At 44.4% G+C, this 72,089-nt stretch overlaps 3 protein-coding genes across 6 annotated transcripts; 2 read left to right on the top strand and 1 right to left on the bottom strand.

Annotated features, from left to right (window-relative positions):
• Positions 1–14,656: 14,656 nt before the first annotated feature.
• On the top strand, positions 14,657–17,694 carry LOC143004670 (5-hydroxytryptamine receptor 4; the record flags this gene model as incomplete). The annotated part of the gene is given in 2 exon segments (XM_076155765.1): positions 14,657–15,458; positions 17,423–17,694. Coding segments are annotated over 2 exon segments (1,074 nt in total), but the record flags the coding sequence as incomplete, so codon positions are not given.
• A 5,485-nt stretch (positions 17,695–23,179) lies between these two features.
• cyb5b (cytochrome b5 type B) lies at positions 23,180–27,070 on the bottom strand. The gene is made up of 5 exons (XM_076156044.1): positions 26,639–27,070; positions 25,615–25,743; positions 25,481–25,507; positions 25,336–25,370; positions 23,180–25,235 (listed from the first exon to the last, which is right to left on the bottom strand). Exons 1-5 carry the CDS (start codon positions 26,819–26,821, stop codon positions 25,145–25,147), a joined length of 465 nt encoding a protein of 154 aa, XP_076012159.1. The 5' UTR covers positions 26,822–27,070; the 3' UTR covers positions 23,180–25,144.
• Positions 27,071–29,582: 2,512 nt separating this feature from the next.
• dhx38 (DEAH (Asp-Glu-Ala-His) box polypeptide 38) lies at positions 29,583–44,300 on the top strand. 4 transcript variants are annotated; one of them, XM_076155699.1, is made up of 27 exons: positions 29,583–29,647; positions 30,545–30,873; positions 31,368–31,558; positions 31,734–31,895; positions 32,587–32,749; positions 32,869–32,987; positions 33,076–33,152; positions 33,258–33,413; positions 33,609–33,770; positions 34,039–34,146; positions 34,255–34,376; positions 34,498–34,635; positions 35,178–35,364; positions 35,817–36,002; positions 36,093–36,233; positions 36,487–36,597; positions 36,825–36,941; positions 37,059–37,166; positions 37,566–37,678; positions 38,504–38,712; positions 38,915–39,069; positions 39,468–39,623; positions 39,982–40,116; positions 40,493–40,618; positions 40,700–40,795; positions 41,030–41,151; positions 42,753–44,300. In XM_076155699.1, exons 2-27 carry the CDS (start codon positions 30,548–30,550, stop codon positions 42,832–42,834), a joined length of 3,768 nt encoding a protein of 1,255 aa, XP_076011814.1. In that variant the 5' UTR covers positions 29,583–29,647; positions 30,545–30,547; the 3' UTR covers positions 42,835–44,300. The 4 variants fall into 4 exon arrangements, with proteins under 4 accessions (XP_076011814.1, XP_076011815.1, XP_076011816.1 ...); XM_076155700.1 differs by having other exon boundaries at positions 29,589–29,643; XM_076155701.1 differs by having other exon boundaries at positions 29,594–29,836; positions 31,371–31,558.
• The last annotated feature ends 27,789 nt before the right edge of the window (positions 44,301–72,089 follow it).

Genomic DNA, 72,089 nt, shown 5'->3' with positions numbered 1-72,089 from the left:
AATGTGCTTGGTCGTCTTGTGTCTTCAGTCCCTGCTTTATAGATCGGATGTCTGCTCCTATTGATGGACACTGATGTCTCTCAATCTGCAGCGGCGGCAGAGATCCCTGGTCTTCATCTCATTAAGTTCAGAGATAAGGAAGACGTTTATCAGCTCATCAGCTCACTCAATCATCATAATGGATCATGACCCTCTAATGTCTGCTTATGGTCCATTATGTTGACCATTCAATGAGGAACTGCCGGTGAAAGCTTACTGACTTCCTTCAGATTGTTTTTTAATAAGTGTCTGGTATTTGACGATCATCTCCTCAGCCGTGTATTTTTCATTGAAGACAGCATCTGATGACATAACAATCAAGCATAGAGAAGAAAAGAAAAGAATGGTTATAAGTAATATGTAGTCTGACACATCAAGAGGGAAGAAGAAGAAGACAACAAAATAAGAGAGAAGCCATTGCCAGTACTGGTGACATCACCGTGACCCTGCTAGTTTAGTTGACATCATTACCGTAAGTTTGCTCAATGACGATCATCTATAGATCCTGTTTCACTTTGTCAGGTGCCTGTGTGGATGTTGTGGCTCTGAGAGACACAAAATCAAAGACAGGTGATATTTTAGTCAGACACAAATTGCTTTAGGAGGGAATAAGAGTCAAATTGAAACCTATCCTATTGTCAGCTCATTTTTAACAAAGGAAGACAATTGTGAGTTTGTACACCATTACAAGCTAAATGAGGTAAAGAAGCAACATTTTCTTGGCAATCAAGCAATCTATTGATCTGGTTGTGTATTTTACGCCTGCTCCTGGTGGGTACAACAAAGCTGGGATCAATGCCATTGATTGTCCACAGGTCCAGTGTGTGGGGAAGATCAGATGTGGTACAAGCTCAATATGTCCCTGTCCTGTCCATCACTGATATCACCGCTGCACAGGCCCTTAGACAGATGACGCGTCCCTTTGAGTGGACAGACAGCAGTGAAGGTGTAAAGCCACAGATACACTGCACTGTGCAAACAGGAAGTATCACACAGCTATATTCATCTAGATTACTCAGAGTTTGTCTATATGACTTTTGCCATTTCATTAAGTCAGAGATTCTGTTTGTTCTTGTTCATGAAAAACTGAAGACATTCTCAACACATCAGGTTCATTCAGTCAGCGTTTCAGTTAAGCTGCATATTCTGTATATTCTCATATAAATGTAAATGATGTGGATATAATATTACAAGCACCTCTTAATATAACACACAGTCATTATGCTGTTCACAATGCAGGGATAAGCAGCGGTGAACCTTAAAGTTTGTATATTTAATGCCTGGTGGTGCAGCAAAAAGAGAGAACCTGAATAATTCAAATACATTTTAAAGCTTACTTGTTTTTATTATTATTATTTTAGACAATATAAATCAATCTCCAAGCTACTTGTGTTTGGTTAATTAATTATTCAATCCTGCCCAAATTGTGTTTTATTTTTATTTTTGAGAATGGACAATATCAAACATTTACATAGAGGGATCAGCTTTAGCAAATGAAACATATTCATTCTCATCTCACAGTCCGGAGCTTTATGTTTCACGTGACACACCTTTCAGCCTCCGTGTGTCATGCGTCTGTGCTTTGCTTAGCAGGAGGTGCAGAGTGCTGACGTCAAACAAACACCATCCTACATCATCAAGAACAAACTTCTACTAAAGTACTAATGTAACATTTCAATCATAAGCACAGACTCTACTGCTCACATTTCAACATGCAATCAATCATCACAATAAGAAGAATAACAGGGCCGTATGTCTGAAATGCATCAACCAGGATCCCTCTGTGTAGTCCAACTCTTTTTAGTTTAAGATACAGTATATCAAATATTAAACCATGTTTTGAAAGGCTGCATCATTCTGCAAATGAAAATCTTTATCTGAAATGATTTTATCCAAAGTTATTTCACACATTTGGTATCTAGAAACTTTAGGGTATCATAAACAATTAATTGATTAAATCTGGTTTTGTGTGCATTATAAAGTGGATTTGTATCGGTGTGTGGCCATTGGCAGTTTTTACACCGTTCAATGTGTGTGTGTATGTGTGTGTGTGTGTGTGTGTATAAACTGTATATACAGCATATGAGGATTGTTTTTAACATGACATAATTCCCCAATATTTTTTTTATTTGCCCTGCTTCACTTCCCAGAACACTGTATTGCTCCCTGGCAGGTAGATTAGATTTAGTTTATATTAAACTTCACTGTTATTGTGCAGAGTACAAGCACAGAGCCGATGAAATGAAGGTGGAACATATTCTGAATCAAAGGTCTGTTGCTATGATAGTCTGTGGAAAATGAGCAGCAGGAATGTTCATGAAGTCGTGAAACCCCAATCTGTCATTACAGCCACGTTCAGGCCGGCATTGGCTGCATCTGAACATGGATCACAGGTTACAGTCTGCAAGCATAAATCACACATTATGAATAAAGAACCTTCATCTTCTCTTCTTCTGGCTATGCAGGACGGAGTGTTATTTTTTTCACTAAATATAATTATTTTTTCATTTACTTTCTGACAGTGAAGCGGTCGAGCTGAGGAGTCATCACTGCAGCAGCCAGCTGGGATGAAGCCGACCATCCGGTCAGAAAGATCACCAGCACAAACCTGCTGAGAATAAGGAAACTTGCACAGCCAACCCAAGTACTGAGGAGGACAGTACAGTCAAACCACCTAGGAAATGAGACGGGGAGAGGTTTTTGCTCTGAAAAGATGATTCATAATAGTCACAAAAAAGTGCACAAAAAGTACACAATTAGACATGACATGGTACAAATCACAATACAAGATTAAAGGAATATCAATCAAGATGTATGCAACAATCTACACTAACGATTTACACTAACTCAGGAATCCTGTGCCGACTCTGCTCCTTTCTATCCTCTGTGTGGTTTGATTCCTCCTGCCAATGCCCTTGACCAAGGCACTTGGCAGTCGTCCCGGATTGTGCTCGCCTGTGGCCGCCTGCTCCTCTTCATAGTTAGGACGGGTTAAATGTAGAGAAGTATTTCTTTCGAAAGGTCATGAAAGCTTTCTCTTTCTAAAGTGCCTGAGGGTCGGCCAGGCAGACAGCCAGTCAGACCATCAGACTGATATGAGTCCAGAGTTCATATCGCTGTTTGGGTTTTGTTTTTCCGTCAGCTCACTTGTTGGGTCAGAGCTGAGGGTCAAGGATAGAGACAGATTTTGTGTGAAATCAACTTTGCCATTAAGAACACCTTCTAAAACAAAAACAAAAACTAACCCTATATCCAAGCTATAAATCCTGTAAAAGGTTTGTTTACCTCAGTAATGTGTGAGGCATTGTGTAACTCTCCATGGTCAGAGTAATTAAAGACTGGACCTTTGCAACGGCAGAAGGTGAGGGACAATAAAATCTAATTCAAGCTGTTTATCGATCATGTTGCTTCTTGGCCTTCCTTCATTCTCTTATTCTGGTCAAAGCTTTGTGTTAAAAGGCAGCCTGGTGTGTGCTGAAAAATCCATCCCTCAAGTTCTTTGACAATATTCCCTCTGGCATAAACAGACCTCCACCTACGTCTTGCTTGATATTGATATGCCTGACATTTTAGAATGCTTCTGACTTTAACCCCACCACAGATTTGTTATGAAAGTATTTGGTCAGCCAAGTTCCCCTGTGCTCTCCTCAAAATACATTCATACACATGACTTTTCCATGTTGCGACAGGTTTAGGAGGCTAGTACTTCTACTGCTTTATCAGCTTTATCAGTAATGTTCACATTTAAATGAATACATTATTACAGGCACATGAATTTGATCATTTTAAATGTACAGTATGTAACAAATAAACCAAACAGAAGAATAGTTTGTCTGAAGGTCTAAAAATAACGCAGCACAAATTACACAAGAGGTTACAATAAATGTTTCAATTAGTTGTGGTGGTTTTGGGGAAAATAGAGTGGTAGATTGAAAGACATCAGAATTTGACAAGCTGCACCATTTGGCTGCCTGTGCATGAAATATGGAAATGTAGGCAGCACAACATTCAGGAGAGTCCATATCTGTGTGTCATGGGACGAGACTGCTATGCCGGCAAGAAAGAAAGAAAGAAAGAAAGAAAAGAAAGAAAAACTGCCAGAAAGAGAAATGCTGTCATTAATCTGTGTGTGTATGTGTGTGTGTGTGTGCGCGTGCGTGCGTGCGTGCGTGCGTGCGTGCGTGCGTGCGTGCGTGCGTGCGTGCGTGCGTGCGTGCGTGTGTCTACGATGTTTCTCTATCAACACAGCAGATATATTTCATTGTGTCAGATTGAATGAGTTGTGTGATGAAGAGCAGCTTCAAACAGCTTCATCTCTCTCATTCATGTCTCCTCATTCACTCTGACATGAAATCATTATTTTCTTCATTCTGTTTTCATCATTTCACTCAAGATTAATATGAGGGTTTATATCATAATGTCGTCTCTTTGCAAAAATCTGATCAGATTATGCTGCATGAATGGACCTTAACATTTATCATCAATCAATGCTTTATGATGAGCCTGTATGAGCATAAATGCATGTGGAGATTGCATTTAATGTATTGTTATATAAGAATGTGCAGTGATTATGTACTCCTGCCTATGATTATGGCTCAGAAGTACAGTAGTGCAGCACCCAGCACCCCTAGCACCCCTCAAACTTTGACCTCTGCTCAAAATGCTGCCTTCTTATGAATCCCCTTCTCCCGTGTTGCTGTCAGGAACCTGGAATATGAGGGGAAAGCAATTCACTGTAAATGCTTCAAATTTTCATATCAGGTTCTCATAGATTTGCCTTGAGATATTCATTTGGCCTTGTGATGTTTTCTCCTGAGCTCATGTTAAGCTGATACTTTTACAAATACACGTGCGAGATATACTGAACACACACCAACCACATTACACTCTCACTCTGAATCTTTCATAATGAGGGTCTGAGGGAAAACGTCTCTTGTGGTCACACACAGAAAATTGCAGACAAACGAAGAGACATTGGAGGGTCATGAATGTAATTTTCTTCTCTCTGGAGGCTTCTGGGCTTTCATTTTCATGAGTGTACTTAAGTGACTGTAGATCCACTTCAAAGCTGATGTTGATTCCAAACAGAGCAAAGCAGTAGTTGATTAGAAATGATTCGATGGCGCATGCAATGATTGACTGATTCAGGCTGAGGATTGGAGCTCAGAGCTATAAATCCTGCTGCTCTTATTAACACTCTTATCCTGTATGCATGTAGGCTGTTATCAATAACTGTATTAGCTTAGTTGCACCCACACACACTGCTGTAAATCTAACTAAACAGTGGTGAGCAAATAGAGATCAAGCTCATAAATAAAGCATTCCAAACCAAAGCAGCGCTGATTAATGGTCTCATTAACAAACAGCCTATGTGAGACTTGATGTCTTAATGAGGTCTCCCTGTCAGATTATATGGGCTGTTACACTGCTACGAGGAGCAAATAGCAGGAGCGTTGCCTCAATATGTAACTCTAATCCTCACAATCATTCAGCATGACTTGATCCCCGCGCTGTCAAAAGTGAATAAGGGTGTTTGTTCTATGTTTGAAGGTTCTCAGTCTCAGAGGCATGAAGGACAAATCAATCCTGTCTTCAGTCAGCATGTAAAAGTGCCTTGAGATAACCTTTGTTGTGATTTGGTGTGATATAAATACCGACAGAATCGCCTGCCAATCATTCCAGTATTAAGCCGTACATTAGTTTCACATCTTTCCTGCATTGTTACCTTAATTGCAACCAAACCACTGTTACTGGTTGGATCAACAACATCCTGGACTGATCTCCTCCACTCCAGCCTCATCCTGGTCTGGTTTGTCTTCACCACACTTGGGGCTGGCTCTCTTGCCTCATACATCATGTGCATCATGTGCATCATGTGCATCATGTGTATGCCATACAGCGACTCAGACATATCTGTAGAGGGTCCTGCCCTGAATAACAGCCGGAGGATTTATTGAGCAACCTGCTGAATTCATTGCCACTACATGAAATCACGAGGGAGCTCATCCAGGGGCAGAGTCTATTCTATGAAAGATGATGCTGTATGGTCCTCTACCACGTGTCTCAGCCATCTTTGACAGAAACGGTATATTTGATAATAGATTTGCTGGATTTTCTCACGACAAAGTAGTATTGCCACTAAATTGCAACATTTGATTAATGTGTTGAATCAGAAATGTTTTGATTTCTCATCATTCATGCTGAACATTTGCAGGACTGTTCACATGTTTAGGGTAACAAGCTGGAGTGAAAGCCTGCATCTCTTTTATTTTACATTTCATATGCATCATTTTCCAGTGCATGAATAAAATGTGCACATTTGCAACAGAGCGGGAACCTCAGGCACTTGGTGCTTAATGTATGAGCTCCTGGTTTTGGTCGAACACAGTCTTGCATGTTCTGATTTGGTTCATTCACCAGGATTCTTCTGCACTGTTAGTCTGCACTGTTGTTTATACTGCTGTATATGCATTCCTGCCTGGATAACCACTATGGATAAATATGACCTCAGGGTAGAATGTTGTAAATGTACAGAATGTTAGACAAGAGACAATTCATCAAAAATGTATCAGCAACAGCTCAGTGCAGTGGAGCTGTGCAGAGTCAAAACACTGCAGATAGTCAAGTGAAAACACATAAAAGCCTCTCCCTGTGTGAATATTTGGATTCATTATTAAAAAACAAATCCTTCTGTGAGTTTCCTATTAAATCTAACAGAATGTAAACAAACTCCAGAGATTGTTGGATGCAACGCTAGTTTGTGATGAAGTAGTGAAGTTGACAAAGAATGATTTGTAGTATAAGACTTATATTAGGAGGCAACTAAAGAAGTAATACAGAATAAAAACAGATTCATTTATGCACCCTCACACTTAATAACAAGACAGTGTGTTCTCTCAAAAACATCCTGTACTGTGTTTTTGTGCAACCTGAAAGTATGAATGTGGAGAGAGGCAACTTTGCTAAGAACATTCATCAGAGGTCTTTACAACCAAGGACACACAACAGACCCGGTGTTTGTGTAAACTGGCTTGACAAAATTGTGACCTCGCAAACAGCCTGGCTGCTATTCAACACACTTTGTTACCAGCGGCTTTCTTAATGTTTCTGCAAAAACCAGAACCAGATGGGACGACCACAGTATCAGATGTGTATCCTTATTAAAATTACACCATTATGCCAGATTTCTGTTGATTAATTTCCACTTCTATCACATCATAGCAGGCCTGCAGCATGACCAAGGCTCATTGATGTCCTCAGACGCTGCGTTGTGCTACTGCATAAAAAAGCACCACCACAAAGTAACAGCATGTCACTGTGTGGAACGTGGCTCCAGGCAGCTCTCCATTTGATCTAATGGTTAATTTTCCAAAATTTCCTTCCACCTTCCAGGAACAGGTCAGCAGGGGAGTCTTGGCTCACTCTTCACAGGGGAGGGGCTCCATGCTCTCAGCTTTGTTTTCACGCTGAGCTTTGTCATAGACCCTGGTTGAAAAATGTTTGATCATAAGATCAAATGCTTGATTAACACTGAACTCAGCTCAAACCACAGAAATTCAACTTTTTGAATTAGAAATCTATAAATTGCAGGTTGGATTTCCTGGTGGGATTTATATGATCAATGTTTTTTTCTATCTCCCTTTTGATGCTGTGGAACAAAATGAACACAATATTAGAAGATTTAGGCAGGAGTACATGTGCGAGTGATAAAGACCAGAACTCTGAAAGTTAAACAACAACCTACAGTCTGAAAAACTTTATTAGATGAGTCAGCGACTAACAAGTGCAATAATACAAAGGGATATAGAAACATTCTATCGTTATTCTATGGACTCGATTGTCAGTGACACAATGTGCCAGACCTTCACTATATACACATCTCCCCCGCACACTATAGGGCAGGAAATGGTATCGATCAGGGCCTTGCTAGTGGAAACGGTAAACAAGCCTCATATGAAGATGAAATCCTGTGGGATTCCTGTATAAGCAACTGTTCCTGCTTAGATCAACAGCAAGAACAGGAGCTGTGCTGTAAGGGGGAGGAGAAGGAGGCTAGGGAGAGAGATGATGTGTGCTCTCCAGGAGTGCAGCACTCTATCGCTCAACCATGACTGTTAGTTGGACGTCTGATAGAAATAAAAGCGGATAGTAAATTTTCTGGAGCTCAAAAAAGCTCTTTGAATTCTCTGAATGTGCCCTGATTGGCTGTGAGGAGTCAGCAGGCGACTGTTTCCACTGCCATAATCCTTCATGCCAGCAACAAATGAACACAGCAAGACTCTGGACATGAAACATCACACTGCATTGAATGGAGCAGTTATCCAGCAGACAGACTCGTATATTACAGCCTCTAAACACAACCTGATGTTATCTAATAAGACATCCATTTTTATGTGCTATCAAAACTGTAGTGACACGACCATTATTACAGTACGTCCTGACAACGACAATCAGGTAATAAAGCAAATAAGATTTCTTCTCTTTCTAGCCATTTATCACAGCCAGGAGTCAAATTATGGCTTTTCTGTTCCCGTAAATGTATTTTATTTTCTCCAACACGGTTTCATCCATGGCAGCTACAATCTGATTTTATGGCTGCGTAAAGAGATGAAGTGATCCTGGCTATAAGCAGACAGGTTTAATAGTTGCTCGTTATTAGGTTTGACAGCGTTCACGATGCTGTCATTGAGGCCCAGGACACATTCACTCAGGCTGCTTTTGATCTTTTCACATGGTGGTGAAAACATTGGATAAATTATTCTGTACCTGCCATTTCATCACACCGCCTGTGAGGATGTGCCTGTGAACTGCTGCAAATGCACAATCAGACATCAACTATATACTGTGTGTGACAATGTATGTGTGTGTGTGTGTGTGTGTTGCCTTATAAGCAAGCATTTTAATGTAAAAATGCACACAAGTACACAAACCTGTGTGTATGTGATCGCTTTCAAAGGGAAACATATAATAGAATGGAAAAACAAGAACTAAACAACACACATCTCCTGCACTGGAGCAGCACCCTGGTTTTGCTGGCTTCCAGAGAACATCTTCAAAGCTTAGTAAATCAGTTGTGGCAGCAGCATCTTAAGGCTTCTTCCTTTATATTTATCTCATGTAGCTCAGTATCGATATCACAACAGCCCAGATGTCCATGTCCGAGGCGTCCACCTCCACAGGGGTCTGACAGAGTGAGGATGGGTGCTGAGGTGAAGCTCTCCCTCAAACTCCAGAAAGCCTGATCAGCCCAGGGAGACCACTGAAACTTGAGGGAATTTAGGACATGTACAGTTTCAACTTTTTGGGAATTGTGGTTTTGTGCAGTAAGCAGATGCACAGGATGCTGTATGTGTGTTGAATGACAGAATGAGCTCAGTATATCCATATGCAGGAGTGCAGGCGCCATTGTGCTTGGTGCCAAGTGACAGAATGAGCTCAGTCCACATTATGCAGGAGTTCATGCACAAGTAACAGAGACAGACCTCTACAGGTTCAGCAATCAGCTGGAGAGGGAATCAGATGCTTTAAGGACATATGGATGTTTGTTGATCAAATGGATATGAAAATGTGAAACGGTGATAGAATACACTGTGCTGTTTAATTCAGAGATACTAGAAATCCATCTTTCATGACATCTCCCCCTCACTCTATAAGGCATTAAAAGGAAATCGACCAGGGCACCGCAAATGTTAGTGGAAATGCTAAACAAACGTCAAAGGAAAATGAAATCCTCCATGATGGCAGACTCTCCACTCCACTTTACAATGTGGGCAACACCTTCACTCTCAATGTGGTCGACAAAGAGGTGATCTGTACAATTTGCCAAAGGCCATATTGGGTTCTGACAGGAATCCATACATGGAATTCTCTGAGGAAAATATCATGTCAAGCTTTGAGCCCAAACAATTACTTCACGGTCGGTCCTGACTGGTGTGGGAGGAGCTGTGGAGGCAGGTGGACCATAGGAGGAGAGAATAGAACATCCATCAACTTCTCTCTCCTCCCACTCCACTCTCAGACAGACTGCAGCTTTGAGCCGGGGGCCGGTGGAGCCCAGGGCCCAGCACACACTCCAGGGCTGAGGGAGTGCTGCCTCTTCTCAACATGGATGTGTGGAAAATCACATCGCCAGTGACAGAAAGTGAGAAGACCACTCCAAAAATACAGTCAGACATATTTTCCAACTCTGAACAGAATCAATTATTGATCATTGGGGCAACAATAGCTGATGTCAGTCAGTCCTGGTGTTGCAAAGTTGGACTTGGCTATTTGCTACAAACGCTGATTTCAGTTGTGTTTATGATTATTTAATCATTTGCAGAAATGGTAGCAGGCGGCACACATAAGCAGCACAAATGTTTATATTTTGCATGCACACACACACACTCTTCTAACTACTTTTTAGAGAAGTTGGAATAGAGGCTCCAGAGAAATGGTTGCAGAGCCGATGAGAGATGAAGAATAACCTCAGATCGTATTGCAACCTTAGAATGATGTGGAATCTGGTTTTACAGGTTTTACAGGTCATCTCACAGGGGACAAGCCGGTGCCAAAACACTTTCTAAATCAAAATAAATTGCTGTGCTGCTGACCAAGGTTCTGAGTAGCTGAACGCCCACAAGCCAAAATCTAAAAGTCTAATTCATGGATGCTGCACTGCAAACTCTGAAAATGTTGTTCTGCAGATTTAAAAGTGGCGATTACACTCACAGTAAGAGTGTATTATTAAAGTTCACGGTGCATCGTATTACATGTCTACAGGAAATGTCCAATTCACCTGACCTGCATGTGTTTGGGCTGTGAAGGACACTGGGGTGAGGAGACTGGCGTGAGGACACCCGTGGACATGAGGGACACATGTGAACCGCACTGAACGCTCCAGGCAGGTGTGAATGTGAGAGTGAATTATTTTTCCTGTAAGCACTGTGATAAACGGTCCAGGGTCTGTCACGTCTCTCACCCTGTCAAGCAGGCATAACCTCACACCGGAGAAGGGGCACAGGGAATCTTCTTTCCACCCACCCTTGAATAATGCAGCATGAGCATGAGGGCACTTTCAGATTTGTTGAACTATTGCTCGATCTTCTCTAGGCTTAGAAATGTCTGAGGACGGGATTGACAAAATCAAAAGAGGGAAAACGCAGGATAACGAAATAGCATGGAACACAAACAGTGTTTATGTTCTGCAGAAGCTGAATTTGATTTGATGGCGAAGGAAGGAGACACACTTGACACGCTGATGTGAAGCAGATATGCTGCCTTCACACTCACACTGAGCTCATCCAACAACTAACCAACAACATGCGCATCTGAATAAACACAAGCTCGATAGGATTGACCACAATTTCTGCTGATTGGCTTGCAATGGATAGCCAAAGCCTCTCATGCTGTTCTCTGTTTCATCTGTGCATGCCATGTTTTGCAAGCAGGAGCTTAATAGTGTAACGACTGAGTGGTTTAACGTGTCAATAAAGCAGGCAGGCAAACACAGACACACACAAACACAGGCGTGCTTCTCTGTGATTACACTGTATGAGCTCTCAAACTCTGTGACTCTGCAATGGTAAAAACATGTAGCAAGAGTAGTTTGTGTTTGTGTTTGTGTTTGTCCTCTCTCCTTTCTGCTCAGGTTCATTTGATGGGTTAAAGGTTCGGCAAGAAACGGTAGGAATGCCCGAAGGAGGATGAAACAGCGGCATTTCTACCTTTTCTATTCTAAGCAATGTAAAATTCAGCAGCCTTGAGAACAATAAAGGAACTTTCTGTATTTCCACTCTACCCTGCAAATAGACACAAGTAAAGATTTTAGCTTCAACTTTAATGGCCTGGAGGTTCCTGTGGTTATTAGGACCAAAAGGAAAAGATAATATCAATTATTAAAAGCATGTGAAGATTCTACAGTGAGGTGCTCTGCTGAAATAATAATGTAATGATATGATATCATTTGTATCTATATTTATTCTGTTTATTGTAATTAATGGCTATAGCAGCAATACCGCTTTCTGTCTCCATTAAGGTCCTGGAGTCCACAGGAAGGAAACATTGGTGTGTGTGTGTGTGTACAAAGAGGAAACATCTTAGAGACACTTTAACAACTTCCAATACGCCAGGTTGTTTTGGTCTCTGGCAGAAGAGGCTGTTATTTTAACAAAGGGTCTGAAGCATGTCAACTTCTCACAGAATCTCATCAAACCTCCCCACTGTGCCAAACATCACACATCACCTCTGACTGCTAGATACAGATAGCAGTGCTGCCCACACACACACACACACACACACACACACGCAGATTAAATCAATGGCCACCTTCCTCCACATCCGGTTGTAGGTGGTCACTGGAGGAGCCCACTCCCACTCAAACCGTATTCAATAGCATGACGTACAGATTTTCCCTCTATCTATCTCATACATGTTCACATGGGATTCACACATGCACCTTTAGACAAGCGGTACATACGTGTTCACACCTACACATGTAGAGCCAACATAGAAACACAAATACACCTCTGCATACAACACCTCATGGTTCCAGCCATGCAAAATACCAAACTGGAGGAAATGAGACATTTACCTCTGGCCAAAGGCTAAACAGGCTGAAGCAGGTTAAACAGCATTCCCTCATGATGATTCATTTCATTTATTCAGCTGCTATGACCTGATTTTGCGCTGTGCTTGTGCTAATGGTTGGTCCTCAACACTGGCCCTGGATGAGGTATTAATGCGCTCGCTTATCCAAATATTTCATGATGTTTCCTCAGCTTTGGGGATATTTCACAATATTCAGAATCCTAACTGGCTGTGCTTTGTCACCGTTGCGAGATAAGTGGATAAGTGGAAAATTGTGCCAAAGTATCGGCTGAGGTAATACATAATAGGCAATAAATACGACAAAATCGGCAATAAATACGACAATATACAGGGAGATTCATAAAGCACAGCTCCAGATTGAATGTATCTTTATGGGAAAGAAGTGTTTTGAAATCTGGGTGATGTTTTAAAATGAATTTGGCTCTGTGTTACTGGAGAAATCTGTTACCTGAGCCCACTCTGTTGATTATTCAATTTATGAAATTAATAGTTTCAAAATTAAATGACTCACAGTGAGCATGAGACACTTTTTCACCTCATGCTCATATTTATGCCACAAACTGCACAATCCTATTAATTCCATCCATTTATGCATACTCATATTTTCGTGCCATCAGCGTGTTAATCGGATTCATCACAACGCTGCAGACTGGATTCTTTGGGCGTGCCTCATAAAGTATTAGTGCATATTTACTTCCAGGCCTGAGGTGGAGTGTTGGATTCTCTCTTATCCACTTAAAACCAGGCAGAACCCAGTCAGGCACATGGAATGAGCTGAGCAGCATTAAGGTGGGAGGGAGATATTAACCCAGGAAGTGGAACAAGTCCATCCCCTCCTCCTCCTCCGCCTGTGCTACACACCACCACCAGACACGTCCTCTCATTAGATCGCTGAGACACACATATATCAAACCCAGAGAGCTGTCAGATCTTCTCTGGGGGATCCGGCAGTGGGAGCAGAACAGAAACATGTTGTGTCCCGGGGCCATATTCCATATACACTGCTCAGTATATTTACATCCTGTGTGTGTGTGTGTGTGTGTGTGTGTGTGTGAAGCACCTTAAAGAGCAGTTGATCTGCTGTTAAAACATTAATATAGAATCCATTAGGAGATTTAGCAGACTTATGGCTGAATGGAGATCAAGGAGGTTCCACATTAAAAACATATTCTTTCTCTTTTCGTGCCGTGTTCATTTACATAAAATTAAATTTTCTTATAACTTGAAAACTTCTTTAAAAAGTTTCTTCTTTCTCATTAGTGGGCGACATTAAGATGTGTGAGATTGTGTGGCGGTGTGCAGGTGCTGGCTGAAAATCGTCCTCTCTGTGATGCAGGGAAGCAGGTGACGGAGCCAGGGAAGGATCTGTGTGTAAGTGCTGCTTTAATGGACCCACTGTCACAGGGAAGACTTCCTCTCACACAGATGGCTGCAGCTGAGTGTGGAAGGTGGGCAGCAATCTCTCCTGCCCTCTGATTTGCCCTGGTGTCACCGAGTGTTTGGCTGGAGGGCAGCCGCTGGTCAACACTACACACACGAAAACACAGCTCATGGCAGGAACAGGAGGAGGAGGTGATGTTTCATGTTGGCTCGCTCCGATTTGATCGACTTGTTCTTATAAGCAATGGAGTGCGGCTCAGCTTTATTCCTCTCCTGCCTGAGTCTGCAGTACTTCTGCACCGAACCTGGCCTTATATACTAAGTCAATCTATACAAAAGTTGGAAGTACTACAACTTCAATACAACATAAAGAATAACTTAAAACTTTAAATAGCTATTTTCTACTCCCATAGACACACAAAGACTACAGCCTGTGGTAAAACATCACTTTTTATTGTTGCATCACTGCAGGAACATGTGATACTTCTGCCAGTTCTCAAACATACACACATCTGAGCTCTGGTGTCACTGTTTAGATTGAAGCTCTCCAGGTAAACAGGAGATCAGCTCATCTACTCAGCCTGGCCCTGTCTGTCTCCACCCCTCACTGATTGCCACAGGTGAGCCTTGATTGCTTGGTTGATTCCTCCTCTTCCTCTTCGAGTCATGGTGAAGGAACATGGACTCCAACGTGTCCCATGCGGACGCGCAGAGGCTGCTGGAGCTGTCGCACCGGCACATCAAGGTGAGCGTCATCATCGTCCTGGGCGTGATGATCACCTTGGGGAACATCGCGGTGCTCCTGGTCATCACTTCCTCCGTGGCCGGCTGGTCTAGAAACTCCCGGTACTTCCTCCTCTCGCTCACCGCCGCGGACTCTGCGTTCGGCCTGCTGGTGATGCCCCTGAACCTGTGGGTGAGCCTGGTGAAGGACTACAGCGACGGGCCGGATGCTCTCTGTCACGCCGTGGCCTTCTGCAACGCCACCGTGTACTCCATCTGCATGTACACGCTGGCCACCATCAGCCTGGAGCGGTACATCGCGGTGTTCTACCCGCTCAAGTACTCCACGCTGATGACGAGGAAGAGGACGCTGCTCCTCATCGGCCTGTCCTGGTGCGTCCCCCCGTTTCTGCTGCTGCCGGTCTCGGTCCCGGGCGGCGTCATCCAGGTGCATTTCTCTACCGCCTCCCTGGTCTGTAACCCGTCCTACTCCACCAACGTGGGATACTCCCTCAGCCTGACCGGCTTCATCTTCTTCCCCTGCTCGGTCATCATGACTTTTGCAAATCTGAGGCTGTGGTGCGCCGCCAAGAGACAGAGCGTCAAACTGCGCCAGTATGATCTTGCGCGGCGCCGCAGGCGCAACATCGCGTCCTGGGTGCTGGTGCCTGTGATGACCTCATACTACACCTGCTGGACCCCCTGCATGGCGGCCATGGTCTACAACGGTGAGCTGGGGGCTGGGGCTCACCTGGGCACCAATTGATTGCACCAATTGATTGCAATTATGTGATAATATCTATTGCAAAGTTTCAAAATTAACCGATACAAACTATGACCCACAGTAAATGAAGCTTATATCTTTCCAGTAGAAACTCTCCTTATATGGGCACAGGCAAATATCAAATATGGTGTTGACAGGTCACATATCAAGTGTTCAAGGGAAACACACCTCCCATATGGTTTGGAACTAAATATATAGCATCAATATCTCATAAATGTACCAGGTCAATAAATAACTTGATATTAAATCCACTGCTTGGTGTTAAAGTCCAAAGAAAAGGTAAGAGTTTAGATGGGATTTAAAACACATGATGTAAGGAGCAGACCTAATATATTTTCCAATTTTAGGAGCAGCAAAGGCAGTGCCACCTTTTAGCTCTGAGGCACAGGCAGAACCTTCAGATGGCTCTAGAAACATAAAGGGAGCAGAGCAGGGTCGATTTATATGCGATGTTCGGCCATTCAGTGTTTCAGAAGCAAACAAATCAACTGTAAACACGTACAAGCGGCGCAATGTGATTCGGTCACAATTTGGATCAGTTTTGCTTAGGGTCTCGAATTCAGTGGACACAATTGTCAACTGGCTCAGTCTGTTCTGCTCCATAAAGGACCTCAGTTTACACCCAGGCTTATTTGGGAAAGGAGGCTCTGGTGACTGGTAAAGTGGGAAATAGCCGGAGTGCTATGTCAACATTTGGAAAGATCAACTGCAATTTTCCTCTCAGTATGAGTTGCCCCTGGGTGTTTTCTTTGTCATGAATAAATTCCTTGAATTGGTCAATTTCATTCGCTAAGTTCCCCTCCAAAAGATTCCAATTTCTTTTGAAGATTTGTCGCTGATTTGCGCAGATCATGTGAAGAGATGGAGGGAAGATTGTTCAAGACTCCAGATATGTGCTGAGTTGCTGTACCCAGTTGGTCCATACCCGTTCAAACACTTTCTCCTCCGTTGGGTCTGAGTCATAGGAATCTGTGTTAATACAGGAAGCTACAGTGGACAATTGAATCTATGTTGAAGTGTTCTGATGCCATTTACTTACCACATCCATAGGCCTTTAAATGGACCCTTTGGATCCATGTTTCTGTTTCTTCCACGGTGTTTACATAGGTGTGTGTGTGTGAGAACATTCTCTCAGGTTAGTAATTCAAAGACAATTTCAGGATAATATGTCGTAGGAAAACACTTTCTCAGGCAGTGGTGAACATTTTTGCATCCAACTAAACATTTAATTTCATGTAGAGGAATGCAAGCTTTTCCATGGATGTTGTTCCATGATCCATTAGGGTCCATTCAAAGGCCTTTGGACCTAAAGGGTATCTACAGAATTCTACAACAATGGATTTTGTACAAGAAATGTTTTGTGATGCTGTTGAGTTGGATGGATGTGTTTCTGTCTTGTTCCTGCATCAGTACTGATGGTGCAGAATCAGAACGATAACATCTCAATATGTCACTGTGTTGATACAGCTATTGTTGGAAAATGTCAGTATAATGGGTGTTTTGCACATTCCTGTGAATGGGACGTCGGCTCCTTGCCATAAAATAAGGATTCACTGAATAAGAAACGGCTTTATTTTGAGCATTTCTTGCTGTTTGGCTTCCTGCTGATACATACTAGGTAGATAGAGCAACTGTGAAAGATAGGAAAGCCAGATTTTTCACATTGTCTGTTGATTAGTAACTTTTTGATATCGTATAACCTTGATTGGGGGGTTTCCATTTTGTCAAGTAAACAAGGTTCTTCGTAGTTCAGACTCCAGGTTATCAACGCCTTTTGTAGGTTTCTCAGTCATAAAAACTCATAGTTAGGCTGGATAACTGATTTTCTTCTTGTTGTTGTGTTAAGTATGTTGTGGTGTTGATTTATCCCAAGGTTCCTGCTCAGTCTCTATGTTCTCTCACCCTCAGCCATCTCAGGATACGCTGTGCCAGAGTGGATTGAATTTGCTGTTGTATGGCTGCCAACCTGCAACGGCTTCCTCAACTGTATCTTCTACTTCTGGACAAACCGCAGCTTCCGTAGGAAATTCCACCTGGTGATGCAGAGGCTCTTTGGTTCCTTTTGGTGCTGCGCCAGTCCACAGACGCAGTTTGCATCGGCAATGATGAATGACAACTACAGTGTCCATGAGCGTTCTTCCAGTGTGTCCTCCACCTGCACGCTGTTGACATTGTCTTAGGGTCTCTGTATTCTGTTGCGGGCTTGATGCTGGATTGCTCAGCTCAGGCCACAGGTCAGGCAGTGTATCCATGGATCAGCACCAAGGGCCCGGAACAGAAGAGCTACTGCATGCATGTGCTCATAGTGAGACATCCACACTGTTGTCAGGCCAACATGCTGTATATTTGATTTAACCTCTGTACAGTCTACATCATCATCATTAAGTTATTTAGAATTTTGAATGTTTTCTTTTTATTTTTTATCCCATTTTCAGTCATGACAACAGTGTTCGGTTGAGTAGAACACAAATACAGCTAACTTTGGATTGCTTTGTTTTACCTATTCAGTGTAATCAGGACTCAATGCACTGACAGAGAAAGACTCTTTAACCACATTTTAGTTATTTTACGTTTGGAACCACCTGATTATCAAGCAATATGAAGCAAAAATACATAGTATCATTTTGCACACGGGTATAAAATCATTATTTTATATTCATATTTAGATTTGTTGCTTGGGTCAACACATTCCTCTTTAAACCTTTGATATTAGCCAATTAATTCATCACAGGAAACTGGTATTCAGATGTTACTGTTCGAGCACTTTGAAAGATCGAGGCCGTCTACTCCTTCTATTGAAATGGTTGGGAAGACCTTAGCATCTAACAGCTGGGTGAAGTTAACCTTTAAGTCACAGCATTTCAGTGTATGCGAGGAGGAAAGTAATTAAGCAGCTACATTGTAGAAAGGTCACTACATTTGTGCCTGGAAGAGATAAGTCGGGTAAAATCTGCTTGTTTGTTTTGAGATATTAAGCCTATAATCTACCTCCCAGTATCTCCGGGCTTTAATTCAGCACTGCTGCTGTTAATGTCTGTACAGATTTTACTGCCAAGGCAATGGTTTGCTTCTTTTAATTAAGTTCATAGCTAGTTAATGTCTTTACAGTGGAACATTTATCAGAAAGCCAATGTTCAAAATAAGCAGTTTTATTCCACTTATTTTATCCCTGTGGTTGCTGTTTGGTTGCACCATCATTCATGTTTTGGTCCTGACAGACGACGGCACGAGGAAATGTCTTCTCACTAAATTAAGAGACTTGTAAATTACTTGTACATAAACTTTATTCTGTTTGTAAAAAAATCCTAATGATATATATAAAGATTTAATGTTACTTTTGATGTGTTAATTATAAATGTATGAAATAAAGCATTTTGCCTTTGATATATTTCTTCATTTCCCCATTATTTACATACACACCAAACAAGAACGTACCCATTGACCACAGAGCTGTATGTGTAACCCCTGCATATAGAATACACACACACACACAACTGGGGATAAGTGTATGTTGATAAAGTTTAGTAGAGTATAATCAGCATTTTAGTGTGCATGTAGACATTCGCACTGTGTGAGTTAAGCGATTATTTTGTATTCTGTTTGCGTTCTGCACACAATAATCCAGAAGAGGAAACTGTCCTCTCTTCTTTGGGGAAGCTGAGCAGCTCACAGTAACACTCAGTATGAACAGCAGCGTATCTGACTCTTATACAGGTGTTCAGTGCTCTGACAGTGTTACTGCGTTAGCTGCTCTGTCAGTCAGGCAGAAAGTACAGGGTGTTTGACTCCCAGGGATTTTAGAGAACAAAAGAACAATACTACCTTTCGGATTTACTAATGTACATATACATAAATGTGAGCATGAGATGGTCCTGCTATCAGATTAGTTGAACATCAATTAGAAAAATGAAGAGCTTCATAATGTATCCAGACACTGAGATGTTAAGGTGTAACACAACTGCTTAGTTTCTCCTGGTTTGTATGTGATTTGCATGTTTTCATCGAAAGCATCTAATTATGATAAGCATTTAGAATTGGATTATGTAGGTTACTAACTGAAGAGGCTGCTTTTGCATATTGCAGGGGTGAAAATGATTCATTGTGTCCCGACAGAATCAGGATGATTTATACTGGATAAGGACAACAAATTGTGATGTATAGGTGGTTTAACAAACTCTTTGTTAAACTCTACTCAAGTATGCATAAGTGGCTGTACAGCTGCATAAAATGTGTAAAGACTTCAAGTAAAAATGAATGTGGGCGATGAACTGTTTAGACTGAGAATTCAACAATGCCAATTTCCTCAGGCAGAAGTTTATTCCACAACAGCATTTTAAAATCAGAATATGTTATTGATTTGACTCGCTTTGGTCTGACACTGATATACTGAGGAGATTTTATTAATATGTCAATCAGCATGATGTGATTGAATGACGGGGTCCAAATTGAGAAGCTCGACAGGAAAGGAAATTGCTTGTTTCAGTGTGAGACTCTGATTGATGAATGAAACATTTACTGCTGGAATGAAAACACCTGAATTGTATTACTTTCACCTATTTAATTTGATAAATATACCCAAAGATATATAATATTCCAGTCCAGATTGCTCCGTTGTTTGCAGGTCACAAGGTACATTTAAAGTCAAGTCACAAGTCAGTACTTACAAGTTCAAGTCAATACACAAATTTGAATTATTCATATATTCAGCCAGCAGATCTTTCACAAAATTGAATTAAGATCTTTATCACTAAATTAGGAGAGGTACCTAAGTTCAGAGACTCAGATCCAAGTGAAGTGGCAAATCATCTGTATCAAAATGGAGTTCCGAGGCTTTTGGATGATGTCAAGTCTTGATTCAGCACATTTGTGACTCAGGCTCTCGTGTGACTCGATTCTTCGGCACTGAGTCAAGGTGACCTTTTCGAACCAAGTCAAACCACTCTGAGAGATCGTTTATGCCTGGAGCATCCTTAAGTGTTTTTCCAGACGGTTGAGATTTTGGTTGAGCCTGTCTCCCAGGACGCTGGAGTGTTGTGCATTAGCAGCCACAGCTCTCCTTGAGGATGACTGCTGGTAGAACTGACAGATGATGCAGTCATGGAGAATGATGTCTTTATATACACCCACGGAAACGATATGTGGGACGCGCGCTCACAACCGCATGGAGGAAGAATAGCAATTGGTTCAGTTCCTCCTTGAGCCAAAGACGAGGCCCAACAGTCTTTGAGCTCACATAACGTGTCATACAATATTTACTTTGCCCGACTGTAACCTAGGAGGAGGGATGGGATGGGTGATACTACCAGACTTGAATTAAACACCAATACAAGTATTTCATCTAACAAAATTACAATACTGATAGTGATAACTCATTAATTATTCTTTCTTCTATAAGAATTAAGTGATGAGAGTGAATATTTCATATTTGGTATGGATTCACACATCCCAACTAAGACACATTAGTGTTTAAATGTAAAAGTGGATCCTGACCCTACACAGGAGAAATGCTCATGATGGATGGATGGATGGATGTTAAAGTAAACAACTATGAACCAAAACACATCATAACCACATTGCTGCAGGTCTTTCATCCGTCCGTACCGTCTTTTTTCACCGTGTGCCTCAGTGTTGTAGCCTTTGTTTCCTGCTGTGCCGTACACATAATAAATAAGATAAACAACCGTTAATTATGTGCTGAATTTATTAGAGTGGGTGTGTAAATCAGATTAGTCATGTAAATATATGTCACAGTGTTCCTCTCAGTGGCAAAATGAAGCCGACACACTAATATCTGCTTGAGCTTGCAGTGCCACCGTGTGTTCACAGGGATAATGACTTCTGCCTTTGTGCTGCTAAATGGAACAAATTGGTGACATGATGAAATGATGCATTTAGAGTCATGGCAGGATTTGGAGAATCTGTGAGGTCCTTCTGTTGCAATGGTTGCACCATGTTGATACGTTTCTGTTTTGGGGCCCACCAACGTTTTACAGTCCTCCTCTCTCTATCGTCTCTCTCTCTCTCTTTAAACCCAACCGGTTACGGCACCTTGAGCCCCATTCGGCCTGAGGTTTCTTACTGATAAAGGGGAGTTTTACCTTGCCACTGTTGCCAAGTGCTTGCTCATGGGGGAATGTTGGGTTTCTTTAAATGCTCTGTATGTAAACGATGGAAATGCATCAAAGGTTGTGCCTGGTGGGGGTTTGTGCGTTTGAACAGTTATGTAACTGCACTTACCAAATCTTAATGTGTCCCATCTGATTAAACAGGATGAATCAAGGGGTGTTGATTTGTGCTTTGCTCTCCGCTGTGAGGGCTCTTGTGGAGGCTGCTGATAGGAACGCTCTAATTCCAATCAGTGCTACCTGCTCCTCTCCACAGGACAGCAGCTGGAGGCAGAGAGCACACACAGGACTGGAGTGTTAGTCACCGAGTGCTGCTACTGCACTGTGGAATGGTTACCTAAGAAAACTAATCAGGTTAAGTGTGTTAGCACAGAATCAGCTGAACAAAGTTTCATCACACACACGGGTGTGGATTAAAATCACATGACTTAGACTTAACTTAGACCCAAGTCACACATTTGCTGACCTGAGACTTGATTTGGTGATTTTGTGTGTGTGTGTGTGTGTGTGTGTGTGTGTGTGTGTGTGTATGTGTGTGTCCAAAAATTCCTGATCAGATTGGCTTGAATATTTTCAATAGAAGGTAAATGTCTGTCATACAAAATGATGGACTGTGATTAAAGACATCTTTATGGGTCCTTCTGTATTAATTGATTATTATGTCAGAGATCAATCCACCCACCACACTGAAAACATTCAATTGTTGAATTGTCAAACTAGCCAACTAGTCCAAATAACACAGGGTTTCACAGAAAAACAGTCCTGGTTAAAGGTCTGGGTCCTTGAGTGGTCGGGTCATTGCCAAAGAGTCAAAGGTAGTGAGAGATAACAGAGATAACACGCCACACATGTGGTCATCTGGGGACTAAATCAATCCAGTCGGACAGGGAGTGGAGGAATTCTGTCACCTGACCTCTGTGTGGACCTTGAAGAGGACATGCAAAACCATAAACCCAGAAAGAAGTGTTACACTCTGGTGCCACGTGATGCTGAACATAAATGATCCAGAATGTCTCTGAGTAGATTTCATTCATTCAATGGATGAATGAATAGTTTTTAACTGGACATATTCATTCCCTTTCAGTGTCACAGTGGTCAGGCTGTGATCATTAGACAGGCTAGTCACGCCCCCTGGTGGACAAATGCTTCTTCAGAAAGGCTTCTTTTGTTTTTTTTACACAGATAATGGACTTAAATGGTCACAATTCCTCAATGAAACTTATAAAATCTGTTCCAGTTTGAGAACCGCTGCTATTTTACCCAAATACATTGAAGTTAACCTTTTTTAACTGAAAGATGTATTTGGTGCTGATTGCTTACATAAAAAATGATTGAGGACATTTTGATTGTTTGCCATGTGAGTAAACACAACCAAGAACAGTCAATCTTGTAAACATGTCCTTTCCAAAGGTGAAATAACAGTAAAATAAAGGTTCAAATATCAGAATTGAGCTCTTCTTGATATTAAATCTACTTCACATCTGCCTCGTGAATCAAGCAAGGCACTTCCACTGTACTGAAAGACAAGTCAGACCACCACTCACTATGGAAAAGCTTCATTTTATTGAAAGAGAGCTTTAATGAGAGGAAATCATAGATGAAATGGCATTCACCAAAACCAATGTATAGTTTTTTGTACTAGCATGGAAACATAGCAGCATGTTAAGCTCAGAAATCTTAACTCTTAAACCTGACGACTCTGGGAGTGCAGGGTTCATGTTTACCTTGATTAAAGAGTAAAGTGGCATTCAGATGATTACAGGCTGTAGTTGGAACAATGCAAATTAGAAACAAAATGATGACACACTTCTCTCAACGTCCTTTTAGCAACACTATGAAACAACCTAAACACACACACACGAGAGGAGCTGCAGGTCATTCAGATCAAACAGAACATGTATTTGTGGTTCTAGTGCCAACACACACACACACACACACACACACACACACACACACACACACACACACACACACACACACACACACACACACACACACACACACACACACACACACACACACACACACACACACACACACACACACACACACACACACACACACACACACACACACACACACACACACACACACACACACACACACGTCAGTATGAGATCAGAACAATAGCATCACTTAAATATGGTTAATTCAGATTATATAAATGTATATTGATCTAATCACCACATACTTTAAACCTATACACAAACTTCCCATAACGTAAGTAGAAGAGTTAGAACACACATTATAATTCACTATTAATCTCCAAAGGAATGGACACAAACATGGAACAGTGCCTTAACAACAGGATTCTGGCAGATAAGAGATCAGTGAGGACTGAACAGTGGAACATGATTTGGGTTAAAGGAGCAGAGATGCATCAGAAGTTGACATCCAGTAGCTGAATCTGTAATATCACATTCCTATATCTCCTTCAAATCACTACAATCACACAGGCAGAACTCTTGATTACTGTCTGTAGAGCATTGAAGGCAAAAATGTGAATAAGAGAATTATATATGTGGAAGGAATTGATGTGATTCTGCTTGATTGTGTTCCTCTCTGGATGTCCGTGTGCTGCATTATGAGGTGAGGCTGCTTATCGTCTTTAACATGCATGTAAATGTAATCTGAATGTCTCTGTGATCATTTGTGACACCGAGGAATAAAAACTTTCTCAGAGGGTGAATCGGCAATAAAAACAATTGCATCCGAATGCTTAAGTTAAAGACACATAACAACAACAAGCATAATGTCAAAATACAAGAAACTGAAGGCAGATTTCATAAAAAGTATTTGCTGAGGCCTGTAGAGTACAGAAGAGGAGAGGCGACATGCTCTGTTAATAACAATAAGGCACGGCTGACTTATTAATGCGAGGGAACGAAGTAAATAAGCTGTGGCCGCCGCTCAGCCCGATGCTGGGAATGAGATAATTACCTCATGGCCACAACATGATTATCTTCCTGTAATGAGAAGGAAGGAGATCTTCAGGATGTCACGGACATTAATGAAGCTATTCTGATGTCTTTCTTAACCTGGAATGACATTCACATATACAGATATAATAGTCATTAATACGGTGGCTGTGACTCCACATCCAAAGACTCCGGAGTGTGCGGAGCCTCAGGAGTCACAGATTATGAACCACACCGCATTAAACTCCACATCAGCGCTGGCTTGTTGCGTGCTTGTATCAGAGCTTCGTTAACAGACAGGAGGGCGAGGTGCAGCCAGGCTCCTGTTTCTGGCTCCGCCCACCCTGCATTTATTTATCTTGTTCCCACTGCATAATGAGTCGTGGCGGTGTGTCTTTTGTATGAACATGGCACATGGCCTCTCCTGTTCTGTGCGAGCGTGAGAAGGGCAGAGGACCTTCATCAAACTGCTCCCCTCCCTTCTTTGTTGATGCAGACACTCCTTGATGGCGTGCATTCGGTGTGAGGTTTTGGTCAAACAAGGCCTCCAGATGAGACAAACGAGATGAAGGTAAGAACGCCGGCACTCAGGAGGACTTGTGCTCCAACATACAATAGCGATAAATGACAGCGGCGACGCCTGCAGCGACGGCGGGAATCAACCACATGGTCCAACATCTGCAGGGAGAAAAGTCAACATCACGTTATAGGCAAAGGTCATTTCAAGGGACCGTAAGTATCAAGTTATGAAAAAGACATGTGGACCAGCATCACTGACCTCGACTCTCCTGAAGTTGTGGTGCCGTGATCATCCTGTAAGAAGAAAGACAAAGACCATAGATCAGCTGTAAGCATCATAGTGAGTGAGAAAGGGAGACACACAATCTGAATAAATGATGACCAGACAATGGAACTCATCTCACCTTTGGTTTCTCTTTTTTTCTGTCATCCTACAATGAAATCATCAAATGAGCGTTAACATTGTGATGTTTGGGTCAGCGTGTCATAAACACAACAGGAAGACAACAGGGAAACATGAAGAAATGTCCTATCTTACCATGCGAAGCTCCCCGAGGTAAAACTGCTCCAGCATCTCTCTGGCATCAGTGGAGTGACCCACATCCTCAAAGCTCTCTGTGGCGTCGGAACCAGCCTGCTCCAACAGAACCTCCTCACCTCCCGGATGCTGGAATCACAAGATGGAATACCAAAGGGTTTACATTTACATCTTTAGTTCCCAACTCCGGGAACGTGGTGTCAACATTTTTATAATGACACATACTTTTACAATTGATCAGAGTGTCACCAGCTTGTGAGTAGAGGATCAATAAGAGCTGATGGCTCCATCAAGAATAGGTTGGTTATACTTTATTGAGCCTTGTATTGCAGTGCCTGGGGACTAACTCCAGTTCTATAAAAAAACTAGTGCCTTGCTGGAGGGCGATTGCAGGAGCATTAAGTTAACATGCTTGATGGTCGGTGTGACAAGAAGACCCGCATGATTGTTCCATTTGCAGCAGGAAAATTGTGCTTTTCAATAGGCCAAATGAGGCAATAGCTCTTATTTATAAAATGTGAATTATTATTATTATACCCTTCAGATGCGTTTCTGTAGGAAACATGGTTCTAGTGAGTAACTCGAGGTGTAAAATATCTACATTCTGCTTCAATTAAAACAGTTGATTTAACAGTTATTTTTTAAATATATTTATTCATATTGTTGACAGTTTAACTTCAGACCATAAAAGAGTTTACGCCGTGTATGAATTAAAGGTTAAGTGTAGGAAAACAATAAGGCATTGCGGGGAACACCTAAATAATCTCTTCCGGCTTTCACACCAGGGTCACCAGCTAACGTGGTCACTGGAACATCTGTCACACCGTCACCTCGTACAACCTGGAGGTAAAGTGGTGCGCTGAGGAGTAGCCCAGCAGGTCGGCAGCAGCTGAACACGTCACTGCGCGTTACGGCTCACAGACACACACACACACACACACACACACACACACACGGCGCCTAAGGCGATACTTTGAATTGTACTAATGTAAACGCGACATCCGAGTCAGAACCGGGTTCTTACCTCTTCAAGGAAACTTGTGATGTCATACACTTTATCCTGGATGATGAGCCATGTGTCCTTGCTCACATTATGTGATCTGATTTCCTCTAAAGTGTAATATTTCACACCGCCCTCCAACGTTTCGCCGTTTTCGCTGATGTTGTTCGCAGCCTCGTCCTCGGTCTTCATGTTGGTTTCATCCATTCTGCAGGAAATGTCTGCGCAGCCAGCTAGCTAACGTTAGCCTTTGCTAGTCAGGTACCAGCACAACCTAGTTCCGCTCGTAACACACGATAGTAAAGCTCACATAAGCGTCTTAACACGCGCCGTCACAGACCGGGAGCATAAAACAGCGATGTCACCGCATTACTCAACAACGGCGGCTTATTACGAAACCAGAAAACAACCTGACCGGCACATCAGCAGACATGTGGAACGGACCAATTGCGTGGCGTTAGGTAGCGTTCATGGGGAAACTCAGCAATTGACCAATGAAATGGTAGCATCTGGAGTGGCGACCAATCAGAAACGACCACTTGATGCTCATGAGACGACAATATCAGCAAAGGTTGTCAACTTTGCGCCAGCATTGCGCATTTGCGCAGTGTTATTTTCTTGGCAGTGGATACATAGACACTGAGTCAATATCTTGTGTGTCTGAACATGATTATCTGATAAACTTGGTTTTGAATCGTTGAATCATGATTATTGTCGTTGTTGTTACATTTTATTTATAGAATGCTTTTCTAAATACCCAAATATGAGCTAAAAATATAGAAAGAACATAAATTAATCAAGTAAAATTAACTAAACAAGAAAAAGTGAGGAAAACATATCAAAATTAAACGTACACAATTGTGTTGTATTTTGTATTTACTACATAAATTCATTAATAATCTTTTGGGGTTTTTCAAAGCAGTGTTGGCATTTTCCCCCATATAAACTGTAGTCTTGAAATGTAATTTTTTATTTTGTCTCCTGTAAGCAGGAAAGAAAATGTAATCAAATGAACAAATAATTGCCTTGACTGCAAATGGGCTGGCAAAAATTAACCGCATTAGTAACTACTGAAACATACATGCTGATATAAACTGGGACAATGAAAAGATGTGGGCACAGCTCTGAAAGCAAGAAAGAGACTGAGCAGCACCACATGTAACAATGAAAATCAGGCTTGGGATTCCCTCATGGGGTGCTTCCAACCCACAGAGGTCACAAACAAGTTGTCTTTTTATAATGGATGTGAACAAGACAGTCTAAGTAGCAGCGGCTGTAGGCAGACTTTTCATTTTCAGATATTTCTAACCTGTACATGTGTATTATATCTAAAAGTGTACTGCGCTAATATGGAACTTGAAGTGATGTTACATTTTACGCATCCAAATAACTCTGCTGCTGATAAGGGGCCAGTGAAGCAGATGTACAAGACTGATAAGTTAGTACGTCAACAAGATGGCACCAAGTGACGTGTATACTAAAACAAGGACAAATAAAGAGCAATGAATACCTTTAACTGTTTACCACAGGGCACCTGATAAGGAATGATGTTATAGAATAGAATATCTTTATTGGCATTGTATATGTACAATGAAATTGAAAGTGCAGGCCTTCTCTTGTGCAAAAGATTCAATAGAGATGCCTCTAAGATAAATAATAATCATACAATAAACTAACTAAGACTGTAAAAAGAGTGCAACATGATAACCAAACAACTGTTGCTACACTTTTGTTATTTGAAGGCTTGTTTATAATGAATTAGTCATGTTTGACTTTGGATAAGCTTTTCCCCATCACATATAAACTGACTAAGGATTTGTGCAAGTTTGATTAATTTTAATGTGTTTACCAGTTTCAACAATTATGAGAAAACGATTTGGTGTCTGTTTGTCCTTGTTTGTCTTCTGGGTGGTGGTGATGATCCTCTGTGCTCCTGTGCAGCTGGCAAACCAGACACAGATGCAGTAAGTCAGTATGCTGTCTATGGAGCCGTGGCAGAAGGACACAAGCACTTTAGGAGTGGGGGGTTCTTTCTTAGGAAGTAGAGTCTCAGAGTAGAGTCTCTGCTGTGCCTTTTTCACCAGATCTGTGGTGTCCATGCTGCAGGTCCTCCTCTGTGTGGACGCCCAGAAACCGGAAGTCTGACACCCTCTCCACACAGATCCCACTGATGAAGAGGGGCAGAATGTCAGTTTTGTTCCTCCTTAAGTCTATCAGCTCCTTTGTCTTTGTGGTGAGGACCAGGTTGTTGTCCTTGCACCAAACCTGCCTATAACTCAAACAAGCAGTTGGAGTTATAAATACTTGTTTCCCCTCCTGCTCTGATCTGACCTGTTCAGCAGGTGCCTGGACAAAGAAATGATATCAGTTGGAGTTATAACTGCTTGTTTCCCCCCTGCTCTGATCTGACATGTTCAGCAGTTGCATGGACAAACAAATGATATCTGAGACATCACAGGCCCGAGAAGCCCTGACAGTAAGCATACAATACAAGGCTATAATTAATTATGACTAAGGATAAAGTTACCTTCATTTTCAGTGTTAATCCTTTGAGATGCAGGCAAATTTATTCATTGTGTTAGGTGCGTTTGTGCACAGGGTCATATGGTCCGGTGAAAATCAGGGAGCACAACAAAGTCTTAAAGGGCTACATTATAGTTCAAATCATGTATGTAGGATCCATTATATAGAAGGGTAATTGAATAATGATAATAATAATAAGAAAGCATCTGACAAAATAATGAGCATCCGGTTAGAGACATTTTGTACATTGTTTTATACAGAGAGGGGAAGAAAAAAGGGAAAATAAAACAAATACAAAATAACCCAACATCCCTTAATAACTGCATCTATGGATTTCTGGACTTTACCAAATGGATCACCAAGATGTCCGCCCATTCGTTGTCATTTTGGCAGTTTCACCTCTGTTAACTGTTAAGCAGGAAGTTTAAATAAAGATTAGTCTGTACCGTGCTGTTGCATTGTGGGACACCAATGGCTGCTCCCGTGGCTACAAACAAGTACGCGTTGTAGGTACGAAAACCACGTTTGTGCCCAATGTAAAGCGTCTCTGCTTGATCGAAGTTACTTCGCCGAGATAAAGGCACCATAAACATTTTACTTTGGGAAATATTTATTTTAGATTTAAGACAAAGAAACATATTTCAGCAGTTTGGATCTTTAGCGCCTCCTGGCTAGCTAGCATTAGCTTCTGAGCCTGAGGTACGTAGTGTTTTCATGTTTTTATGTTTAGTTGGAAGTAAAACGACTTTAGTCTTAGTTTGGATACTTCATGGTGTAACTCGGTTTCCTTAAATGCTTCATTCAATTCATGGACACAAATAAGATCCGACATGTTTGACAGCAGCGAGGGTGAAGGTGAAGAAGAAAACAAAACAACAGAACAACAGATTCAATACACATTGTCACGTGTAAAACATGAATGAGTTACGAATAAGTGTTGACAATGACGTAGTTGTTTCTGTTGCTTGTGTGCCAAATAAAATATCTGACACCCACAAGTTAGAAAGTGAGAAACTGCAGTTCAGAATTCAAGTTAAAATTTTACATACATGACATTAAATCTGCAGAGGAGGAGTTGTTTCAGACAGAGATGCTGTAGATACCTGTGCAGTGGTTGGTTGATTAGTTATGTTCACTGTAAACTGTATTGAACTGCAGCTCAGACTTCAATCCTCCGCCCGCCTGCGACTTCAACTGAATGTGTTCATGGATAAACATGTTTTTATTTATTGAAATTATTCGTTCATTCATTAACTTGTTGTGTATTGAAAGGAGGAACTGTGACAAACACCTTTTCATATTGAGATTGGGATTCTCTTGGAAAGATGACAAGACAAGTGAGGTGGTGTAGTTTCTCAACATAAACCCTGAGTCACCAGCTTGCACGTGTTGTCCCCCCCCCTGCAGATAATGGATGAAGATGTGTCCATGCACAGGCTGGAGGGCAGCGACCCTGAAGCTCAGGTCGGTGGGCTGATGGTGAAGAAGAAAAGCAGCGCCGCAGAGCCGCATGTTTTCCGGGTACCCACCCCTCGCACCTCTCTGCTGGGCCTGGACCTGCTGGCTGCACAGAAGAGGAAGGAGCGCGAGAGCCGGGATCAGGCCGAGGCCGGAGGAGACGACGGGAACAGGAAGAAGTCCAAGGTCACCTCCTACAAAGACTGGGAGGAAAATAAAAGTGACTCTGGGTCAGACGAAGAAGAAAACGAGAAAGACAAAAGCACTAAAAAAGAGAGGTTTGTTGGAGTGCATCACATCTGCATCACATCTGGGGTTTGATAATGATGGAGGATGCATAAATACAGAAGCTTCACATATGGAGAAACTTAGAAACAAACAGTCCGCATTCGTCATTCTGTCTCAAAACACCTCCTCCTCCATCCGAGCTGAGAAACATCTTTGACATCTTATTCAGCTCACCGGTCCTTTTTTATCTTCTGGCCTTCTTAGACCATAATACATCTGGACGTTCAGGACGTTCTCCTGCTTCTCCCAGGCCAACATTCTTTTCAAATTAGAGTTTTGTTTTTTGCGTGAGAGTCGGTTGTTCCACATGTGGTATTCAGGCATTGCTACCTTCAGACTGAAGCGGCTCTGTGTCTCTGCTTAATTGGCTGCACCTGTTGTTTATAAACAAACAGCAGCTGAACTGAACAACTGCTTCCATGAGTGGGAATGACTTGTTAAGAGATGCCGAACACACATGATTTTTCTTTTCTTTGTTCTCAAGTAGGAAATATCGCGTGACCGGCTCAGAGACGCCGTCCAACCCAGGAGGGGTCAGTGAAGAGTTCCGTCGTAGACACCAGCAGAGAGAGAGGGACAGACGTGAGCACGGAGTCCACGCCTCCTCCAAGGAGGATCGGAACAGAGACAGAGAGAGGAGCAGAGACAAGGGCAGAGAGCGACGCGGTGAGAGAGGTGAGCTGAGGATCACTGGGCCAAATTTGCATATAAAAGTATATGAATACAAATGTACTGATTTACACGATCTAGGAATTGAAGAAGAAGAAGCTCTAATGAAAAGGGGGGATGTCCCGGTAAAGGTTTTGCATCATACAGATTGTTGATTTGAAGTGTTTGTCGTCTGTTTCAGAGGAACGAGAGAGCAGCCACAGCCGCGGCAGCAGCAGTAGCCGGTCTGAGCGTGGAGAGCGCAGCGAGAGGAGCGAGCGCTCGCAGAGAGACGGCTGGTCCGACCGGATCAGCAGAGGCACCAAGAGAGAAGAACCGTCCACACCGCAGCAGAGGCCCAAAGGTAGATATGCTTGATTCATCTTCAGGGCTGGACCATCACGTTTTTCTATTCCAATACTTGCTCGTTACATCGACAAGCTACCATTCAGATCATTTAAGAAGAATTTTGTGGACCTAAAATGGACCTAGAAGTGTGTAAAAGTAATACATATTTTGTAACTTGGCCTGACTTCATGCTTAAGTTAATGTCACACATCCCTGTTGTCCAGTCAGCGCACAGCTTATCCTGTGGACACTAAAGTAGAAAGAAGACGTTCACTCACCTTTATCCTCTCTGCTGTGATTGTGGAAAACAAACAAGCACCTCTGTGATCTAAAAACACTTTTCTATCACTCTAAGTTGTAAGTTCTAAGTTAACATTGGCGCTCATCATTCTTTCCAGACAGTAGACACACAAGTTGAGCATCATGTGATTGGCTATGATCCCCGTGTGACCGATGCGTTTGTTTGCGTGAGGCAGCTCATCATGTAACTGTTCAGATATTGTCTCCTCGCATCATATATGCCAGTAGTCAGTGAAATATTCTGGAATAGGAAAGGTTTGAGGAAGTGGTAAATGAAACGCTGCAGTTTCTAGAGTAAAAGATGCATCTCTCCGTCTACACAATCCAAACAGTATAAGTCATTTTAGCTGTGAATCAGCTTGCGGCTGCATGGAGCTTTATCTGTCTTTGTCTCTCTCTCTTTATAGATTCTTTCACACCCTCGGGCTCCAACTGGGATGAGGATGACAGTGGTTATGGCGGCACGCGGCATTCCCAGTGGGAATCCCCCTCCCCTGCCCCGTCTAACAAAGACTCGGACCGCTCAGAGCGAAGTCATCGCTCCGGCCGAGACAGTGAGAGGAGTGTCAGGTAAGTGGGCGGGGCTCTCATTTAGTCTCACATTAGAGCGTCATCAGTGACTTTTGTAAAGCGTTCTCCATCTTGCTGTTGCTCGTTGTCCACATGATGCGTGTCTGCTGTGTGCTTAGGTCCGTCAAAGGCCGTTACCCTGACGACACCCCCCTGCCCACCCCATCCTACAAGTACAACGAGTGGGCCAATGACAGGAAGCATTTAGGCTCCACCCCTCGCCTTTCACAAGGAAAAGGTACAAAAATGAAGCCATTCTCTACGGAAATGAATGTTTTACATGTTGGTAAAGTTGGATAAGGTTTCTTACTCCGCCTCTGCTTCAGGTAAGAAAGAAGACGGTGAGGGTGGAATAGAGTTTGATGATGTGGACGAGAAGGCGCAGTGGGAAGAAGACCAGAAGGTGAGCACTTACAAGGAGAGCTTTCATGATCCAGCGTACATCTGATGGTAAGTTTCCCTCAGGTGTTTCATGAGGCCCTAACTGTCTCGCTGTTTTGTTTCGCAGCAAGCTGACAGGGATTGGTACATGATGGACGAAGGCTACGACGAGTTCCACAACCCGTTCACTTCCACCTCTGAGGAATACATAAAGAAGAGAGAGCAGATCCTTCAGAAGCAGACGCAGAAACGGATATCAGCCCAGAAACGACAGATCAACGAGGTGACACACACACACACACACACACACACACACACACACACACACACACACACACACACACACACACACAGGAATTTAATTGCCACATAAGTGTAGAAATGTTTCCCATGCATCTGGACTCGCACACACGTTCGCCTATGTTGTTGCTTTTACTGCATCTGTATCTCAATCAGTGTCTTGCGTTCCCTCTGTCAGGATAATGAGCGATGGGAGACAAACCGCATGCTGACCAGCGGGGTCGTTCAGCGGCTGGAGGTGGACGAGGACTTTGAGGAGGACAACGCTACAAAGGTTCACCTGCTGGTTCACAACCTGGTCCCTCCCTTCCTGGATGGACGAATCGTTTTCACTAAGCAGGTAACCACGATCACAACACAACAGTTAGGATGTCGAAAGAAAGTGGAGAAAGTGTGTGTACACGCGCAAAAAATGATGTAATGCCTTTATGGTAGTGTTATGGATGTTTTAAATGCATACACGTCTGCTGTAGACGCACAGAAAGACAGAGACACATCTCAGCCTTTATCCATTAATATAGAGAATCATCTCAAACATCCTGGAGATATGTGTAAATGTGACTTATTGTCTTATTTAATATTTCATTGTGTTTGTCTGCCTGCTGCAGCCCGAGCCTGTCATCCCTGTGAAAGATGCCACCTCAGACATGGCCATCATCTCTCGTAAAGGCAGTCAACTTGTCCGCAAACATCGTGAGCAGAAAGAGCGCAAGAAGGTAAAAAACCAACCACACAGAAAACGTCTCAAAACACGACCTGAGCTTAATGAGCGCAGTTGTAATTCTTATGTTGATGATTGAATTTGTATGAATTACTGTTTTCAGGCACAGCACAAACACTGGGAGCTGGCAGGTACCAAGCTGGGCGACATCATGGGGATCAAGAAGACAGAGGATGGAGAGGAAACTGGGAAAGTGGTTGGGGAGGATGGGAAAGTCGACTACAGGTGACTAGAGTTTCACACTTTAAATTAATATCTTTTAAATGTTGCATAAAATTTAGATTTTAATATTTTGCTTGATTTGTCTGCTTGATTAATTCTCACGGTTTTGTTTTCCGTCTCACAGAGCGGAGCAGAAGTTTGCAGACCACATGAAGGAGAAATCGCAGGCCAGCAGTGAGTTTGCTAAGAAGAAAACTCTCCTGGAGCAGAGGCAGTACCTTCCCATCTTCGCTGTCAGGCAACAGCTGCTCAACATCATAAGGTGAACTATTGGTCTGCTCTCCATACTGAGCCCCAAACAGTGTATCTGATGTGGAACCATGAGGTCAAGATTGATAAGGGTCGATTGATAAGTTCTAATATCACAATATGGAAGAGTTGTCACACTTATTCATATTCAACATTATCTCCTTCACACTTCCGTTAAGATGGAAGAATATTCTCCCAGTTTATAGAGAAGCTTTCTGAAGTTACTTACCAAGTGAATTCCTTTTTCAAAATGTTTCCAGATCGTCTCTGCAGTGTAGTAAGACCTCGTGCAGAAGCTACTTTGAAATGGTAGCTACTCAATCAACAAGCTACTTGCTGACTGCATTGAAGCTGCACTATATTGCCAAAAGTATGTGGACACCTGAGCATCACACCTATATGATCTAGTTGGACTTCCCATTCTGAAACCATGGGCATTAATATGGAGTAATGGAGTTATTATGGTATCCAGAGGCAGTTTGGTTCTCTGCAGTGAGTGCCTGAGCAAGTCCAAGTTTTCAGTGTTGTAATGCACTTGTGGGCGCGTTTCTGCAGGGACAACAGCATAGTGATCGTTGTGGGAGAGACGGGCAGCGGCAAGACCACCCAGCTGACTCAGTACCTCCACGAGGACGGCTACACCAGCTACGGCATGGTGGGCTGCACGCAGCCTCGCAGAGTTGCAGCCATGAGCGTCGCCAAAAGAGTCAGCGAGGAGATCGGCAGCAGCCTGGGAGAGGAGGTGAGACGCTCTGCTGATGCAACAGTCTTTAGTTATTATTGCGAATCTAATTGAAATGAATTTGCTTTTGACAATGAGAAGAAGATATTCCGGTTGATTTGAGCTCATAGAAAATTATTTCAGTTCTTATCATTTCTCAGTTCACTGTAATTGTTGTCTAACTTCTGGTCTGGAGTGTCCTTGTGCACAATATTGAGTCATAGATTGTGCAACACTGCCATCTACTGGACATGAAGTAGAGAGCAACAAATGAGGTCACCACTGAGACAAAAAGCTCCCAAAGAGACGACTCCAGCTTTCCCTTGTCTCCTGTTTGCTCCTCTTTCCTGTTTTCCCCCTTTTTCCTTTTCTCACTCACACACATACACTTTAAACATACCTTTGGTTAATTTCTGTAGACCTATGTACATTTAAACGTTATATCGTTCGCCTTCTTCAAACGTGTCCTGCAGGTGGGTTATGCCATCCGTTTCGAGGACTGTACATCAGAGAAAACGTTGATCAAGTACATGACAGACGGTATCCTGCTCAGAGAGTCACTTCGGGAGTCCGACCTGGATCACTACAGCGCCGTCATCATGGACGAGGCTCACGAGCGCTCCCTGAACACAGACGTGCTGTTCGGCCTGCTCCGTGAGGTCAGCAAACACAGAAATGACCCACAGCTGACTCTACGTTGTAATGATGATCTGTCCTGAATGAGTCCCTCTCTCATGTGTGTGTACCAGGTCGTGTCTCGGCGCACTGACTTGAAGCTCATTGTGACCTCTGCCACTATGGACTCGGACAAATTTGCAGCATTCTTTGGCAATGTGCCCATATTCCACATTCCAGGAAGAACCTTCCCAGTGGACGTCTTGTTCAGCAAGGTACGGTTCCTTTCGCTACACAATCACAAGTGGATCACTGGGATCATGATTAATCAAAGACTTCTGAATTCCTGGCAGCTAAATACACGAATTCAGAAAATGTTTAAGTTATTATATATTTGAACATATGTAATTGTCTGAGACCATCCAACATATGATATATGAATGTATGACACATTTGAACAACATTCAGATAGTGGCTATGAACAGATAGGATACATCTGCTCACATGATACATGATTGTTCTCTGCAGACCCCTCAGGAGGATTATGTGGAGGCAGCAGTGAAGCAGGCCCTGCAGATCCACCTCAGTGGGATGATGGGAGACATCCTCATCTTCATGCCTGGACAAGAGGACATTGAGGTGAGGGACACTTACATGAACTTATCACCACTGATTGAAATGGCCCTCGCTCAAAGCCACATTATGGTTCTGAACATAATATATTTACCTGTTTTTATATGTAGAGAAGTTTCACAAGTCCTAAGCAGTGTCTGTGTGTGCGTGTGTGTCTGCGTGTGTGTGTGTGTGTCTGCGTGTGTGCGCGTGTGTGCGTGTGTGTGTCTGTGTGTGTGTCTGTGGCCTTGCAGGTGACGTCAGATCAGATTGTGGAGCGGTTGGAGGATCTGGAGAACGCTCCGGCTCTGGCTGTTCTGCCCATCTACTCCCAGCTGCCCTCTGATCTCCAGGCCAAGATTTTCCAGAAGGTTTCTTTCACGACTCACAATGTTTTTGTTTTATGGAGGAATGATTTTATTATTTCACATGCAGTTCTTTGTGAGCGCCTGAATGCCTTCCTAACTACATGCTGTATCCACTGCCAGGCTCCAGATGGTGTGAGGAAATGCATCGTTGCCACTAACATCGCTGAAACTTCCCTCACTGTGGATGGAATCATGTTTGTGGTCGATGCAGGATACTGCAAACTTAAGGTACCCCAAAGATTCACCTTATATATACTGTATATTGTAGCTCTTCACAGTAAAAGTTCAGAACTCAGTCTCTAAGATGTTGGACAAAGAAGATGACAGAGGATAGTATCAGAAAGTGTCAGATAACACTAACTAGGCTCATTATTGTGCCAATGTTAAGTTGATTGGTGAAGTGGACCCATTCTTATTCTCTTTGGAAAGCAGCCCGATGCAGGAAACGGATAATAGCATGGTTATAGCATCACACAGCAACAGCCACCTTGTTGCTTTGATTGTATACAGAACATTAACCCCAGCAGAGCCACTGCCACCTGACTGCCACTGGAGCTGGGATATCTATAGTTGTCATAGTGATGCAGGTGGAAATGGTCCCTTGATCCCTTGTTTCTGTCTGAACAGGTGTTCAACCCTCGTATTGGAATGGACGCTCTACAGATTTATCCCATCAGCCAGGCCAACGCCAACCAGCGATCTGGCCGAGCTGGGCGTACCGGACCAGGGCAGTGTTACAGGTAAGGGCTCAGCTACTACATCAGGCTGGGGTTTGGAGGTTTGCTCAGCCATTTGAGCTGCCAGCTGCCCTCTAACGGTTTGTCCAGGAAATTCAAGGCAGACAAAAGGACAGAAGCCTAATCTCAAAATCATTTCATGGGATTTAACCGTTTACTGCAGGGAAATGTGCTCTCAAAGGACAACGTCCCACTTCACCTCCCTGTCATGACACATTTACTTAAATAGAGTAAGCGACACACACACACACACACACACACACACACACACACACACAGCCATACATTTTGCATTGCTAATAAGCTGCGGTGCTTACAGAGGCCCACATATTTCAGGTTTAATCCAGCCCATGACCTCACCCAAATCTGTGAAGAATCAGTTTGGGAGCAGAGTGGAGGTGTGTTAGGAGCTGAGGATGTGAGTTTGTGTCACAGAGGCCAGAGGAAGTGGCGTCGTTTAGCTCTGCTGGCGTGGAGAATTCCTCACTCAAAGAGCCTTTAAACTGTGACCGGAGACACTCACAGCTCACAAACTCCAACCTCCACATATTCAAACCAAACAACCGACACCAGGCAGCTGTGACTGTGGAGGAGCTTTGGATGTTTGCTCCTTCATCCAGCCACAGGGTCGGCCGTTCAAACAGGGAGACAAATACATGCAAGAATGATATATAAGAAATCAATTAGAAGAAGATATTGAAAGACAGAATAAATAAATAAGTGTGTGTGTGTGTGTGTGTGTGTGTGTGTGTGTGTGTGTGTGTGTGTGTGTGTGTGTGTGTGTGTGTGTGTGTGTGTGTGTGTGTGTGTGTCTCTGTCTGTCTTCAGGCTCTACACTCAGAGCGCCTACAAGAACGAGATGCTGACCACCACCATCCCAGAGATCCAGAGGACCAACTTGTCCAACGTGGTCCTGCTGCTGAAGTCTCTGGGGGTCCAGGATTTGCTCCTCTTCCACTTCATGGACCCCCCGCCTGAGGACAACATGCTCAACTCCATGTACCAGCTGTGGATCCTTGGTGCTCTGGACAACACAGGTGGGAATCAGCAGACGGAGACCACAGTTAAGATTGAAACATTTGAAAACAAAATGATGATCTGGAAGGAATCAATCATCCCTCTCTGCTTAAGGGGACAAATTAGTGTCCCATCAGTCTGGCGTCCCCCTGTATGTCAGCATGGTTGTTAGGGTAACAAGCTCATCACTTCTTGCTCTTGTGCCCTCTCTGTTCTGTCCAGGTGCTCTGACCCCGACGGGCCGTCTGATGGTGGAGTTCCCCCTCGACCCTGCCCTGTCCAAGATGCTGATCGTTTCCTGTGACATGGGCTGCAGTGCAGACATCCTCATCATCGTCTCCATGCTGTCTGTACCTGCCATCTTTTACAGACCTAAGGTACGGCTCATTGATCACTTACTGCATGTGGGTCCAAAAATAGAACAAAGGTCTCCTCTGGTGTATAAGATGAGTATGAGTGTTATAGTGCTGTGATTAGTAAGAGAGGATTTACGGCTTTAAAGACGGTGATCCAATCATATTTAGTCCAAACTGTTGGCCTGGTAAATGTTAGACGGGCACTTACTCGTGCTATAGAGCCCCAGATTTGTTGGGTGGAGGTAAAGAACATAAATATGATCTATCTGTGTGTGAAGTCACGTCTGCATGAACAGTTTAATCTGTGTGAAACGGTGAGCTTGTGGAGGACAAAAGTGGAAAAGTAAATCTTGGTGATTAAAACGATGAGTTCGGAAAAATCTCCTAAATATCCCTGTGGAAATCTGCCGTCCCTGCAGGGCCGTGAGGAGGAGAGCGACCAGGTGAGGGAGAAGTTCTCCGTCCCTGAGAGCGACCACCTGACCTACCTCAACGTCTACATGCAGTGGAAGAACAACAGCTACTCCAGCATCTGGTGCAACGACCACTTCATCCACACCAAGGCCATGCGCAAGGTCAGAGCGCCGCAGCCGCCGCCGCGTCTGGAGGGAAACATTCAGTTTGAATCAGATCAAATCTAAAATGTCACCAACTCACCGGGGACATTTCTGCTTGTTTGCCTCTCTTTCACCTTGGTGATTCCCCGACACAGTAAAGTAGAAGTATAGTAAACAAATGAACGAACAAGACACGTTTTCAAGAGGTATTGTCTTTAATATGTGACACTCTAGTTGTGTTATGGGTTTGATATTATTACAACTTTGTTTTCTTTGTTTGCATGGCTGTTGGAGAGGAGAAGGTGATTCCTGTGTGAATACTGCCGCCGCTGTTTGACTCTGTAATTGAACTGGACTTGTCTCCTGTCTCCTGTAGGTGCGTGAGGTTCGCTCGCAGCTCAAAGACATCATGGTGCAGCAGAGGATGAATCTGGTTTCCTGCGGCTCGGACTGGGACATCATCAGGAAGTGCATCTGCGCCGCTTACTTCCACCAGGCCGCCAAGCTGAAGGTGCGCTCTCCGCTCCGGGTTCCCCCCCTCGCTTAATGTTACGGCTGGCACGGCCTGGACGGAGCAGATTTATAGCCGTGTAATTACAAAGCCATGAAATCTCCCTTCTAGCCTCAAGATTAACACGGCACTAAAATCTGAAAGGGAATTTGAAAACACGACTTTATAATCAAGGTTCCACATTTGACTTATGAGTAGCCACCTAACCCCAGCAACAGTGGACACCATAAATTTAGTTTCCTGCTGTGTGGGCAGGTGGAGGAGCCAATAAGCCACACACTCACGCACACACACACACACACACACACACACATTCCATTTTCCTTTTCCAGTTTGCAGAAATTCCAACCTTGTGTTCTTGGTGTGTTGCTCTCAGGGCATCGGTGAGTATGTGAACGTGAGGACAGGAATGCCGTGTCACCTCCATCCCACCAGCTCCCTGTTTGGAATGGGATACACCCCCGACTTCATCATCTACCACGAGCTGGTCATGACCACCAAGGTAAAGTCTGCCGCCTGCAGGACGCCCTCATAGCACACTGTGTGATATGGGTTCATGTTTGACCTGGACTTTGTCTTGCAGGAGTACATGCAGTGTGTGACTGCTGTGGATGGAGAGTGGCTGGCCGAACTCGGACCCATGTTTTACAGCATCAAGCATGCGGGAAAGAGCCGAACGGTACGGCGTCACACCTTTCACATCACATCGGATTGAATCAAAACAGAAAATGGAGATTATGGGATTGGGTGTTTAGGAAACAAGAAGAAGCTTTGCCAGTTATGATGACGTCAATGTGATCCTGTTAGTTTAAAAGATGACACTGACAAATCTTGTGTCTGCCCTGCGTGTGTGTGTGTGTGTGTGTGGGTGTGGGTGTGTGTGTGTGTGGGTGTGTGGGTGTGGCTCCTCCAGGAGAACCGCCGACGGGCCAAGGAGGAGCTCACCAACATGGAGGAGGAGATGGCGATGGCCGAGGAGCAGCTGCGATCGCGTCGGGAGGAGCAGGACAGGAAGAGCAGCGGCGGCACTGTGAGGTAAGTGGGCGAGCGCCTTGTCTCCTCCTCGTCACCCGCGGGCCCCCGGTGCAGCGCCGGCTCCCCCTGCCCTCATTTCCCAGCCACAGTTAAGACAGAAACTGTTTAATTTACCTTCCTCCAGCCCCCTTCACACCCTCCCCTCCCTCTCTCGCTCTTCATGATGAGCTTTTCTCACCTCTGGTCCCTCCAGACGAGACAAAAAGAAATAATATTGACTCTTGCCTGACCCCCATTACTGTAGCAATTTAGATAGAGCCACAGCCGAGCGGAGAGAGCGGAGGGAGAACGTCCATTTTCAAATTAGACCAAAAAATTAATTTCACACCCATCCGCCGTCTTTACAGAGAGAAATAAGCTCATAAAGAAGACTTAAAAAAGGACTTTATTGTTAATTAATCAACTGCTGAATCTGGGTTTGTGTGACAAAAAAAAAAATCACACTTGAGCTTTGGGATGAAGAATTAGATTAAGGAAAGGAAGTGAGAGGTGTGAGGATGACGACGCCGTCTGTTCATCGGGGCTGCTTTTGTCCTCCTGCAGGCCACACGGGCTTCAGTCAGCTTCAGTCAGCTTCAGTCAGCTTCAGTGAGCCTTTCATCCTAGTAGCAAGGTGCCTCGTCTGTTTTTCAGATGTTAAGACAGCAAGTTTACTTCTGAAATGTTCAGCTGACATAGAAAATATCTTTCTGACCAGTGGGTGTGTGTGTGTCAGTGTGTTAGTGTGTCAGTTTGTGACATTGGAGTTACTGCTCACTGAATGTTGATTAACTGAAAAAGAGAGAGCAGCACACCCATGCAAACTGAGGGTGTACATGTATTTTGCCATAACAAAGACGACCGTTGCACTCAGATTTTCACAAAAGGTACACATGGCTGCCTATACATCTAAACACACACACACACACACACACACACACACACACACACACACACACACACACACACACACACACACACACATCCACATGCACATGCACTCAATACAAAAGCCAAAAATACATCAGTCATTGTTGGACTTGATACAAGATCATAGAATTCCTTTTTATTCCAAAGTGTAATGGATTCAGTGTGAGTCAATACACACTGCAGGTGTGCGGTGGAGGTGTGGGGCCTATAGACCGGCCTGCGTCTGCCTCTGTCTGCCTCTGTCTGCCTCTGTCTGCCTCCGTCTATATGTATGAACACACTGCTGCTAGGAAAGTAGATTGTACGGCGCTAACATCATCATTTCAGCAGAAGAGGAAGGGTGGGACAGAAGGAGGGGGGGACACACTGACAGAAGGGGGTTACGGCCTGATATCTGTAATTGCTCCGCGTGTGTGTGTGTGTGTGTGTGTGTGTGTGTGTGTGTGAGTGTGAGTGTGTGAGATGAGGGGACCACGGGCAGTGTCGGGGTGTCACACTGCTGTAATTAAAGATGATAGATTGTGCTGTCAGGGGCGTCGGCGTCTCCGTCCCTGCGCTCCACAGAGACACACCCGCAGCCTTCTCACGCTGGTTTCAGGGTCACATCCAGCGCCGGGACATAAGACGCGTTTAGGAGCAGGAACCACGCACGCTGAAGTAACCGCTCGGCCCTTTTCTTCTCTCCGATTCAGGGGTTTGAAGATCTGCACACCGGGGAGAAAGGACGAGGCCCCGATGACCCCCAGACGCACCCCCGCCCGCTTTGGACTGTAGAGCGCCCTCACGCACGCTGACTCCACCCGGCCCGGTACCGCCGACACCTGGAGAACACAGCACAAGTAAACACTGTCATTTAGGTCTCCATCCTGCCAGCTTGGCCAAATTCAAGTGCAGTTCATCTACTGGCCACTAGAGTGAGAACTTGTATAAGGCACAGGAGTCCCCAGACCCCAGAGCAGCCTGGCTCCAGGCCATTAAACCCTCCTCCTCCTCCTCCTCCTCCTCCTCCTCCTCTGTTTATCAGCCTGCAGCTGTAAGCACGAACACTGCAGCCTGTATTTGTTTGATATTTCATGGAGAATAAGGAACAGTTCTGTTTTACAGCCAATATTTATTTGCTGTTATTGAATCTGATTATCACTGAAGTGTTTTACACAAAGCTCGGCCCCTATAATGATAGCTTCCTATATTCTGTTGCCTTTGCTCCTTATTATCAGCGGGGGATTGATAATAAATAGGGATCCGGTTTTAGTGTTGCGTACCTTCGGGTCCTTGCGTTTACTAGTTCCTGTCACTTATGGCTCGGCGTGAATTCTGCAGCTTTAAGAGATAAACTTCATATCGTGGATTTGCTTGACCTCTCGTCTCCCTGGTGTGTTGTGGGTTGAAGCGGCGTGTGATACCATGAAGAGCTGCTCCACACACTGAAGCACTGTTCAAACTCTACTCGTGGCATGAGTGTCTTCAGACTTCAGAGTAATGCGCCTGTACACACACACACACACACACACACACACACACACACGCGCGCTCACACACACACACACACACACCAGGGCTTCAGCAGTTGACCTTTTCCATTTTCTGTTCCCCTCGCTTTCAACTCTGTAACGTACCACACACAGCTTGTACGGCTCCCAAACAGCTACATCTATTTGAGTTTCCCCCCTCTTAAGTTTGAATTAGTTTTGTAAATGAAATATGCATTTTAAACAGAGAAGAATACTACATTAGTTTCTGTACAATATCTCCCTCATTCAATTTTTGTTCTTTGAGACCTGAAAGGAAACGATTGTCATCTCTCTCTCCCTCTCAATGTCTTTTGTAAATGAATAAATAAATGTTAGGTTTGTTTTGTTTTTTTAATTCACGTGTGTGCGCGTTTGATGTTTTGTCAGTGTTGTCGTATCTTTGGTGCTTTGACATGAATCACATGCACATCGCTCAGTTAAAGAAAGGGATGAATGATCTTCAAATGGAAATGTGGGCTGGCCCCGAATGTGCAAGACCTAGAAACATATAGTAGTAATACATATTGTGTAGCTTATCCTTTGTGTTGTGTCCAACAGCATCCAGTGGACACAAAAGCAGAAAGAAGACGTGTGTGTGTGTGTGGCTGCACGTCTCTGACACACACACTTGATTCTCTGAGTGTGTGACTCCTGTCATCACTGGGCTGACGTTCTGTTACAAAGTCTGGTTTGTTCAATTAAACTGTTTGGACATCACAGGTGTTATTTTTCAAGCATGCAATCACACGGTACACATGTAGTTCATTTATACCATCAGTGTTTCAAAGCTCCACTAAAGCTGCCACCTGCTGGACATATGGGAAACAGCTTATTGATGGTTGAAGACTGAATACTCGTGGAAGAACCAGCAAATACTCCAACCCTTCAAATGTGTTTCAGGGCCGAAACCCAACAAACAGCTCTGGAAAACAAACCTGCAACTAATTAGAAGTGAATAAATAAAGACGAGGAAACACGAGGGCCGAGAGGTGAAGCAGCGTTTCATTAACATTACAAACAATGTAGGACAATTTACTTGGTTTACAAAGGACCTCACTTCTTAGACCCGTCCGTTGAATCTTTTCTCGGGCTGCAGGGAGGAACATCATAAGCTTTGAGTAGCGCGATGCGATGCGATGCAAAGCAAAGCAAAGCCGCCTGAACACAGAAGCTTCCTCTAGCCAAGTAACTGCGGTGGTCATTATGGAATAGGTAGAGTTGTTGCGAGCGGAGGAAACGGAAGCTGATCAGAGACAATCAGACCGCGTTCGCACTTGCACCCACAGACGTCACACATCTATCCCAGGGATCCTGATGCTTTGAATCCTGTCAGCTGTGAGAATGTTAAAGCTTAGCATGAAGGCAGTCAGAGTGGGAGGATCTGTGTCTGGCCTCATTGGAGCTGTATGTAAATCTTCAGGTCATGAAAGCCTGCCGTTCAGTCTTCATCGTGGTTTTTCGCTGACACTTGAGCTGAAACCTCTCATTCCCGCTGGCAGCCACTTGGAGGGAACAGCAAACAGACGCCGGCTCGGCTTTGATTTGCTCGTGAGTGCCGTTCAACAGCGATTGTGTTTATCTTGGCTGTGCGACGGCAGAATCCCTCTCTGATTCTCTTTCTTGTTGGTCAGTGTTGTCGCCCGCCTCACTGCCTGCCTTTATGCAAATGGCTCTGATTATGAGCGCTCCCTCCAACCCGCCGTTCTCCAAGTGTTCTTGATTGAGTACGGCAGACGGAGGAGGGAACAGACATAATGGACTCCACCAACTTTAATGAGACAAATCTGAGCTCTGGGCTGACATTTTGAAATAGTCCTTGTGAATGACAGTGTCAGCAGTCACCTTTACCAAAGCTTCCCTCTGAAGGTCCCAGTAATGATGGAGGGAATTAAAATGGCCTCCAAGGCGCAGGAGATGGGAGCTATAGGATTAGGGTGCAAAGCCACACCTCTCAAACGAGCTCCTCTCCTGCCACACCCCATAATAAAGAAGCTCTCGCCCCCGCAGACTACATATCGCCACCCTGAGATTTCATAAGAGGGATTATGGTGAATGCTAGACGTTGACCGCTGTGAGATTTGTGGAGATGTGTTGTCCCTCACATTAACTGCCCCCCCCCTCCCTCCCTCCCCTCCCCCCTCCCTGTAGTTGTGTGTGTGTGTCTGGTTGCAGACAGGGACAAGCTTTGCTGTCATTACAAACTTAATAAGAGCAGAAGTGAGATTGATGAGAAAAACAGTGGCATCAAGCGCTCTTTTAATTAACTCCGGTCCCATAATGGTGCTGGGACGGAAGCGTGGCGCGAGGAATGAGACATTTTCTTTCTCTTTCTGTTTTGTTGCCTCGCTCAGCCCTGATAATGAACAGCCTTCTGGGACCCAATTACATCCAAGGCTGCATTAGGAGCACAGCAGGCCCAGTGGAAACTTCTCTTGTGTTTTTCCCCGCACCGCCCCCACCCGCCCTGCTGGAGATGGCCTTCACTTGATTGAATTCTGAATGTTGCCCCCGCTCCGCCCCCCCCCCCCCCTATCCCACCCCTTCACCAGTCACTTACCTTCACCAGTCCTGAACCCACATGTGCTCCAGGATGGAAACAGGAGGCCGTTGTGTGCTTGTTGTTGGCTTGTCCTTCATTTTGCACTGATGGAGTGGCTCTGCGTGCACTCGGGTTGGAACACAGGGGCTTCGTGGAAACTCCTCATGCTGTCGTGCGTCTCAGCAATTTTCCCTGCAACAAATAAAGCAGCGAGGCCTGGTAAACAGACACAGGTACAACAAAATCTACCAATTCTAATCTTGACATGTATGAACTTATATAAACTGTACATTAAAATCCGAGTGGATTCATTGTGAAGTGGAAGGTTGGTTAAGAGTTTTCTTCATTTTATTGTGTCCATGCTTCCAAACACACACACACACACACACACACACACACACACACACACACACACACACACACACACACATTTCATTTGAGTTTGAAAGACAAGCTCATAGGTGATCTCAGGGTGCGTGCAGCTTCTTGACGAGGGTTTCTATGACTTACATCCAAAACGTTTCCCATGGAAAGTTAAAAAGATAAAAATGTGTTCAACATCTTCACTCAACTCTGTATTCTCATTCTAACGTTCCCTACTTCTATTTCTTAACCTCCCTTTTCTCGTTTTTCTATTCTCTTGTTCTTTTTCTTCACCTCCTTTTTGGTCCCTTTTCTCTTCTCGTTCTTTTTCTTCACCTCCTTTTTCTTGTTTTCCTATTCTCTCATTCTTTTTCTACACCTCTATTTTCTCGTTTTTTCTATTCTCTCGTCTTTTTCTACACCTCTATTTTCTCGTTTTTTCTATTCTGTCGTCTTTTTCCTTCACCTCCTTTTTCTCGTTTTTCTATTTTCATGTTCTTTTTCTTCACCTCCTTTTTTAAAACTATATATGTAGACGCCACAGGACAATCCCATATTCCCATTCAAACTGAACATGTGACTGTCCAGCCTGGAAGGCCTGTGTGAAATCTGTGCAGTGTGTGAGGTCTGAATGTCGTTTAGATAGGAACTGTTCCTAAACGCAGCGCTTGGGGATTTCCAAGACATTAATAACAATTATTGGTGTTCTTTAGTTTCTTCAGACACCTTAAGTGTTGCGTATTGACTGCTGTGCTGGTAAGAATGTTGACTATTGATTTAGCCGAGGCAGAAACCGATGATGTCCTCTTCCTGTAAGGCTGGAATTAATCCTTACGTGCTGCCAGTGAGTGAATCGCTTCCAGGCTCCATCCCAGTGACTGGAGAGCCGCTCACAGCTCTGGTATGAGCTCGCAACAATTCCTGGTTGTTGCAAAATCAAAAGAAATGACAGACGTGCAAAACATGCATAGAATTACAAGCTGCTGCGAGGAAGAGGAGAAACAATAGCTGGAATTTGTGAGGAAACAGGACAGTCAATTACTGCAATTTACACAAGAGAATAAGGAACGTTTTCAACATGTTTTGTGGGGTTTTAGAATAATATTCACTTTTAGTGAATATTGTTTTTCACATGTGGTCAGTCAAATGGAATAACAGTAACTGCTTCCTTCTCTGTGCAACACATCTAAGAGTATTGCACCATCCAGTAATCCAGTATTACTGCTCCATTGTCTTATCCCTAAACAACACTTTCTATATACTGTACTGCCCTGCTGGCTCCCTGTGGACTGTATGGTTACTAACGGCTCATCCACTATTGCTTAGGGGTCTTATTTTGTTCTAGAAGAAAGACTTTATTCTGTCAAACTCAGACATCCCATGTGATTGAAGGCCGATAGGCATGGAACTCTCAGAGCTGCCCTCAAAGCTGCAACAATGCCTGCTTTCACGCAGCCAACTTCTGGTGGGTGGAGTGGAAGAACAAAGGCAGACTTGTCAGACTTCAGATGCCTTTATTATTCTTTTATTTGGCTGCAATTTCATGCATATCTGTCCATATTCATTAAGAGTTTTGCTACGTTGGCTTGCATATTCTATAGCTGTAGGAAAAGTGTGTATTGTATTATATGTGATTGAAGGTTTCATAAAGGAACAAGCACTCCTACTTTTGTAGAAATTAACATGAACATCAATTTGATCCTCAAAAAGTAGATTTATATTAATTTGAGTGACGGTAGTAACACAAGCTTAGGTGAGGTAATATTCTGCTGGTTTCTATGGTGACCCTTTTGACCAGGGCTGCTGGTGAACAGATGCAGAGATGAAACAGCAGCACTGGCAGCAGCACAATGCTCCAACAACTAATGGGCCGCTTTTCTTTGCACTTCTTCATGTCTGCAAAGTACACCACCAATTCTTTCAGACCTAGATAGTAAATAGTGAGAGCTGAAGTGGGACCCGTAAGAACCATCGTGAGCGGGCGTTTATTATTCCACCCTTGCAAAGATGCCAAAAACAATCTAGTGGAAATGTTGCACGCCTCTCCAGATCACGAAGCACCTTGGTTCCAGAGATTCTGCAGGAAACTGGTTCCAGAAACAGAACCTTTTGTAGTGGAAATTGGCTTTTGGCACTTGTACCAAAGCCCCACAGCCAAACCGATTAGAGGGAATACGATGAAACGCTTTCTGTCACATTTGACTCTGTTTGCCTTCATGGCCTAATCGTGCAGAAAGTCTTCTTCATAAATTCTGGGAACAACAAGCAAGTTTGCATCAATGCATGGCCTACTAGTAGTTACTGTGTCACTATGTAACTATGGCGACGCACATCAATTCCAGGCTCCTATCTTCATTTTCATCCAATTATAGCCTATGGAATTATAAATTGTTACCAGTTTTTACATCCAAAAAAGGAATGTAAATGTAACTGTCTTTAATAATTCCATATTTGTTTGTTTATTTGTATTTCCATGCCTATTCTAAGCCTTTAAAACATGTTCTACATCTCCAAGAGCCCCTGTAACAATGCCACTGTAACAATCCTCCCAAAAGCCCCAATCAACAATCACTTGTTATGCTCCTTTCTGTCTCAAACACAGCCTCCCTTTGCACCTGATTGGACAAAAATGTCAGATGGGTTAATGTTTTTGGCAAACAGGTCTCCAGCCAGATGTAAATTTTAACAACATGCAAATTTAATCTGCTTGTTCCAGCCAGGCTTCCACAATGTCTCAATCCCTCTTAAGCTTCTTGTTGACCGTGTCTGCCATCTTTGTGTACACAATTGGCTCCTCAGCTCTTCTGACTGCATCGTTAATGCTCGACCCTTTTGTGCCGCTCCATTCCACAGAAACAAACAGAATCACATGTGCAAAATTATTTCCGAACACGCATAATTAGCTGAAGAAACAATTCCAAGTATGAATAATAATATGCTTTGATAAGAGTATAACTTTTAAGCACGGGAAAAGGAAGGATATAAACGCCGGGGGAAATGAGCTTTTCAACTAAAACTTGAAAATGTGCAGTGAATGAAATGAGTCAATCATTTTAATGTGAGACGGGAGCCCTGAGGAGAATAAATAAGCAATCGTCACATTATGCAGGGAGAACAAATGAGCACGGTACACAATTAGGCAGGGTCACATTCTGCCAGAGCTGTGAGCGTGGGGTGGGCTAATGAGCTGTGAGACTGTGTGTCTTTTGGTGTGAATGTGTAAAGGATGAGAAGCAGAGGGAGGATGTGAGAGAAAAGCTGATCCCTATCCCTCAGAATTCTGATGTACAGGCTTCGACAGCCAGACAGCCAAACGCACAATCGGCAAGTCAGGCGAGAGACAAAGATAAAAGTGAGGAGGGCTGCCGGAGAAGAGGTGGGCCATCACTCGACCTGGCATCTGGGGCAACAAGACATGCAGTCAGACAGAGCAATGGGCAGGTACACAGAAAAACAGACAAAAAGAGGAGAAGTGCCTCAGAAGGACCCACGGCACAGGCTTTCAAAGGCGACTCATGGTTATTAACTATTCAATCACATAAAGGAGAGCTGAAGGCGTGAAAGGTTGCGGACCGAAGCACTTTTGCTTCAGTGCATTAAGAGCCTGGTCCAGCACTCTGGCTGCGTGAAAGAGAAATAGATTGCCTCCCAGGAAGATGACTGCTCAAAGGAGTTGGCTTTTTCCCCTTAATAACAGCAATCTGCTGTGAAAATCTAATCCCAAGTACCATTTACACTAAATCTAGATAACTTCTGCTCGGAAAAGCGTACAATATGAATATTTCATTCCCTGATATACAAATAAACACAACAAACCCCCCCCCCATCAATCAGGGGACGTTCTCGCAGGAAGTGAACTGGAACAGCAAATTGCTAACGAATACTGTTCTGTGTGAAAGTGATGCTGTGTGACTGTATTGTAAAAACCCACCAAAATACAAACACAGCTCTTCACAGAAGCACAAAATCCATTTGATCACGCTTACAGACACGAGTGTGACCTTATGACACCATCGTAAAAACAAAACCTCTGCGTGAAACACCCACTATGTTCACGACCTTTGTGACCTACTGTACATACAGCATAGAGGCTGAAGTAAAAGCTCCATCTTGGCCATTAAAATCAGATATGGATGTGCCCTTTAAGCCCCTCACTCTGCCTCTTGCTGGCCTAATTCCCCCTCCTCAGTGGTGGATAAGAGGGATCAGACGTCCATCCATATGCATGGCCAACTATCAGCAGAGAGGATGTTGGGTTTCAGCCAGGCCAGCTTTCTAAAAGGGCCGGTAATGACACTTAATGAAAGCTGGGGAGTCTGTGCCTGCACACCCCGAGCCCCCCCGCCGCTCACACACTGTAAATGCAATGTGTTGCGTGAGAACACTTGTGCTAACTTGCCTCACAACCTCCACTTATCTATTTGTGGTTATCCTGCAGCTCTCTGGTTTGAAGTCGCCCTGGAAGCTTTAGTGACGTCTTTGCTCGCTCTGAGACTAATGGATCCAAACGTTTGAGGAAAGGCTCAACGTACACACACCTTCACTTAAAAGCTCAAACACCTAAACGCCACTGTAAAGATGTTTCCAAAATTCTAAAAAAATCTGAAATTATTGCACAAAATGTGGAAAATTTTCGGCACTCTTTGGCATTCTCAAGTAAAAATGATGACAGAACTGTGACTTAAAAATGAGTTTGATGCTGAGATACAGACACAGAGCTGTCACTCATTTAAAGAGCACAAGCGCATTGGAAGTGTTTATCCTTGTATTAACAAACTCAACCACAGCGAGTTCTTAATTGGCCTTGTTTGGGCACACACAGGAGCAGTTATGCATCCTGAGATCCAGGCTAGAGAAAATGAAAAGGCCACTCAGGAAGGAGGGTGGTGAGACTCAGAGTAAACAGAGGGAATGAGGGGATAGAGAGGCTCTTCTCTGTACAATCAACACATGGCTGATTGGGTTCACATCCTCTTCCCTTGCTCTCCCTCTCCCTCTGCCTCTGTCCTCCCACAACCAAAAAACGTATCCCATTTCCCTTCGGTGTACTTTGAGAGGATATCAGACAGGGATGTATTTCAGGCAGATGGCAGCTAACACAAACCCGGCTTTACTCTAAAGGTGAGCTGGTGGCGGCTGAGCAGAATGAGAGCTTCAGCGTAGGGGGACACCATCTCACCAACAAATACCCTGCTCTCTGAATTCATATTTTATTTAGAGCATTTTGCAGTTTCCATGGTGATGCTTGAGTGACATGTTTACTTAAAGTGTCCTATCTGCTCTGAGTAAACCGAGGGGTTGTGGTCACACTCGTGCGTGTGTCTGCCCAGAGGAGAGAACGTCCTTGTGTCAGTTGGATGAAAGTTTTCCCACTCCAGAGACACAAACCGACTTTTGTGCTTTAACGCCCCACACATCCTTTGTTCGCCAACTTCTGCCTTCGATACTTCTCAGCTAACTGCACACATGTGTCTGGAGTGTTGGCAAGCTGTGGCCATCAGTGGAGGCGGGGCCATGCAGGTGGTGTATGGGACGCGTTGGCCAGAGCGGAGCTTGTTAACGAGAGGGTCGCCCTGAGTGCTTAAGGAGAGGGATGGTAAACATGTTTGTATGTAAAGCAGAGGCTCTGCTGTGGGAGATGGAGAGTGGCTGACATGTGCTGCTCTGCATTAGCAGCAGGACCCAGCAGGACTCTAGGCTCAACCCAGGGGGGGCAGGGGGGGCCTGGAACACAAATGGGCAGTCGGTTCGGTGCGTTCAGGCTGCTGAATTCACTGTCGGAAAACACAGAACATTAGTCAGAGAAACATACTGAGGCCTGTGCTAATCCCAGAACAACACAAATCAACACGGCAGTGAGATCCCGGGAGTTATGCAGCAGCTTTTCTTTTTAGTGATATTCTGTGTGATGCGCTGGTGACTGTTTGTATTGACCCGTGTTTAAGATGACCCACTCCAGAGACACTCACACTCTGAAAGCTGAAAGCTCACTGCTTTGTCACTGACACTGTCTCTGGAGCCTGCCAGAGGAAACACACAGCAGTCACAGGAGAAGCTGCTATAGATTTGCAGCTTCCTTTTCTGCAAGAACACTGGAGTCTTTTCCAGGACTATCATAGCGTAGAACGATCGGAGGCAAAGCAACTGATCCACTGACGGATCAGAGTCTCACTCAAACTTCCTCCAAGGATATAAAGCACAGGAGCAATCAGGGAGAGGAATAAAGCTACTATATGTGTGTATTGTGGGTGTTGCTTTGCTTTACATGGAAGGCAGAAAAGCACAAAGTCACTCAGAAGCTACGATGCAACCACACGGTTAGAGTTAGAGTTCGACTGATGGGCCCCACTTATGAATTTGTGTTTGATCTGGACCACATTACTGCCATCACTGTCACTGAGGAAGACTTTTATTGGCTCTTAGTGTATACTGTGCAAGCTGGGCACTCACTAGCTCTGCTAGTGTGTCCTCACCAACACACACCTGGAGAGAAGCAGAAGATAAAGAGCCACTGATGCAGCTTTAAATGTTGATTATTATCCTGCTACCATTTAAAACTTACTGCCAAGATTGCCAAGATAACGATCCCAAACCTGCAGGGGCTGATGCTTCACACTAAAGCGTCAGTCCCAACCGTTCTCTGGTCTTGTCTGAGGACCAGAGCCGTGTCCAAACTGCTCCCTGGTGTTTACCAAATCTTGATGATTGTTATAAAATTTAAGGATCTAAATTTGATGTCAGCCTGGATGTTCTCACTGCACAGACAGAGGAGTCTCACATGGACAGTTTTAGTAATTGGCTCATGAAATTACATATTTTCTTTATTTTGTAAATAAACTGTAGTTGCCAACCTTTCCTCACACTGTTCACACACTCCTGCGGGTCTCACACACTCCAGAGGGTCTCACACACTCCAGACGGTCTCGCTTTTGACGTGTTATAAATGTCATTTCCTTTCTTCATATCCCTCTAACATTATCCTCTGCTCCTCTGATGTGAAATGTGCCACATGTGACCGCTCCATCTCCTTCCTATACGCTCGCCGCTGCAGTAAGAAAGTCGATGTTAACAAAGTGTGTTGATTAGCAGCGTCCTGATGTCGATTAAGCCTCATCGCAGGGTTTAGATTTCATCAAGCTAGCTAACACAAACAAGGCTGAGGTCTGTTAAGCCTCCTTGGAAGTAGAGCCCCTTTGGCCTGAAATAATAAATTATGGACTTAAAGATTAAAATATGAACACAGTCTCTCCACAGCTACCCTGAGCCACTTGTTTCCTCACTTTTAGCCCTACAGCCACATCCTGCACGACAGGGAGCTGTGTGCACACCGCCGTCATCACAATGACCTTTCCACAAGCCCGGGGAGCACACAATGCAGAGGAGAGGCAATAAAAGTAATGAAAGAAGCAAAGGCAATTAAAGTGGTGTGTGTGAGGGGAGCGTGGCAGAGATGAGCCTAACTGGAGGCGGCCCAGGAATGCACTACAGCTCCATATCCCCCATAATCCCTGTGTGATCGCAGAGCAACCCCGGTGTGCTCCCAGTCTGATCATCCTCTCGCAGCATTCACCGTCTAATCCGTGCAAAAGGACAGCCACATACACACACACACACACACACACATGCATCCACCAACACTCACTCATACAATACCATTCCATACACATTGCTATACACACACTACACAAAAAGTGAGAAGCCTACCAAAAATAAATTACCAACACAAACATGCTCAAATGCCTACACACACACACATACACACACACACACACACACACACACACACACACACATTAAGTTCTAGAAAATGACTTGCTCTCTTCAAGCCCTGTGCGATGCGCTGCTTCCTTGCGGCCGGTGAGAATCATTAATGCTCTTCCTCTAATGCAGCCACACAACCAACAGCAATTATTTCTAAGAGCAAAAAGTGAAAACAGACAGCTAACGCACAAACATACACGGCACATAATCATTATTTTTTTGTTAGCAGGGGTGTGTGGGGGTTGAGGAGGTGGCAGCAGCTTGCACTTCATTTTCTCCAGCAGAGTTTACTGACCGCAAAATGACAAGGATGCTTTTCCTAAACCAATTAAGAGGGTTGCAGCGCTGCCGTTACCATGTGACATTGACAGCACTTAAGGAGGCTGACGCCAGGCCAGAGATGAGCCAGAGATGTGCTCATGGCTCAGGAGGACACACACATTAATACAATCCATGCATACATGTACGCACAGCACACAACAGACACAGAAGTAATTTAGAGCAAGATTAATGTGGATACCAAGAGCTGCACACCAACACAGCCACAGAGAAGGAAGCAGGACATGTTTGCTTCATCTGAAAGAGCTAAAATCTACCAGCTGGTAATATGTAGAGCCAATAAAGCCTGGACACAGGCCCTGAGACGGGAAACGACCTCAGCATCTAATCAGTTTTAAGAATACATAGAGAGGGCAAAAGTACAAGTCTCAGCCTTTTCTTGACAACACAATCTGATCCTGCCTGTAGTGTATAATTAGTGAACAGTGTGACTCCTGGAGGTTACAGCTCTACTTGAGAGAGGCTGAGTGGTCCACACTAATGACCAGGATACTCAGTGAAGAGCAGAGCTTTGTACCCACTCACAGCTCTGGCAATTTTAAACTAATACCAACTGTTGAGAAAGGAGATGAGTTTTCCTTTTCCGTCCTATTAAGGAGGACTCACATCATGCCTGTGCTCGGGGGCTTGCAGGGCACTGGCGGGTCAAAGTGCTGCTTAAAGAGGAGAGAGCTGGTGTATAAGCAGGCCTGATCAGAATCAAACACGGTCCATTCATTCATGGCTGATTGAGTGCTGGGGGCAGAGATGAGACTTTACTTCATCTGACTGGAGGCTGAATCATCTTGTAGTGAGATAATGGGTCGGGTCGGCCTCTGTCAGCTCCTCGGCAGTAGACGGGACGTTAGACCGCACAGGCCCGCACACGAGTCGTGATCCCTCACAGTTATGCTCTCATCATCTCAGTACGGCTCCAGCTCAGCACTTTGGCTATCTACATCCCTCTGAGCAAAGTCACGTGCAGCACCGGCTACACACACGCCGGGAGTGAGCCGATTGAGAGCCAAACCGCATCGCTGAGGCATCTACACCTGCAGCATTTTCACATCGCAGAGTGCAGTGTGCAGTGTGCAAAATGTGCGACTGCCCCCGATCGGCGCCTTGCATAGTGTGTATGTCCCTGCACACACACGCACACGCACACACACGCACACACACACACGCACACACACACACTGTGACTATAGAATGTTGTGTTCCTGCTGTGGCCTCTGGATGGTGCCATGCAGCTCCATCACACACACACACACACACTCCTTGGACGCTCCCTTACAGTCATCCTCTGCTCTTCCAGTTACAGGGAGAGATAACGGGCGGCTGTCAGTCACGCTCCCCTGTCTCATCTTCCATAATCAGCCGGCTCATCTGGTGTGCCAGCTCGGCGTAGGACTAAGTTTACAGTCACGTTCCGTCTGAACTCTGGAAGCACATAGGTGGGAAGATAAGAGATATGCATGAAAGAGATCAAATTGGGATTAAGGAGATTAATTCCAGATGGTAATTGAGGGAAAGTTTTTCATCAGATTCATCAAACTTTTTAAAAAGATGTCAAATACGCTGTGATTTAATTTGCTAACAGATGAGCGGCTGGTAAATTGCTGCGCTTCAGGCTCGTGTCCCTTTGGTTGATGCTCAATCACATATCGTCAAATTTCAGGAGTTGTGCAGATTTGACTCATTTCTCTTGGTTTCCTCTGGGGTTAAAAAAATAATTACTAGTTTTGAAACACAAATTCAGAGTAATTCAATTTGTGAGCATGGCTGGAGGGGGAGTGTGTGTGTGTGTAAGTGGCTGTGGCCGGGCTTCGATCAGCAGACAAGTACAGGAACAACGCTCCTTCAGAGAACACAAACTGTCCTTGCAAATGTGACAAGAACATGGATTCTAAGCACTTAGACACACACTGATGCTGCTGGGCGCCAAATCCAAAACATACACACTGTCACCATGAATGCTTTCTCCTTATTAACATTTGTAATGATTTTAAAATGATGTTTTGACATAATCTTGCATCTACAATACATAAATAAACAATAAATAGTGCCCAGACCTTCAGTACAACCATTTACCTTTCTCAGACAGGAGGGCAAAGGTGGAAAACAAAGACGTAACCTTAAATCCGTATGAGTCGTTTAAACGAAATAGTCATTCAGAACAGATGAAACTGAATAACTGCGACTCACATCTTTGACTCAAAAAGTCATTCCACCACAATTGACTGAACTGAACATGAAAAGATTTGAATCCTGATAAGATTCAAGCAGATAAAACATGCAGAAGCAAAGCAGCCGTGTGTTTTCAGAGCAGTACACCGAGACACTTACTTCAATCAATATATTGATGTTTTGTAATAGGCTCTAAATGACTTCGGTTAGAGACTTGCTGTGCTGCACATCTTCTCACTGCGTCTCTGTGTTCCTCCAATTCAATTCAAGCCTGAAAAGTAAAAGCCGGCGAGGATATCAGAGGAAACCTCACCTTAAAATGGGGAAAACAGCTAACTGTGGAGAAGAGGAGAGAGAATCCTCTTTAGTTGATCCAAATCAGATAAAAGTGAAGCAGCAGAGAGAACGAGAGAAACTCTGTGCAGGTCTGAAGTGTGTTTAACAAGCTGTGTTAGAGAAGAACATGCAACATGGGAGCCATTCTATATTATAATGTATAACCTGGTGCCATTTTATTAGGAACACCTTCATGCACTTCTGCAGCATTCAGCAAAACCTTTCAGCAAGTGCAATCACGGCGCATTTCTATCTTCAGGAATAAAACCACAATTCCTCCCCTTTCTGGGAATTAACCAGCAAAACAAAAATAAAAATTAATATGAGCTCTTTGCGCAAGTTTGTCATGCATGAAACTGAAACGATGGAAGGAATTAGTGCATGTGTGGCAAAGTCAGTGGGCAGGAAAGCTTTAACATTTAATGAGCGCATACTCACTAATTCTGCCTGTGCAGCGCTGCGTTGTTTTATGATGCTGAGCGACAGAACGGCCATCATAGAACTGTGTGTGTGTTTGTGTGAGTGTGTGTGTGAGGGCAAGGCCTATTTACTGCCAGGTGAAGCAGCTAATTAAATTGTAGAGGGCAGGCCGGCTCAGCCCCCTCTGTCCTTCTAACATTAACTAGGACCAGAGCCACGGGTCAGCGCCCTGGCAAACTCAGAGAGGCAAAGTGTAAAGAAAAGCAGGAAGGAGGGAGAAAGAGCAGGGCCGCTGGGGCTGGCACTTTATTACTGCATACTGTACACTTCACCACTGGTGAAGTCCTGGGAAAGCTTCTCTTTCTGCTCTCCCTTTCTAATGCAACACTGCTCTGCTCTATGTAAACCAGGCCTGGCTGACAGGATGTTTGTGTCCAAGTGGAAATGCAACAGCAAGTATTCGACACAAGTTGCTGTGTCACTGATTCTCAATGTGTGTATGTGTGTGTCAGGGGGGTGGCGGTGGTGGTGAGGGATGCTGTGGGAAAAGCCCACAGCCATTCCAATGCTCACCTCCCGTTTCCATTGACAAGTGAGGTGCTGTAGCAGCTAATCGATGGCTAGTGAATTCCCTCTGCACCCCCCCACCAGGCTGATCAATATTCCTGGCAATTAGAATCCCCTATCTGCATGGCTGTAGGGACCTTGGGGTGGCTCGCCAGCCCACAAACACCCAATTTAGTCTTCAGCCTATCACTTAATTACTAAATCCTCCCTAATGCCTATTGGCAGGTGGCGAGCGGAGTGAAAGAAGCCCCAGTGGCTGAGTGAACATGAGACCTTTGGCAAGGTGCTGGTTAAGATGCTCCTGTTCCACTTTTCCTGGCCAGTTAAACAGCTGATTTCACAAGAGGGCTCCGACCTGAGATGATCCGCCTATTGAGCGCTTGGCTCGAACACACGCGCGCCCAGATGGAGGGTGTGAAACGGGAGGGACGGGGGCTCAGAGGACACAGGACACCAGCACGCCCGGCATCTGTCAGCCGCCAGGGGAGAGTGTGTGAGGCACAGCAGGAGGTTTTAGACCTTCACACATTCTGTCATCGTGACTCACATGAGATAGCCACGGTTAAATACAGCTGGATGATAATTAATTTGGGAACAATTCTGCCAGGAGAAGATACCGCGACACACACACACACACACACACACACACACACACACACACACACACACACACACACACACACACACACACACACACACACACATGTTCTATTTGACATAACCGAGTCCCTTGCAAAGTTCCACTCACCAACATTTTTTGTTTGTCCTCCAATTTTCTAAAAATTTGCTAAACTCTCTCTGCCTTTTCCCTGATTTGCATTCACATCTTAACCACTTGAGCTTAGAAGTGGAAAATCGCACTTCAGCTGCCTCTGCATATTTCCTCTCTAACTGAGCTCATGTGACAGGCATCATGCTGTATAATAGAAGAATAGAATAGTTTTCCCTTACATGAGACCCAGGGTCGGAAAATATTGTGTAATAAATATTTGGATCATAACTTTCCACCGCTAAAATGTCACCACAACACGTTTCCTTCAGATGCTGTGTGCTTTCACGTCCGTTCTTGTGCTGTAGGTCAGTGAGATGATGTTTACTGGAGTAGTAGTAGTAAAATTCTTAAATACTCAATATGTGTGATGTCATGTTTTCATAATTTTGCGAGTGTCTTTCTGTGATCGGTCAGATGTGTAGCAGTGTGTGTCTTTCACACAAAAAGCCTAAGGCGGTGAATTGATGGGCAGTTTTCTTGCAGGTAAGTGGCTGAGGCAACTAGAACATCACACACACATATACACACACACACACACACACACACACACACACAGGTCGACTGTCTCATGCAATGTACTGAAGGCAGAACTGGAGGTTAGCTGACCTGACACAAAAAACCTGTCAGTGTCACGTCCCTCCTTTATCCTTCATAACCCAACGTACGTCATCTCAATCATTCTCTCTATTCTATTCCCATATTCATGTCTTGATTTTGTAATATAAATAGCCTATTCTGAGATAAGAGACAGGTAATAAACCACAATGCATCTGACAACTCTCTCATGAAAAGATGTTGAGAAGATCCAGGACATTTTTAGCTCGTCTGACAGTGAAGGATGGCACAGAGAAGAAAGTGAGGAGGTGTGATATGTGGTCCAGGTGATAAGCAGGACCCACAGACACATACACTCGCTAAAATATGTCAGATTTCCTACACTTCCATACGGTAACACTGCTGGGCTGCCACCTGGCTGTGGGCTTCATCATAGGCACGATTGGCCTCTAAATATAAAGTGCTATAACGCCGGATCAGGGGCCTGCCAGAGACCAGAACAGCCTCCAGGTCCTGCAACCTTCTGCTCCAGAGCGCTTATCTGCTGCTGTCAGCGTCGGCCCGCTAACGTGACCTGGACCACCGGCTGCTCCCTGGCCTCCTGAAGGCGTTCCACCCAGTTGGGACGTATGCGTTCTCCTACAGTGTCACAGTATGTGGCGGTAAAAAGCATTGTTTGATAATGTTTGAATGGCTACTCTCCCTGACAGACAGCCATCTTTGAGCTGCTTGAGACCGGACACCTCCTCTCAGCAGACGCACCTCTGTACCGTTCACACTCAACTCCTGGATGCCTTGGGCGCACTGCTCCGGGCCTTGGAGAGAGAGCCTGCCAATACACACACACACGCACACGCACACGCACACACACACACACACACACACGCACACACACACACACACACACACACACACACACACACACACACACACACACACGTGCAAATTCACCGAGCTGTCACTTTCCTGTCACGCAGCCATGGAAATGGCCTGAGGTGAAGTTAGGATGGCTGCCCGAAGCTCTGCAAATCCACTTGAAGGACAGAGCAGCGGAGCACCTGCCTCCCTCCCTCCCTCCCTCCCTCCCTCCACCCCCCCAAGCCACCTCCACACCTGCTGCACTGCACTGACTTGGCTGCCTGCCCCTAATTTGGTATTTCCACAAAGATGACATATGTATCAGGCGGAGCAGGAAATGTCTGGGGTCAGGAGAGAACAGCTTCCTGACAGGTGTCACCAGCAATCTGCACAGGCCCGCCTCTGATGTGTTAACTATTCAATTAACCAGCTCATCGCACTGAGTGGGTGCCAGCACCTAATTACCTGTGAGACCAAGCCTGTGAATGGAGGGAAATATACTGTGTGTGTGTGTGTGTGTGCGTGGCTGACAGGTCACACATTATGTTACTGTTGAGGGTTCTTCTCACTCCAAACCACAGAGACACTCATGCAGTATGTGTATGTGCTGTCTGTCTGCCACCTCTACTCTCTCTCCTTCCTCCTGAGCAACAATCAAACATTGTTGGTTTATAGCTTTGAGGAAAACACGAGTGTAAACATTAAAATGAAAATAAAAACAGAATAATTTGGCCATGTTGGAATGTAAGTCGTGCCACGCTTCCTCTTCATCTCACCCCATTAAAATAACAAGGTGTCACTGAGCTCTGCTTCCATAGTGCCAATGTTGACACCCTTCAAGACAAATCTATATTTCATGGCCACTTACAGATGTATAAATAGCCAAATGAGGTGCGCTAACCATCTATAAAACGCTACTAAAAGGTTGGCAGAAGATGGCGGGTGTGTCGTGAGCCACTTGCACCGGTAATCAATCTGGGGGGGGGTGAGAGGAGAAGGAAAGGGGAGATGAGTAAAGGAGAGGAGTGGGTTGCTTTGCGTGGCTAAGAGGCGAGGCGCAGCACGGTGCGGCGAGCAAAGGCACTAAATCACATCTGCACAGCACGGGCGCTCCGCTGACACGCAGCCACTTCAACTGACACGGGGCTTGCTCGACAGACTGATGGATCACCACACTACACTCCATTAAAGGCAAACGGGCACGACAAGCGCTGACATAACAAACAATTAGTCACCGCTGTGGGCATGGACTTTAGGTGTGAAGGGCCTGACTGGTGATGGGCACCGGGGCACAGAGGAACATTAGTGCCCCGGTTCCTTTGTGATACTCAAACCTACATACTGTAATAGCTCTCACGTCGTACAGGATCGTTCTCAGCACTTGGTTATAATGTAGAAAATTAAATATCAGCACTGCAGGATGAGTATTTCTTTGTTTTTCCTCCAGTCGTCAGCATTCATGAACAGAGTCAACCCTGTTTAACTCTGAGGACTGTTCTCTCCTTGTTAAACCAGAAGTTCTTCTTGATTTGTTGTTTTCTGGAAGTTAATTAGCACATCTGAGTCTGTTGTGAGGAAGCTAATTGCTTAGCTTAAGAGAGACTTTAGTACAGAGAAGAATATTGAATACAAACTCAATCTGAACTTTGACTTTAATAAGCTTGTGTGACCTCAGTGAGTGCGGCAGTGTCACATGACCAGTTCTGTTGTTCTGCTGCTTTCTCTGGCTTCAAAACAAGATGGACAAAGTCAAAGCAAAGTTCGATTCTCATCAAAGCATTCACTCCTTTATTACAGACGGAGGTCGCTCCTCATTATTGCTTGAACCGTGTTCTTTATGAATTCCTTGCATAAGTGTCAAGGTGGCTCAGAGCGTTGCTCCAGGCAGCGAGAGGCAGAGGATTTGCTTTGCTGTGTGTTTACTGATGGCTGAGCAGAAGATGAGTGTGAGAGTAAATCCGTAGGGAGCAGCACCTCCGCTCTTCAATCACAGATGGGGGTGAGCTCCTCATCAGACCTTTAGCCACTCTCACTCCTCCACTGCTGCTCTCCACTGGGCACAACACCCATTATTTCTCACCCCCAGCATGACTTTCTACTTTAGACCATCGGTGCTTTGAGATGATCTCCTTTGTTTGTCTGACAGGATTGTGCGCGGACACACACACACACACACACGCACACACTCACACACACAACACATGAAGACAAACATGCATACATACATGCACGAAGAAATGCACTTATCAAAACATCAATTCTTCTCCTTTAATCACTGAAGCGTGCCTACCAAGGCCTTTTATTAACCCCTCCCTGAATTGGTCTCCCTGCCTCAGACTGCCCAGCAGGATGACCTCCATCTGACCTCTGCCATTTAAGGCTCCCTGCTGTATTTCAGCGATTACTGTGATCAAGGAGAATCTGTAGAAGTACTTAGAGAGGTTCACAAGCTGCAGCTCCACACATGTGTGGGCACATTGTTTTTTTCCCTCACTACTTTCTACATGAAGCACATGACCTTTCATGGTAACTATCCCATTTTCCACACTATAGCATAATTGGATAGAGGTGCATAGTGCTTGTATTACTTCAAGATTAATTACCAGTGAGTAGACTAAAGCTGTGTGTGTACATAAAGTAGGCAACCAGGGTAAGAACTGCATGAACCTGTCAGCTGAGAAGGTCACATTCAGAGCTGACTAGCATGTGGTCTGACCTCTGGGCCGCCTTCATATCACCTTCGTGCCTCTAGAGAGCCTGGGACTGTAGAGCTGCAGGGACGGTGGCATGCTGGAGTTCAGCCTCTGTGTTAGTTTGACAACTCTGTCCAAACCTGATGGACAATTTAAGTCTCATTGGGTCAGATTCTGACACACAGTATGTACAGTAGACGCCAGAGACCAGAAGAACGTCCTCTGGTGTGGATCTGGTACAGAATGAGGACATTGTGTTCTGCAGGGTTGGATGTTCGGCCTTCTGTCTGACAAAGCTACAAGTCTAAGTTCTGTTTTTAATTAGCCGACACAGCAGCACTGCAGGAGGTTCACATCTGTCACACGCTTTCACAGCCATGCTGCTCTGCTGCGTGTGACAGAAACTCTTTACAACACGACGCCGTCTATGTGTTTCTGTATCCGTCACCTGCTCAGCGGCTGCTTCACACTGTCTGTGGGGGTCCTGCAGATCACAGTGGAGGTCTGTAAACACGGGCCGGCTCTCCTGCAAAGTGTTCTGGGCTGTTTGAAGTTGGACTTGGTGCTCGCTCACCTTCTCTTCACTTCCTGTTGTGCCTGTGCTTATGGCTGCCATGCATCGTGTTCACTGCCTCCAGCTGGCTACACCTCTGCACCACAGTGTCAGGGAGACGGAGTGTGTGAGTTTGTGCTTCTATGAGCTTCGTGATTGGGCTTTGTTGTGTGTGTGTGTGTGTGTGTGTGTGTGTGTGTGTGTGTGTGTGTGTATTGGGGAGGGTTGGTGAGATAAAGTGCTGGCACCAGTGGGGATTGAGAGACAGACCAATACGTGCCTACCATCTCCCTACAGCTCCACTGGCACTTTAATGACACCAGCTCTGGTGTACATTAGATTATTAGACTCCAGAGTACAATATCCCAGACGGTATAATATTGTTTTTCCTCTGGCTGATGATGCATTACAAAAATAAGGAATGGTCTAACAGATGTCTCTCGGGGTGAACATAATAAATCACACAGACTTGTAACATGGTTGAGAAATATGCGCTCACACACACGCACACACACACACACACACACACACACACACACACACACACACACACACGTCCACGAAACACTTCAGTGATTCATTTACTCTCCAAGTGAGAGAGAGAGAGAGAGAGTGAGAGAGAGAGAGAGAGAGAGAGAGAGAGAGAGAGAGAGAGAGAGAGAGAGAGAGAGAGTGGGGAGAAATGGGGGAGAAAGCGATTACTTTGCATTGAACTAGCAAACATCATTAAGGCCTCGGGTACTAATTGTGTTGTTTTAAAGAAGAGAAATCTGATAATGACTTCATTAGTGACTCGGTGTAATGATCACTCGCAGGGTTTACAGAGGAAGAGGAAGAGAAGTGCACAGAAGAAAAAAGAGTGTGAGGAGAAAGTGTGAGCGGCTAAAGAGGAAGAACAAACACACAGAGGCTGTCGGGTGAATTACTGATTTCTTTAGAAAAAAAAAACAAAATATGCATAACCGACAGCTGAACAGGATAAATAGAATAATAACAGGGGAGCAGACAGGCGAGAGGTGTGTGTGTGTGTGTGTGTGTGTGTGTGTTGGTTTCTAAATGTGTGTCCGCTCTCATGCAGGGGAACACTGCTAGAGGAGCGTGGAGGTCTAATCCACGGTGCGCTGCCTTGCTGCATGGCTGCATACATTACTGCATCAATCAGTGCTAAGCTGCAGTGTAATTTTCTAACTCCCCATTTCTCTGCCGACCCCATCACACGGACACACCCCATGGCTATTTCTGATGAGATTCAGAGCTGGAGAAAGGGAATAGGAGGGATGGGGGGGGTGGTGTTTATAGAGCAACACACCTTTCTTCCTATTCTCTCCTTTCTGCTCCGCTCCCGTCCCGCTCCCTCCTCTCCTCCTCTCCTCCTCTCCCCTTCCTTCTCTCCATCTCAGCCCCCTGATTAATTTCCAACTAGACTGCTTGGCCAGCAGTATTATTAGCATAAAATTTCCATGGATCATGCCGAGCTATGAGACCCTTTCATCAAGCTGCTTGTCAAACACAAAATTTCAAATCTCATTTTGTTTCTAATATCATTTTCATACTGGGGGTGCTATGCAGAGAGGAGCGGAGGGCTGAGCGTGGAAACAGGGAGGGAGGATGCCTCTGCAGCAGCCCAGGTACCAGGAGGTTGTTATCCCAAAGATAAACGGAGTCATCAATCAAAATTAAAAAAGCGCACCAGGTTTTGGAATGAGATTCTGTCCTTGCACGCACACTCATACACACACACACACACACACACACACACACACGCAGACAGACAGAGGGCCTCAAGCCAAGGTCGGTGGACGGGCGGGGTGGGAAACACGAGGTCCTCAGAGCTCAAACACAACATCGATAGCTGAAACAGAAACACTCGGAGTAATCTCTCATCTTGTGGCACTTTGTTGACAGCAGCAGCAGCAGCAGCGTCACCTGTGTGTGTGTGTGTGTGTGTGTGTGTGTGTGTGTGTGTGCGTCTATCAGCACACGTGAGGCTCAAACCCATTCAGTGCCTGAGAACTCTCTGACAACGACCACAATAAATAATTCCAGCCGTTGCCTTGATTAGAAAATGTGCAAAGCTTTCAGTTGCGCCGCCTCCAAAGCAGCACAGTCGACTATTAATTATGAAAAATAACAGAAGAGAGTGGTGGGGGGTTTTATTTTAATAAGGCTACAGAATCGATGCAATTTAATCAATCTGAGCTAATTAGAAAAAAAATAAAACTATATCGCGAGACAATCAAGGTGCATAAACAAGATTAAAATAAATGAAGTGTGCCAGGAGAAGCTCGCTCTAATTAAATGATACAAATTGTCATTCTGTGGCCGCGTGCCGTTTGTTGACGCCATGAAGAAAAGAGTTTGACACGCCTGACCACTCGCACAGAGCCGAGTCCTTTCAGACCCAGGTGACAAACACCGGGCCAGTCATCCGGGGTCAACGGATGAAGAGGCCTGTGGGTGAAGTCGACACTGCAGTTCTGTTCTAACACGGATCCAAGAGGTGTTAAGGTGAAGCCGGTCATTATAACTAACAGGTACGTCATGTTTCAGCGTGTCAATCCGCCGCTGGAGTGGGAGAGCAGCTTCACATGTTGCATCAGACTCCGCGGCTACCTAACTCTTCATAAAGCCTGAACATGTCTGCAGTAAGTTCTGATGTCACCTATTCTGTAGATGTAACCTGTGAATATCTGCAGTGTGCCTGTAAAATAATTGGAGCCACTTGCGGTGGAATAGTGAGGTTTTTAACAGCGTTCCACTCTGGTTAGATATCATCTGTGTGGTTATTATGTCTGGAAGTACAGAAATAAAGTGAAGAAAGTCAGGAAGGATATTTGTAGAAGATTTGGACTCTAAGCTGTCGGGGTACGTTCACATGTTTTGTCTCACGCCACAAGGAAAACATCACAACATGGACGCTCAACAACATGGACCCAACCCACAATTATGATGCAACAATGAGAAGAATGAAGAAGAATGTTTCATAATGATTCAAATGTTTCATGCTTGAAGTCATTTGTACTGTTTTGTTGTCTGTGTGTGATTTGAGATGATCCGTTCCTGTGTGTGTGTGTGTGTGTGTGTGTGTGTGTGTGTGTGCGTGTGTGTGTGAGAAGCTGATAGATACCTGTGAGGATCCACAGCTCCTCTTCATCCTGAGCAGTCTGGAGACTCTTCACCTCGTCCTCCAGGCCAGAGACTCCTGCTGTCCTCCACACATGTAAACAAGAGACACACACACACACACACAAACAAACAGACACGCATGAGCACAACCGTGTCCAAATGAGTGAGTGAACAGTGAATGCACACAGACACACACAAACACATTTCCAATCCTTTTTTTTTGTCTTTTGATATATGATGTTAATTGGAATTCTGTGTCCATGAGCAGTTTGTGACACGAGGCTCAGATCTGTGCCACAGGGACACACACACACACACACGTCTCTTTGACCACAAATACAAAAACACTCATTTAATGTTCACTGAATCATTATCACTTATTGGGAATAATTGCTACATGTGTGTGTGCAAGTGTGAAATTGAACCAAATCCCACTCCATATAATTAAAGCAAACACAGTGAGCACACAATAACACGGAGAGGCCATGGGAGCGTGAAGGCGAAGATACAACCCAAGGCAGCCACAGCCTATTATTTTCCATCTCTATCTGACACCTTCTACTGCTGCGAGCTCAACCTGTGGATCTGAGCGTTCACATCACATCACCGCACCGTACTTTAGCCTAACTGTAAGTTTTGAGGGAAAAGACATAGAATTACAGTCTCATCTTCCTCCTCCTCCCTCTGAGCTCTCCCACTCTCGCTCACTTCCTTGCCTCTCCGCTGACCTGTCTGCTTGGATGAAAATGACATCCAACCAACGGTGAGCGGAAGGAAACACCACATAAAGCAATTACTAACAAGCCTGATGTGCCGCCCCCTCCTCTCCCTTTGTGTCGGGATGGGGGGGGGGGGAGGAGAGAGAGAGAGAGAGAGAGAGAGAGAGAGCGAGGCCAAGTGCCCTTCAGCAAAAATGAATTTTCCAATTTCAGTTAGTTCTTCCATGAATAAATAAACAAATGAATAATTGAAAGGAGCAACATAAATAAATAACATCACAAACATTTTGCCGGCACTCATAAGTATTCTGCAGATAACTCAGGCTGCATGCTAATGATAAAAACAGTACATGTAGCAGGTTGAGATGCATTATTCACTACGCTGCTATAACCAAAATTAAATAAATAAAGAAATCTCAAGGAAGTCAGGATATTCTCTCAGTCTTGAAGTGACAGGCCTGTCCCATTTATAACACACAAGGACACTGTGGAAAACAAACAACTGACCAGTCAGATGCAAGCGAGAATAAATAAGCCGGCAAGGAGCTGGCATCCATTGACAGGTGCCCCCGATTTCACAGAGGAGACGGAGAGGGAAAAAAAACCTTCTAAGTTTAAAGCGAGAAAGAAAGAAGATTGTGAGTCATGTGGGAAAAGCAGGAACAGGGCGACTCGACCGAGGAGCCACAGTCGGACACAACTAGTAAAGAAACACTTCCACGCATCGGCGGCAAACTTTCCTCTCAGAAGAATCAGAAAGTGGAAAAGCGTGAGACTTATAAAAGAAGAGGAGGAAACTTTGAGACGCCAACTTAAAGTGACACTCCAGTGATTCTGTGGGTTTCATGATTTTCAGGTCATTTATGTCTGAACAAAGTCACTTTTTCATTATGTTATGTTCACTCAGCTGCTCTGTAGGTCTGCTCATACTTCAACCAGCAAACTGTTCAAATGCTGTGAGTGTTTGCATATAGTTTAAAGCACAACATTGAAAAGTTACAGTAATTCCTCTTGTGTGTGTGTGTGTGATATGACAGGACGGAAGTGTGACGCTGCTGTTTTTGTTGCAGAAATGTTGACGAGTCCAACAATAACAGACGCACACAGTGAAGCAGGTCTAAGTCTCCGCAGATCCATTACAGCGCTCAAGCTCCAAATAAATAAAGGCCTCATTCTATCACCGGATAATCGAGCTGCAGAAACAAAGCTGAGGTGGAGATTATGTCAGGCAATATTGAATGAGGAGTTCAGCAATGATTACTAATCTGGTTGTATTAGAATAAAGAATAGCACATCAGCAAACACCCGGGGATTCTGCCCTTTGTCCTCTCGGTGGCTCTTTTTCCACAAAGCTCATTAAGGGATACTGTGAACAAGCTTCCTAAGCACAAAATGTTAATTAAAAACACAAGGCTAATATGCATTTTAACGCCACACTTTTGAAAGCAGCAGAAAAAAAAACTAATTTCCTCTGTGGAGCCGCTGATTGCAGTTTGATGTGGTGCTGAAGTTAATTAGAACCTTGTGATCTGATGTGTGTGTGTGTGGGGGGGTGGTGGTGGGGGGCAGCGCTCCTCCCCTCCCCTCCATGACTGCAATCACCCTGAGCTCACTCGTCTGGACTGGACCTCCGCACCAGGAGTCCCACACAGATGTAGACCCCCATGCCGCTGCTCTGCCTCGACCTGCCAGTGCAACATTAGACCACAGTCCACAGGAAGCTGAATTGGAATTTGAGTTGGAATAACAACGATTGAAATGGAAAGAACTCTGCTGCAGACACAAAGGAAGGGATCAGGATTGAAATCACAGAACATTGTTTTTTCTTTCCTGACTGGTAGATGCACAATCTGAGACTCAACCAATGACTCGCCTCTACTGTCTCAACATATTTGAGGTTATCTCGGTGGAGCCACAGACCGCAGCAGTGTTACAGTGATTTGTGAAAAAGATGATTGAGAGAAATGGAACTGTAAGAACTTCCATCATGGTCTGCAAAATAAAGCTCATGATTTGTTCTACACATGACATTTTACAATTTTGGAAGCCAAAAAGCTTTTTTCCGCCATTGCACTTCAACGTCTTTAAATTTAAAACACAATTCTGCACTTTTTTTCCATTGAAATTCCAATTCCTTTCAAAGTCACAAATTGATTTGGACGTTCAGAGCTATTCTCTGATCAATTCTGAATAAGGCACAATTCTGGCTTTCACATTCAACCAGCTTTAAATCCTGTCTCACTCTTCACACTGAGGTGAAGGTTGAGGTGAAGGTGCTCTGCTGACAGCACACAGAGGAACGCGTCAGAGTGGGAGACGCTGTGGCTCAGTAATGATTACCAGCACTCAGTCAGAGTCAATAATCATTAGTCAGTCAGAAAGATCATTACTTAATTATTTAATGACTCTCATTGACATTGGTATCAGTCTGTACAGAGCTGGTTGAGCCAGGTCTCCTCATCAGAGCTCCTTCTATGGACTGATATGCTTTGTGAACACAGTTGCCCTCTGGAGTCACATCAGACCCCCTCAACATTAAAACAACATGTCTGCAACAGCTCTGATAAGTTTTCACTCACAGACATTCAAAGAGGGGGGGGGGGGGAGTGTTTTTATGACGTGACGAACTCACACAGTGACAGGATCAGCACATAAACGTCCATGCGAATGAAATGAAGGAGTGTTGGCCGGGTGTGAAAATATACTGCGCCACGCACCTCTGCAGACCCTTCTATTAATCAACCTGTCTGCACTTTGTTTTGAGAGTAATCTCGTCCAACCACCAGAGAAGCACTCAGCAGTAAGTGGCGCTTGGTTGTGCTTTGAAGGCCGTGGTTTATTGCCATCCCAAAGCACAGCCGGGCCGCGCTGTAAAAACACATCATCCTGGTACTCAACACTTGCCTCAGGTTATACGACTCTTACACGGTGAACTAGCGCTGCCCTGAAGACCTTAACCTGTAACCTTAGCTGACCTATGCTCAAGTCTAACCTACTTCTGAGTGAGTGTGAGTCAAATCTGAGTTTTAACTTTGCTTGTATTCGCTTGAGTCATGACAAAAACAAACCAATAGTGAAGCTGACATTCATTAATAAGGAACATGGAGGTCAAGGTCTGTTGTGCCTCCTTCTCCATTCTACATGAAGATTGTTTGCTGAATTCTGAGGGAATGGCTGGATTTCCCTGAAGGAAGCCACAGGATGGAAAGGTCAGTCTAGGTTAATCACCCCGGCAACTGTAAAAGAGGAAGAAGACTTTAACTGCTCTGCATCTGAGTGATGGGAGGGACAGGTGAGTGTGTTTGTGTGTGTGTGAAGTTATGCAAACTACCAAACTTGAGAGCCTGAAATTGGGCCTCATTCATCAACTGTACCTATGAAAAAGTACACGTGAATCTTTTAGTGGCTCACGTGTTCAGCTGTCCTGCCCCTACAGCTCAGACTGCTCCTGACACCTGGAAATACATCATTCTCCTCTACTCATCTTCAGAAAGACGGGATTCTATTTGCAGGGACTGAGATCAGCACTAAAATGTGTTTCCTCTTTATGGAGGTATTGGTCTGCTTCCTTATGCCAACCGCCAGTTGCAAAGAACGTTCATTCAATTTAAGATCAAGCGGATTCATGAATATTTCTGCTGGGGTACGACCACTCCTGGTGTCATGTGCATGTGTCATGAATCAAACCTGGATTTTTGCTTGTATGCCTTCAGGTTTGCAAAAATAGAAGAACAAAAATACACAAACACTGACTCATTGTTCCTCAGCTGATGTTCACAAAGCTTTAACACACAAACACACACACACACACAGGCAGGATTGTGTTCAATCTACAGAAAGGAGGACTGATATTAAACAGGGATGCTGCATCTTGTGTGAAATTCATATTTTTAGCTCTGAGTGGGCTGCATAGCATCAAGCAGAGCCATGAATACATCAGATTCCAGCTGAGGGCAACAAATCCAACTGCATTCATGGAGGAAATGTCTTTTCAGCAATATATCTGTGGTCTGTTCAGTCCAAATGAGCCTGACAAGACTCTTTCTTGTTTGCGTGTGTGCGTGTTCCAGCTTTGTTCCAGTTTGTAGGAGGGGTCAGGGACAATGACCCCCCCCCTCCTACAAACCCTTTACTGGTGTACTCCTACAATGAGAGGCTTCCAAAACTTCAAACAAAGCTTTTCTCTTCTCAACTCGACCTCCTCAGTAAAAATCTCTGAGTGTTTGTGACTAAAGGGAAAAATAGAAAACACTGAAGTGCAAACCGGTGACGGGGGATCGGCTACACCTTGGCAAAGTTTGTCAGATCCAGCAGAGCCACGAACTTAAAAAACACAAGCCGCACAAAGTCTTCTTTTAGACGTGACATTTAAGGGCCCAATGTGTTAAAGAAATTATGTTGAACAACTGAAAGCGTGAAGAAAGAGCACATAATAATGAAAATTAAATTAAACTTAGCTGCAAAACTATCAGGTTGGTGAGCCACGGTAAAGCTCTCAGGATGTGATTGCTCTTAAATGGGTGACCTTCTCTCTTTCATACCTGAGAAAGGAGAAATTACTATGGATCCCTGCTTAAACACCAAGAAGGTGCACCTGAATGTAACATTCATCCTTCAAGGACACAAAGATTGGATGTTTTCTTCCCGCACCACCAATAAAATGAGCCTCCGACCCACATGTGTAAGGCAGAGACATATGTGTCATCGCTGCAGCTCCTCGTGTGGCAGCCAATCAAAAGCAGGAGGTCAGT

This window comes from Genypterus blacodes, unplaced genomic scaffold (assembly GCF_046128005.1).
Source record: "Genypterus blacodes isolate CSIRO-AG114 ecotype Tasmania unplaced genomic scaffold, CSIRO-AGI_Gbla_v1 ptg000067l_1, whole genome shotgun sequence".
NCBI classification, from domain to species: domain Eukaryota; kingdom Metazoa; phylum Chordata; class Actinopteri; order Ophidiiformes; family Ophidiidae; genus Genypterus; species Genypterus blacodes.
Note: the sequence above shows the minus strand (reverse complement) of the source record. Positions and strands in the feature narration are given on the sequence as shown.

Bases quoted from the DNA above. Each gene is read 5' to 3' on its own strand.
- dhx38 (XM_076155699.1), top strand. From the start codon at position 30,548: ATGGATGAAGATGTGTCCATGCACAGGCTGGAGGGCAGCGACCCTGAA. The intron at 33,771-34,038 runs GTAACCACGATC...TGCCTGCTGCAG, and splicing joins GAATCGTTTTCACTAAGCAG to CCCGAGCCTGTCATCCCTGT. The intron at 38,713-38,914 runs GTGGGAATCAGC...TGTTCTGTCCAG, and splicing joins TGGTGCTCTGGACAACACAG to GTGCTCTGACCCCGACGGGC.
- cyb5b (XM_076156044.1), bottom strand. From the start codon at position 26,821: ATGGATGAAACCAACATGAAGACCGAGGACGAGGCTGCGAACAACATC. The intron at 25,744-26,638 runs GTAAGAACCCGG...TTGTGATTCCAG, and splicing joins TCACAAGTTTCCTTGAAGAG to CATCCGGGAGGTGAGGAGGT. The intron at 25,371-25,480 runs GTGAGATGAGTT...TTCTTCTTACAG, and splicing joins GAAAAAAAGAGAAACCAAAG to GATGATCACGGCACCACAAC.